Below are 72,089 nucleotides of genomic sequence, written 5' to 3' on the forward strand. Positions count from 1 at the left end.
TCCATCCCTTGGCCATGCGCCTCCTTCGACAACAAGATGCTGTGGATCTTGGACAGCAAGCTGCGGGCAATCTGCCAAGAAAGCAAGTCAGCCCAGTCTCCGTCCCGGATGTTCTGTATTATCTCTTAAAAACAGCGGCTCCTTGGGAGTTGACAGATTTTCGCGTTTCAAGTAAAAGTCTGAAACGCCTCGGGGCTTCAGATGCAGCTGCTGAGCAGTTCAAGAGAATAATTAAAAAGACATTCACAAGACAAAAAACTTGAAAATAACTACGAGGAACTGATCTCATTACTCCCTGATAGGCAGAATAAACAATTTGTCACTAAAGCTCTGGGTCAGGCGAGTCAAAGCCCTTGAGCAAACAGGATAAAATGAAGCCCAAGCTGTAAGATTTTCACATCATCGATAAAGAAAAGTCTCGGAATGTCAACCAAATGTCCATGAATGGCTTCATGCTGTTAATACATTGGTACATTTCACCTGTCTGGAAAAACGATCCTGGGTGAAAAGTTTCGTCCAATCCCTCCTCACGGTCCCAACAATTCCAAGGTCGATAATCCTCTGGTAAACACAGGAAGTATGTTCTCTATAACGCCTCAACTGAGTCTTGTCCGTGGTCAGAAGAAATTATTTCCCAAAGGGGGGAAACTTCAGCATAATATAGGGTACAGTACATACATACCTCCATTGTCAGTCAACCAGTCCTGGCCAGGGATGCGGGGAGTGCTGGAGCCCATGCTCGCAGGAATACACCCTGGACATGTCGCCAGTCCATCGCATGGCACACGCACACCATTCACACACACGGGGGCAATTTTAGAGTGTACAATTAACGTAGTGAGCATGTTTTTGGGCTGTGGGAGGAAACCCGAGTGCCTGGAGATAACCACAGGCACAGGGAAAACGTGCATTTTTTTACTTTCTCGGATCATCAGAACTTTCAGGGAGAGCGATTGTGGAGTGACATCTTAGTTTTCCAAAAGACGCGTCTGGTGTTTGGAAATGCATCCATTGAAAAAATATCAAATCTCTTTCGATAAAAGCATCTCTCTGGTTAGCTTTACCTCATGTGCCCATTGAAATGACCTGGCCGCCCAGTTTCTGCCCACTGGCCTTGGGTTTAACACCATAAAAAGGTAAATGGATACTGTCTATACTGATCATTTTTGAAGCTGTGTCATTTATAACAGGCAGAAATGTTGTATTCTACACAACTTAGTGTAGATGCAGTCATGGCAGAGAAGCTTTTCGGTATTGTGACCTGAAGAACCCGTCTCTGCTCTTTGCAGACGACGCCGTTGACACCACGAGGCTCAGATGGCATCGGAACCGCTCACAGTGGAGCATTAAATGGTTTGGATCACGATCTGCTGCTTCTGGTCTGGGTTAATGCAGCATCTTCAGTCATGAGAAGATCGACGCACAAAGAAACATAAACATCCAAGTTGAAGCAGGTCAAGCATCTTAGCGTGAAAGAAAACGGACGGGAGGGTGAATACATCCAAACACAGGTCCACAGAAGTTAGGCTGCGGCGATGGCCTGCACTTCTTGCTGAAAACCTTTGGCTGCTTTATTGAATTCCTCTCTCACTCTCCTCCACACAGGCAACTCCAGCAGTCGACTGAGTTGGATATTAAACCTTTGGTGAAGCTGCTAAATGTGACAAGAGGAAATTAAATGAAGTGTGTCATGTGGAGTGCGAGAGGCTGCGATATTTCACCACGCCGGGAAATTGGGACAGGGCCTCAACGTGGCTGTGGCAAATATCACCTCCATTTATGTTTCAATTACGCCGTGTGATCTCCTCGGATGAGAGACAGAGCCAGACCCGATCCTCCGTCACCCGACGGGCTCGCCAAACACGCCACTTAGTGCTAGTCCTTCCCATGGCAACCGTCAGTTCTTTTGGGGACAGGAGATCTAGTTTCACAAACTATAGGCCTGTTCAAAGGTTGAAAACTTTTCTGGTTTCCGGTGAAGTTTATAAGGAAGCGCAGCTGTCAACAAGATGCAACTGCTGCAACACTCTAACCTCGCGGTTCATTGTGAATGTCTATTATTTACTTCATTGTGGAGCAGCTCCAGGGGAAACGCAAGTTGCCTGGGACCATTTCAATCTCCTCGTTTTACCGAGTTTGTCTCAGATTCTTGACTTGTTCCGTTCCAATTCATTTCAGGTAGCTCTTACTTCACTATTCACATTATTTCTTGCAAGAAACGCAACAGACTTAATTTAGAAAATGTTAAAACAAAAAAACTGTCCACAAACTCCATTTTCACATTATGATACATGTTCACATTATTTAAAGGTATGGAATAATGCCATATGAATGCCAAGACTTAAATGACATTATTGTGGACAGCAGGTCATCAAGTCAGTGTCAGTTCAGTCTGTCAAGTCGGCTGACTGCAGGGATTTCTAATGTCTAGCAGGTGTCAGTATTCAGTGACGCAGTACCAACAGTGTGTCCAAAGGCTTTATGATGCCCCATCACAAGACATGACTTGAACCATCATCCCACAAGTCGACTACACAGCTTGAAATGACAAGTCTTGTATCCTGTAAGATGAGAACAGCATTGGTTTTACCTTCAGCTGTTAAGTAAAACCTGCCATATTTTGCGACTCATGGCACCGTACTTGAAACCTCCCCCGCCCCCAAGCTACAGACGGAGCATATTTGGGAGTGAAGTGAGGAGAGAGCTCACATGAAGCATAGGCAAATAATCCTGCCACTGATGTGACCAACACATCTGTCTCGGTTAAATGTATCCCAGGTGGAACACGACCCTAACCGGAGTCTGTGATGATGAGTGACGAATCATGAACCCACCACAACAGCAAAGAACCAAAGAAAAAAAAACACATTCAAATCATAAATGAAACTTTATTGACAATTCCAAATACAAATTTGTTCAATTACATTACAAACATAAAGAGACTCAGTGGAGCTAAAAAAAAAAAAAAAAAGCCAAGTTGTAAGTGAATCTTGATGAGTAAAAGTGAAACTGCTGGAGGATGAAGGACGAGAGAAACTCAAAACCATGCAGGCCTTCATAGAAGGAGAGATTCACAAGCGTTTAGGTGGCAAACAAAACATGATCTCAACTGTTTTGGTCGGAGTTTGCTGTCTCCCGCTCTGCTGTGATCTTCAGGCACAGAAAGCTACACACTCTCTGATCACAGACACGTGAGCTGAGGAGCAGCAGATCATCTACAGGCAGATGGAGTCTTCTTTCAGCAGAGCTGGTGGAGGTTGTTGCTTTTTCATGACTTGGAAGACTGGAAGGCTTTGGAGTTGGCCAGCATGGCTCGTACCTTGACCATCAGGTCCTGAGGACGCACAGTGGAACAAACTTTCAGTGCCGCATCTTAGTTCCATTGAGTTTTAATTGAAGGTTAACACTGAAAACATTCACTGCAGTATTCCACAGACGAATAACAGTCTCAACTGGAAACGTCTGCCTCGAATAAAAGCGTTTTCCTTCAACGTACCGGTGTGAAAATTTTGAAACATTCTAGCCATTTGATCATTAGTCAAACAGAACCCTGATGTGCATAAGACTTGCTGCTCCCTTCCTTTGGCCCACTGCGCATCACTTCCCTGTTATGCAGTTCCACGCTGCCTCCAGATGTTATACGTCAGTGGTTTATGTTCGCTCTGTGGGCAGCAGTCAGTGTGTGGCTCAGACACATATTTCAGGACTTGCTAATGGGATGTTGAAACATACAAAACAACGTAGGTTGGCAAAGCACAAACTTTGTGGCCGACATACTTTTGCAATGTTTTGCAAACTATTCGTTTTCAAGCCAAGTGAGAAACCCTCTGTTTTTCTTTCATCGTTTGCAGCTTTATTTCCATGTCATCTTTCTTGTGTCAGGTTGAAACCGCCACACATCCTCCTGTGAACTGACTCGAGACCACCTCCGTACGTGGTTTTCAAACTTGGATGTCTAGACACAACCAATTGCAGAAACCTCATTGAAAGGACCATGTTGTGTGAAATGTATTACCACCCCAGCCTGCTTCCTTCTTCATGGAATATTGACGTGGTTGAGCAGGTGCCATGTTTCCATGTACATCCCTAATGTTGATTTGTACACATGCGCTGCTGCCAACCTCCCCTGACAGAGGAGAAGGAATTAGCAGCTGTAATCACAAAGTGATAGTGCTGCCATATCTAATTCATCATCACCTCCGTTTTGAGCTTCACTGACTGAGAGGGAACGTGCAGAAATATGATTTGGATGTGCTCAGACAAGTTTCTGATGAAGGGGGCGGGTGGGTTTACACCAGGGTCTCTGCCTCCTGACAAAGTCTGTTATGTGGAAAAGTCCAAGATGTGAACACAAGCAACCTGGGACCTGAGCCCGCCGGGAGAGCAGCACCTGGTCCTGGGAGAGCGCTCCCTGCGCTTTGGTCTACGACTCCAGACCAAAAAAACGATTTCTGAGCTCTGTCTGGGTGGACAACATTGTTCAAAAGACAACTCCCAGAACACTGAGGTTTCCATCAGCAGCAGCGGGAGTTTGATGACGGAGAACGGGAGTCATTGAACAGTGCAGCACTCTGGGACTCGCTGTGTAACAGATTCAACAGTGCAAGAATGGCAAGCTGGCTAACTTTCATGGAGATGGGAATGACCAAGAAAGTTGAGTGTGACCGGTGCGGTGCGGACACAACTCAAGTTGCAAATGATGCAGTTCCTGTGCGAGCCCTGCGTGTGGCAATGTATGTTCTCTCAAACAACAGAGGCACACCGACTGCCAAACTTATGCATGTGAGAAACTAAAACATTGCAGGCCTGCGAGGCGGTGAGTGAGAACAAGAGAGGGTTCCTCAGTTCCCCCAGATGTTTGTTGCTTCCTCTTCAGTTTAGTGATAACTAACAGTGAGTGTCAACAGAGTGATCAGCTATGGAGATGGATCTAGACACTGTGATCCGTCTGTGGGATGGGGGTGCTCGAAAGAGTTATCAAGAACCTACAGTATATGGCACCTTCACGTAATGATCAGTTTCACTGATACCATTGCACACAGTCCTAATAATTCCATTAGAACTGTCACCAAAGTTCATTCACCTGCAAAGGGTCACGTGATCCTTTACGTACTGCACTGCCTACATCATCCTATAACTGCCCCTGTGTTAAGCTGCAAGCTAATGTCTTAGCAAAGTCATTTTCTGAAGGCGTCAATTCAGTGGTACGGGTGCTGATTGTGCCACATACTAAAACAGGGAGACTGAGAGCATCTTCACACATGAACAGCATCAGCTCTCCTGCCCGACAAATGCCTTGCCAAGGGGACACTTGAGTCACTGTTTAGATATTTAGCTTTAAATGAATGAACAGGTTTGTTCAAGCTGCCTCCCTCGCGTCGGCGATGGATATTTGTGATCACATGAACCTGGAACGTGAAGACGTAAGCAGGTCGCATGGTCCATTTTTGCATGTCCTCATCGTTCTTTCACTGTCAAAAAGAATGTCTTGAGCAAGGCGGCCATTTGGTTCATGTTGACTCGATAAAAATATAGACAAAGTGTTTATTTTGAATATTCGATTACGAATGGAAAAAAAGGGTCAGTTTTTTGTGCTTTATTGTCAGGTGTCGTCTGTCACCAAACTACAATCTATACATTTAGTTACCTTTTGCATTACCCAGTGACAACCTGGGATTGGATCCTAATCTCGTCTTCCAGAGCAGGAGTCAGACTGTGACTGAACACAGTTACTTTATAGAGGACAATGTGCCAAATGAAGACCATTTACGAACAATCACTTATCTGGGATCTTCTGTTTCACTCACGCACAGAAAAATCATTCAAGCGATGTCACAGTTTTGCATAGCATTTCACCCAAATGCATTATCAACACAGACTCTGTCAGCGAGTCTGAAAAGTGCCACCATCAGTCCCTGTCCAGGTGTCAGTCATCGGATTGTCATGCAAGCCAGTGCCTTCTAAAAGCATTGAACCAGCCATGAGCATGAGGCTTCGGCTGTGATTTAGAACGTAGGAAAAGCCTCGGATGTAAAGATGTAAAGGACAGTATGTTCTGTGATGGTAGTGCCTCAGCCATTATCTTCATGGCTTGGAAGGCACAACCACTTTGGTAATGCAGTGAGAGAATAATAAAAAAAAAGTGAATTGATGAATCAATATCTGCAGCCGGCCATCCAAGCGCTCATCAAAAATGGTGCTCTGAATTAATAATGAAAAACAAGGAAACAAAACAAGCCAAGAAGACGATGAGACTGCTGCTTGAGAATCCAAGGCGGAGTGTGAATAATGGCGACTCTGCTGCCTCCAGGGGAAGTGAAAGCGATTAGGCAGACGATGATGAGCCAGATTATTCAAGATGTGTTTGTCTAACATCACAGATGGGGTTAAAAGAGTTCGCTGCGGAGCGTCTGCGCTTGCTGCAGTGCCGTGTTTTTATCAGCCGCCTGGTGCAGATCATCAAGATTCAAGATGGGCCGAGCCATTTGGTTTGTTTTTCTGTTAGTGTCAACAGATCCAAGATGAATGCTTTTGTATCACCGCTACATCTGGTCAATAAACACCAGCGAAAAGGTTCAGAGACACATTCTGTCTTTCACCCACATTAACCCTGATGGCTCTATGGAGGCCATTTGTTCATTTCCCAACACAAGGGAGCTCCGACATCGAAAGCACAAGACAAGGAAAAATGGAAGACATTTTTAAAATCCCTTTACACATGTCGCCGCGATTCCATCAATCCAATTTATAGCTTTTGGCAAATCAGAGGATGTGTTTTTCTTCTAGTCATCGTGTGTGCACTTGCATTTGATTATGCCATCTGAAAGCAGCCTGATGGCAACCATGAATGGGACGTTGCAATTTTAAACAGGGAGAAGTAGAGTGTGAGTGTGTGTACCAAGGTTGGAATTTATTTGACGGTGTGGGTGAGTTGTGTGTGAGGTTATGGTGAATAATGTGTTTGTCCTGCTCGCTGGGATACCTTTTAGAGCCTGCTCTTATGCTAAAATGAGCAGCAGAACAAACATCATTTTAACTTCACTTTAAGTCAGCCTCAATCACTTTCAGCGTCCTGAGGAGCAAGAGTGTGAGACTGAGAGGGAGGCGGGAGGAAGAGTGAAGACGAGGGAGCCAACATTAACAGTTCAAGCGTTGTGATCATTCAGAGAGACAGGGGTCGGGGAGGAGAGTGAAGGCAGGGTGGCGACGACTATCAGGTGTGATCTGTGACTGAAGCTCAAGTGAAGATCTAGGACAGTAGAGTTGTACTACGATGTGTTGTTGAGAGACAAGGCACATTGAGCCCTGCAGCCCATTATTTGTGGTCCCCAAACTACTCCTATCGGGGAGACACAGGGATGCAGATCATGTGTCCAAGCCAACAACGCTCACAGCCTGATCCTGGGCCACTACGGCGATATAAAAGCCATAATCCATCATTGCCTCCAATCGACACACCATCTGATCACAAGTTCATAACCTTCGCTTCCAGTACCAATGCTGAATAAATGAAGGAGCAGAAGCGTTTGATTTATTACCGCTGCATCACACACACACACACACACCACTGTCAGAATACTGCACACAAAACCTATCCACTGCTGTGATTATTGCTCCAGGGAGATGTCTACAAGAAAGACACGTTTGAAAATGGACACACATTGTTCAAGCATATCTCAGCTGTGGTGGACAAATCAAACACTTCATCTCTGAAGTTTCCACAAACAACTAGAGAACCATTAACCAGTCCTTACCATGGGACAGTGTTTGAGCGGTGACTGAGAGGACTGTGGGGGCCGATGAACTTGCTTTTACACAGTATAGCATTGCCTCAAGTTTTTAGCAGCCATTCAAATCATCCGCTACATTAGTTCATTTGGGCTTAGCTACATGTCAACAACTGCATCCGTAAATTCAGAAAATAACAAAACCATGATGGCTCTCATACACTGGCCATGGACATGTTTTCATTCGCAAATACTGCTGGCTGATGTTCAACAACAAAAAGACACAAAAACAGATCTGTTCAAATCTAGTAAATTACTCACTCGCACAACTGATGAAAATGTGTTCAACTAATGTTCATGTCAGTGAACACACTAAAATGCATGTGCGTGAACCTGTCTCAAACCCACAAACCTCAGTTCTTGACAGCTACGGCTGAATAGTTCAGTAGAAAAATGATACGTATGAAGTTGAAGAACAATACCTCTGTTATTTTGGACTGAACCGAAGACACTATGGCAGAAGACACTGCCTCTTCCTTCTCCTGAGAGACTCCCCTGATGAGAGAAAAAAAAACAAAACAATGAGAGACAAGGAAAGAAAAGGAAACCAAAACATATTCAAAAAGGACCACGACGCCAGTAAAGTACAAGAGAGACAGAAAAGGCCAGAGAGCAAATTGGAAAATAAAATGGCAAAATCTTTCATAAGATCTCAGGCTTTCATCATTTCTCTATTTGCATGAGCTGAAAATCTGGATTTTGAAACCTAATATAGAGCACATTTTTATTATATATATATATATATATATATATATATATATATATATATATATATATAGTGAACATAATGTAATTATAAACAAGCAAGGATTCTGAGAAGTTTAAGAAAGTGAGAAAAGTTGCTTAGTAGAAAAGAGGACACTTCCACTTCATTTCACTGTACCGGCAGTGTGTTTTCAAACTAGCATGCCGTCTTGGAGATATGTGCATAATATCGGCGGATCAAACACAGGTAGCCGCTGGATTATGGACAGTGAAGCTATTTTGAGAATCTTTTGTCTATGTTTGTCAAGTTTCTCATGCTCATACTGTTTTGTAGTTTAACAATCCTTGTGGAGGCGGGAATCTATAAAGGAACAACAACACTATCATATTATCGCAGCAGAATCTGAATGCAATTTTAGTTTTGATGTGAGAATTTTCAGAGAAGCACATACATCAAACACCCCAACTCAAGCAAGGATTGATCAAACTGGTACTTAAGGTACATCTTGAAAGTCTTTTAAGAAGAATATCTACAAAAGTGAAATGAATATATTTCCATCTGAAAATATACAAAAATTACATTGAGGATAAATGAAATCAAGCCAGTTATAGACCATGACCATTGACCAGCAGCACAAGTATTGAATATATTAAAAAGCAAAGTTGAAAAAGAAGCAATTGAATATAATTTTTCTCATATTCAGTCTGTCATTTCACTCACTTTGACCGAGACATTTGGGGTCAATAATCACCTCACTTCTCATATAGATAATGAAAACAAGCCTCAGATGAGCTGTCAGCCAAACCCGTACATTTATCTAATGAAAATGTTTTTATTCCAATATCAGCCGCTGACCTGGAAGGGAACTTTCTTCAATCGATGCAATTTTTAATTTGGCAATTAATATTACCATTCACTTTCTACCTTTCCATTAGCTACATAAAGACATTAGCCGCACAGATGAATCACCCGGGTGACTTTAGCTATCATGGAGATGGGAAGAGAACGGCAACCTCACCCACACGCACTTTTCCACACTCTTGTCTTCAAGTCCACAATGAAACAGCAAATGCCCTTCTTATTTCAGAGCTCATTTATCACATTGAGACAACATCACAATACTGGTAATATACTATTGTTGAAAATCAATCACTAGAACTCAGCTGCAAAAATTTTAAAATGGCCATACAGTACATGAACAAGACTGTTACTACCAAAAGATCGATGGATTCTTTGTCATCGACAAGATCATTTAATGCTTAACTGCTTAAGTTTGTCTTTTTTATGCCCCTTGTGCCAGGGAAGTAATCAATGAAGGGATGAAAAACCGTTTTGAGGAGACTTACCGCGAGAGCGTCAGGCTGGATGTCGGACTAACTGACCGTGACACTCTGCTGGGAGAGGAGTTAGGTGAGATAGATGAACGTGCCTTTTGACTCTTCCCTGAGGACGGCACAGAGCTCTTCCTTTTTTCTGCTGGAGACCTATAAGGGCAAAGCAAAAGGTTTAAAATGGTGGGTTTGACATAGCACAATTCAGGAGGAAAAGTGCCGACAGCTGTGGATTCAACTACTTTAAATTCATGCAAGTACATTTAGTTGAAGGCAAATCCCCCTAAGGAAAGTCCGTAAGTGTTGGCTCTTAAAGTTCAAAAAATAAAATGATCCATAACTTATATGAGGTAATGCACACATTTCAGATGGTGGAGTCTTCCTCAACATCCCAACAAAAACTTGCACCCAGCCCTTTGAGGACTTTCGCTTTGGAAAAGAAGAAATGCAGAGAACTGAAGACATATCCACCATTTACTTTTGTCTCGCAGTCTGTTTCAGGTGTGTTGAGTTGTTTAAATGCTTTGACATTATGCTCACTAAGTAGCTGGCACTTTAACGTTAATGTTAGCACGAGCGAAATAACTTGCAAAGGCAAAGTCATGTAGGGCAATTTCATCTTCCACTATGTTTTCAGTCCACATGCAACTTCACTATATTTTGAGGGTTGATTTTATGGGGAAATATCCACTTGTCCTTACTCCTCAGACTAATGGAGTTCACTACCCTGAAAGGTGATCGTGCAAAATTGTGGGTGAGGGGAAAAAAATGAAGGAGACGTGGCATAAGTCTGCCTTCAGTCTTATCGGTTTGTTGTGCTACCAAATGCTGCGGTGACATCATCAGTCCTCTGTGGGAACACATTGTTCTATGAATGAAATGCTTCCAACAATGAATGGTATGGAGTGTTACTGTTGAAAGTTTTTATTGAACATACCTCATGTGGTTGGTGTTTGTGATGGCAGAGTGGAGTGTTAGTAGGTACAACCAACCCTCAACTCTAGGCCAGTCACAGCACAGTAGGCTTTTCTCCTCATGCTAAAATCATTGTTGTTCACTGGGTGGGGCTTATGTTCATATCCAATTTCAAAATACAAAGAGTTTTATGCTAAAGGAAACTGTTGCAGGAAGAGTGTGGCATATTTAAGAACACTTATATCAGCAGAATATGCCCCCTTTAAACAAATTGTTGTATAAAATAGGAAAAAGAATAATTGCGTAGCTAGAACTCAATAGAATATATGAATAAAGCCTTTGGCAAGTTCCCTTGGGAAAAGTAAGGCTTCAATCTCCAGCTCAGCAACAACTAAGTGGTTCCGCTGTCTTATTTTTGAAGGCACTTAAAATAGCTGATTTTGTTTGCATGTTAAACAGCAATCTATTGTGTCTCTCAAACAAATCTAGTACACAAATAACATCAACTATTTAAGTCGTGGCTCTATTGATTTTTCAGTTGATGTGTGTTACCATTGATATTTTAGTTTGTAAATCAAGTATAAATAAGTAACTACTCTTTCTAATCAACCCAATTCTAACAACTCCACCACCCTCAAAGAAAGAACACATATGCAGCACCAGAATGCAAATCTGTTTAATCTCGCTCTGCGTAACTCACCTGCAGAGTAACTATGTTTTTCTAAACACCCTATTATCTGTGTGTCCACATCATATTGGAGCCAAATCAGGCTGTCCAATAATGGGCTCCTGAGTTCAGGCAGCTCAGACGGTGTCAGGGAGCTCATTGCAGTGTAATCCATCACTTAAAGAATATTCAATCAGAAGTGAAGCAGCAATTTCCCCAGTCAGCTACCCATCAGGAAATAGTTTGCTGTGGCAGCTGTTAGCAGAAGATTTAAGATTCGCCAGTGAAACAGCAGAGCATCTACATGACAATAGGAAGGCGACCAGTCCTCTCAACACACTGAATACTAATCATTTTGGTTACTTTCAGTGGCAATTGTGAAAATCGTTTTCCTGATGAATGAATAGAAGAATTAATATCATATTATTTACAAAATTTTGCAGTGATATCAAACAAAATAAATAATTTGGAAGAAAGAATGAATCAACAATAACCAACAAGAGTCACGTAATTACTGAAGCAAGTCTATCCGTCTCAGTTATTTGGGTCACTGTATCTTGTCTGGTTGTTTGACAGCACAATGCTGAATATTAAATGAACCTTTTAGCATGAGAAGACACAGATTCGGAAGGCAAAACCGACCTTCAAAGAAACGCAATAACGTCACTTGTGTGTTCATGGCAGTTCACCTGGACCTGGAACGTCTCGGTCGGCTTGAGCTGCGTCTTTGGTAACGGCGTTCCCGATCCCGCTCGCCGCGTCTCCTCTCAGACGACAACTCTCTTCGGTCTCGTCTCCCTGGGGAGCGTGATCTTGCAAATCAAGAGAAAAGACTCTGTTAGAAGTAAAAAGCCATTAACTGAAAAGAGAGAGAGCGTAGTGAGGCAGAGGCTCTAAACACCAGACAAATAAAATAATTGAACATAAAGCCTTTAGTCTAACATGCACCATTAGCCGCCATTGCATTATGGGAACCATTCCTTTTTCTAATATTTTTTCCAGGGGATGGTGCATCCTCGTAGCAGTAAATCCCAAAAATCCTAGATATTTCACTAATTCTGAGCAGACCAAGGGTTCAATAGTTGGTTGACACCCAAGCGGGGTGGTGATTTGTTGTGTGTGTGTCTTGCTGTTCTAGTCAGTGCGACGTCTGTGCAACAACCCGGGTTTCGGCGGCAGATCTGACCAGACCTGGAGAGCTGCACCTCATTCCGGGAAGCACTGCACAGGAGGGTGAGATTTTTGCCTCAGGCAACTGAGCACTCAAAAACAGACTCATTGGATGAACTCAATTAAACTGTGGGCAGGATTTCCATCCAATAAATATTTATTCCCATAGCAGAGATAAATAGAGTTGTGCTACACAACCTTATTGTGAGTATGTATAAACATTATCCATTGGAAAATGATGTATTTGTGTTACATTTTCCTGTTAATCTTGCTTAAGTAATGTGTAAAAACTAATTAAAAAGGTACTATTCATGCTTTCCTAAATCCAAATCCTTCAATCACTTATTTGAATTGAAACAGGGATAACCATCATGTCAATCACTATCCACCAGACGATGGATGTACAGTAAACATGACATGCCCGGCCACACGCCGTTTACCTCGATGCAGTTTAGTCATAGTGGGGATCACGCAAGCAAGTGTCCTTCAACTGCCAGCTTACACCATTATATCAATCCAGCGCAACCATTTGATCAAACAACAAAGACACAACAGTATGTCAGGTGCCATCACTCTCAACAATGAGCTACGGTGACTTCACATGATGCACAATCACAGTTGTTTATTACTACAAGTGCATATATTCAGGCAAAGTAGCTCCAAGAAAATTGAGCCTCGTCACATCAGGGCAATGAAATTACAGGGGTTTTATGGATATTTAAGCGTTCAAATGCGCTGTTTTTGCCCCGGCCACTTCTCCACGTCGCCTCGCAAATCCACAGACCGCCACTGCTGCTACATGTAGCTCCGGTATGCACGAAGATGTCACGTCAACTCAATTATTTTAGACCGTTCAGCGTCACACAAAATGTACTGGGATATTTCGTTCAACAACAATTATATATTCTTAAAAAACTATTTTAAATGATTTTTTTAATTCAGTAAATGGTATGCCAAGTAGTACATATTACGTGTACGATAGCGAAATGTCTAAATTTGCAGTGTAGTTTAGGCAATTATTCCAGCAAAGACACCATTCTGTGACTACATTCCTCCAAAAAATGATCACGTGGAAACAACGGAAATAGCTGATGATCTCCAAGCAGTCACCATTTTTTCCAGTGAGGCTACAAACATATATATTAAAAATCAAACGCATTGTGCGTTGATGTTGGAGACAAATTCCAGGAATGCAGAGCAACAGGTTTCCTCACTGAAGTAGTGCTATTTCTACTCCCTTATAACTCAATTGATGTTCACCAACACCCCTGTCTAAGTGTGAAGTGTTCTGCACCACTACTTTACTCATCGGACTATTTGTGAGGAATCAAATGAAATACAAGGGGATGAACCAGAAACAGCCTTTTGTGATTCATGAGTTCGTTAATGGAAGCATTCAAGCTTTTGAATGAGGACTTCACAGTTTAATGAGTGGTGCTGTGTAAAGCATTGTGTCGTTGTCTCACCTGGACCTTCGTGCTCTCCGGTAAGAGCTGGCAGCAGCATGCCTACTCCTTGACCTTGATCTCGATCTCGATCTTGAACGGGACCTCCTCTTGTGCTTTTTCCTCTTTTTGTCCTTATCCCTTCCTTTGTCCCGTTCTCTGTCTTTCTCTCGATCTCTCTCTCGATTCCTATTTCGGTCTCTGCCATGGTCAGTTCCACTGGAGCTGTTGTGAGAGGACGAGGATGGGACTTCCCTGCCACGATGGGTACCTGAGAGTCCAGGGGCTGGTATAGAGGACGACGGCAGGTCAGACAGAATGGACAGGGCTTCCTGCATCTAAGAAACACAAAAACAAAAGACACAATGAAGTGGTCTGGAATCCCTCAACAGACATTGCGAAAGAAATATTAGTTCTCGGCTATGTGAAAATGGCACTTCTGAGGCTCCACCAAAAGCTACCACCAGCTTCTAAGGCATGCATGTTGAGAGGAAATAACCTCACATTAAAATCAATATGAACTATATATTGTACAATACTAGAATTATGATGAGGAAAAGCTATGAGGATAGCCTACACTTGGAAATAATGTTCCAACTCTCAATAAGCTTCTGCAACAACAAACTTGGAGCCAGTTCTCTGCATACATGTACGAAAGTCATTGCAGTTGCTTACATAGCAGTTAGCAGAAAAAAGAGAAACAGCTGAAATCTATAAGAGCATGACAAAGAATTTGGGTGTCTCATTCAATTTGAACAAAAACAAAACAGATGTAGAAGTTTGAATCACAAACTTGCCTTTGCTTACCACATATCTATGGTCACTACCAGAGCATGATTTTTTACATGCTTTCAAATGTACATCTTAGACATCAGAGCTAACATAGAATTGCTCACAAGACAAAGTCGTAGCTTTAAATGCTATACTCACTATGTGACTTCTGCTAGATATCAATGCAGACATTTGAATAAAAGCACAGGACACTGTGATAACCTCCATTTTAGATTTGACACATATTTAAATAAAATATGACCTTTCTCCATAGCAAGGGTGCATGCACTTCTAAAAATTCAATAGCCATCATAAATAAAAGCGGAAGACAGTAAAAGCTGACGTTGGGTTGAGACAAAGTCAAAGTGTTTTTACTGCCTCTAAAGAGACGCTTCTGTGAGGAGGCACTTTGAATGGACCGCAGAACATGCCACGGAACACAGTGCAGTCAAACTGTTTTGCACTGAGTTATAACCGCCAGCCGCAAAGTGCCTCTAATTACCGAAATGTGACTCTGTCTGTTTGCATTATATCAGATTGCTACTGGCGTCACTGAAGAGATGGGTCGGGTCCATCGGAGGATTAAACACAACCCTCAATCCTTCAAGGTTGGATTTTATTAGTGGGGTTAAAACTGCTTTACACATGTGGTCACTGGAGTGGAAGCGTTTCAAAATGTGATTATTGTGCAGAAACATTGACACAAACAAGTCAACCCATAGTTTCATGGAATGAGGATTGAAGCAAGACTCACTCAAATTCATTGAACAATTTAGGTTCCAAATCCTGCTGCTTTAATTGTATAAGCCATATGACGATACAATATTCTTGCTCTGTTAAGAAAGCCAGCTCAGTGACAACAAGATAAATATTCCAAACATATGCCCAAACTGAGGGGTAATCCTGGACATATTTGAACGTCAGAAAACCAGAGGTCACTTTGGTGACTAGTGAAAACTATGAGCTTGTTTGTCCACAATGAAGTATAGTTGAGCGTAGTTGACATTATTTTTATTATGAACCCAGCCAAGGAGTGAATGATGTATTCACCAGCACTGGTTGATTTGTGTTTGTCGCTACAGAATAACACAAAGAGCAGGTAATGGATTTCAAAGAAAGTATCACAGTTGGCTAGAGAGGGAAATCTTAAAAATGACTCTAGTGGTGTTCTGTAGTATTATGGGGAGAGCATTTAGAAATGTCTTCCTTCAGTCAAACCCTTGATTAAAAAAAGTTACATAATAGAACATTCATTCCTGCAAATAAAGAATTTATTCATGAGTATATTAGCAGCATTTCAGTCAGTCGTTTATGATTATTGTATCGATTGGCATCATCTTTGAGCCTGAATGATCACTGTAAGTTCCCACCACACAACACCAAAATTATACACAGTAAATAGAGCCATTAGTTTATTAATGGTGAGTGTGCTCACCACTGTATTTAAGTGTTAAAAAATATCAACTTTCGCCTGATGTGGGTGGCAAATGTGTTTTTACTGGTCATTTGACATAGTTGAGGGTAAGATCGGAAGGGATTCAAACGTCACTGATCACAACAGTGCTTTCACACGCGTGGCAAAAGTTCTAATTGTTTGTTATGAACAGTTTTTGAATCATGGGAGTTGTTCAATTGATCGATTTTCCATGCCGTGTTTTCATAAAGTCATGCAAAAGACACTGCTTGGCCGAGGGATGTGTTGTCTCTGTTTTTCCAAGTTACTCATGCTTCTAGGCATGAGTAACTTTTCTAGGCAGAGGTTGTGCATAGTGCACGTATTGTGCATTGTGTTGAATAGATTGGCTGACACCTGGAAAAACACACAACAGAAAGAATACAAATTGTGTTCTACACACCTCAATGTTGCAATACAAGTCTGAGAATGTGTTTTTGAGAGTAGAAAGAGGTTTATAGGTTTTGTTAAAATAGAGTGCACAGCAATAAGGACCAAGGACTATTCAAGATGTTTATTAGCCGAATAAAAGGCTAAACCATGCAAGTTAACAATTATTGGTTAACTTATTTAAATTAAAAAAGAATGTTCCTTGTTCTTTTTATTACACTGAGGGTGTGCTTCTGTGGCGGGGGGAACAAACAAAACTTGGCCTCACATCAGGACTATTCATCCAAAGCACATCGTTCGGCGTGGTGAAACAAAAGTAGTGAGGTGGGATAAAGATTGACGGAGTGATGTGTGCAAAAATAAACGACAGATCAGATAAAAACTCCTACAGTGCAATCAATAATATGCATTAGGCACACACATTAAAGAGAGCTAAGTTGGATGCTGTTGTGTGTTCAATTCATAGGAATATAAAACAATAAGGGACAAGCATGTAATGAAAACCATGCCTCCAAACTTCAACTCCTACTTCAAGTGCTGTTTGATCCGTTGCCATAAAACAATAGGAACATGCTTGAGAGGATGAGCGCTCTGAATGCTGGAGTAAAAAAGAAAACACACAGCTCATCTGTACTTGAGCGACAGAAATGGAGCAATAGTGACACACGCCAGCCAAATGCCATCTGGTCAAAAGGCAGCAGGCCAATTTCTCACACAACAGTTGGCTACCCATGAGGGTCTCACAAGCATCATCCATCAAGAAGACAATAAATCTGCATATCAAAAAAGAACTGTGGGTCACATTTACACTAGAAAGAGTTCCGCTTTTTTGAGCCAAAGATAAAAGGTTCAGATAAAATTGTGGCAACAAAGAAAACACTTAGAAGGGATGGGAATAAGGAGCCTTGAACTCTTTGGTCATTGAGATAATGTGTCAAGAATGAAGCTTCAAATCTGCCACCAAATGTACAGCCTGAGATTGATGCCCAAATTAGAAGTTCAAAATGCCGTTCAAAAGAAGTTCAAAAGTTTTTTGGTTCAACTTTTAGACAGACTCACTCTCATGAAAAAAATATCTGTATATAACAATATTAATCATTTATCAATTTGAATGATTACAGAGGCTGATGAGTAACATGACAAAACCATTGGACCGCTTATTTATCTACCCACCTCAAGCCGCGTTGTAAAGTCTAGCTCTGCTCTTTTGACCTCTGGTTCCGCTGCGAGTGGGCACTGAAGGGTCTGCAGGAAGAGCGCGGCCTTTCGCTTCCGCTCCGCCTGCAACTGTTTCTCTTTGGACTCCTTGGATGCCTGAGCCAGCTTCTCACGTGCTGCAGCTGCAAGACGGTCCTCCAATTTCTGCTTGGCTTTGGGAGGAGAGAGAAAACAACAAAAAGAAGTTTGTTTATTAATCAAGTTGCTTCTCTGTTTTGAGTGATGTTAAACAAAATAATTCCAATTCAAAATGACGACAGGGTTGACATGTTGAGACATATTTAAAACAGCACATACACAGAATGTGTGAAAATGACATTTCACTAACTTTGTTCTTTTTGACAGCAAATAATGCTAAGTACTTTATGTTCAGTGAAAAAAAGCTCAACGTCTTCCCGTCATCTTTTGGCCTATATTTCCCAATCTGGGTCATTCCCGCTGCGCGTCACTTCATCTCTTTCGTTGTCTTCCGCTTTTATGAGGACTGTACATTTGTAAAATCCTTCATTTAACATGTCCCCTGTTTCTCCTTTTTGTGTGGCAAACCATGACGCTGACTATCCTAACTTTGTCTCTAACTTCTCCAGACCTCTGTCCATCAGAGCACGGTGTCTTCTTGTCAGTCTCTCCAAACCACAGGTTGGCGGTGAAACGCTTCTTCTATTAGGGCGCATCTCAATAATCAATGTTTGATGATGTAAATGCTCCTCTGGCGAATACCTTGTTCACTTTAGCGTATTGATTTACTTATTCCAGGGCATGAAACCTTTCTATCCACCGGAAAATGCGATTCTTACAACAAATCCAGCAGTTATCACCAGAAACCTCATTTAGTGCCTGTGGCCCTGTTCCAGTCCATCTACACAGATTTGCCTTCTCCCTCTGCTATCTGATCAAGTTAGACCTGCTGAGCGACAGCCATTTCACCACAAAGCGAAGCCAATTCAGTCAGACATGCATTAGATTTTGCAAGCCAGATACACTCTCCAGCTCCTCTGCTCTGGCTATGTGACAGCATTAAATGAGGGCATTACTCTGAGGAACTGGGAGCCATTTTTTACTTAATTTGAAACATCATGAATGTATTTTGAAGGAAGAGCTATTATGAGCGATCGATGTTGTTACAGACAAAACCCACAGCAGTTGAATCAAGCGTTGCTTTGTCTGCAGGATATTTTCTCAAGTAACTGACTGACGGAGATTTGTAATCATGTGCCTCTGGATGCAGCCACATGCTGGTAAATCCCATCACAGTACGGTAAACAATGACACAAAATATCATTTCAGCAAGAATGCAGACTTACCAACGCAAACTGTAACAAAGGCAACAAATCCTTTTCATTTAAATGTCGTTCATGCTCACCAGCACCAGTCTGAAATGTGTTCACAGCTATCAACTGAGTGTCGTCATACAACAACTTGTTGGCTGGATGACATTACAAAATGACTGAATAATGACCTATGAATTACTTCTACTTTTCATGAACCACAGAAAAGTGGGCAATATAAGAAAATGTTTTTGCCCTAAGGGTAGAAATGCGCACCAATTTAGTGCAGTGTGAAGGAAGTAGGGAAAAAATTAACAAATCTGTTAAAAAAATGTTTTAAAGAATGGAAGTTAACTGTAATGTCCGATAACGGTAACTGAGGCACAAATCTACACTTGATGAAGATTGGAGAAAATAGTGAGATTAGGGACAAAAAATCCATAGAAATTGGCCATGTGCCTTGTTTGAGAAGTATGGAGTATGGATAGAATCAACCGAACAGTGATGACACGATGGGAAGAGAATTTTAGACATTTCATTTCCTTCGTAGAAAATAGTGAAATTAACTGAGGGAACCAAGTCTGATCAGGCATGCCAACAGATGGTATCAAAGCAGTGCACTTCAGGCACAAATCCAAAACAAAATTGGAAAATACTGCATTTTCAATCCAAGGGCCTCACAACGGAAGAGACAGCTGAGAGACGAATGGCTGCTGGAAATGAGATGTCAGAAATTCTGTATTTATACAGTCATCACTGAAATCTAATATACTTAGATCCAATTGAGTAAACGGCTAAAATTCGTAACTGTTAAGTTTATAATGTTAAACTAGTTAATAAATAGACATAATAGATTGTATATATTATGGCCGGGACACTGCAAACAAACATTGTTTGGATAACTGTTACCCCAACAACCATTTCATCATACAGTTTTATAATAACACAAAACAATGAAAACAAAAAGTATAATTGTACCTTGTTTAGCTTCCAATTCCTCTAGAGTAAGCGTCGTCTTCTTCTCTTCGGGTGAGATGACTACAGGCAGCTCCTTTTCGATCGCTTCACCGATCACTCCTTCTAGAAACTGCTGAAATTGTGTGATTTATGAATTATTTTTGGAATGTAATTAATCTCTTATTTAATCTATGCTGAGTAAACTGTTCATTTTCAGTTATAGAACCACAGCAGATAAAAAGACAGATGCATATAACAAAAATCTGTTATTTGTTTCAGATAATTCAATAAATGAAATGCATCCATCTACAGAGTGCATTTAGTCAGCACATCAAAAGTAATAGCTAAAATAATAACGAATCACTCCTGGTAGCCCACATAGCCAGAACATAGCCATTGGCAGTGATCAGTACAAGTCAGATTTATGCGTGTTAACAGGGCTGAGCCCAAAAAGCATGCATTTTGAAGCCCTTGTTTTGCACCAAGGAGTATGCCGTTGCATCTGCAGCAATAAACATACAACTGCCACATATGTCTCGCAGTCTTGGATCCTGTAGCACATTGTGTGAATGTCCCTTCAAAGCCTGTCATACAGTCTCTATGTGAACACAGACAATATCCACCCCTGTGCTCAGCAACTTGAGGGGGATAGATGAACTAAAATGGACTGCATAAAAGTAGCCACTGCTTCACATCACATACAGGGAGTTATCCTTCATTGATGATATCAAACATACTGTATGCAGTTGCGTAATAGCTCAACGATTCTAAAGCCAAGTGTGAGTCTGTAATCAATATGTAATTCAACCATGAGCACATACTCTAAAAACAAAGTGTATTCAGACCTTGTCCTCGTCCGAGTCATCGTCTAGGCGGACTCTATTCTTCTCCAACTGCAGCAGGTCATTGTCTTTTGTCTTGATGGCGAAACAAATGGGAGCAAAAGAGCCTGCAATTGTGAAGATGTGGATCGTAAATATCAAATGTATGTTTTTACATGAAAATATGAGGCAGCTCACCTGAGAGGTCAGAGTTGATCAAGCCCAATAACTTAATTAGGATCTAAAGGATCCAACCTTGTACAGTATGTAACATGTGGAAAACTCAATCATAGGGTGTAGGACATGCAAAATGCTTTCATTTTATTATAGATATACATGTAATTATTTTCAGTGTTGTGCCTATATTTCGTCGTATGACATATCCGATAATGATGGACAGCATGGATGAATATCCACAAAACAGTAAATTCTCAAAATCTAAAGAGTTACTTTCAGATATCATCCTATAGTCTGATAATGATTACATAAATACAGGAGTATGGAATAAGAGCACCAAAATCTGGCAAGAGCACAAACTCCAAAGAATGTGATTACTTTTCTACAAGCCTTTATGCATTATAAAAATAAAAAAATTAAAAATTGCAAAAATGTGTTTGTGCATGTTTCACTTGGCGTACCTTTAGACATTCCAGCGTCTTGCGCAGATTCACTGGCCTGAAGTTGACCCAGAGCAACAGAGCCAGTCTAGATAGAAACAAGGGCACAATAAAAATGATAATAAAACGTTTGTGATGTAACATGAGGAGCAAAACACATTGGATTGTTTCAAAATGCACGATTATGATGACGGGTGGGGTGACTTACAATGGACAATTCAAGTGCTTGCAAGAGTTGGTTGTGAAAACAAAGCAATACACTAAAAGCCAAAGACCACGCATTACAGTCAAGGCCATGGAACCAAATGCAGCTCACTAAGAGACTAAAAGGCAGCGTGAGAGCCTGAAGCCCATATGGTTGTCTTAAATTTTATTTAATACTAATATAAAATACACCAGCACATGTCATGATCGTGGCCAACAATCATCACACTGTCTAACTTTTACCCTTCACTGCCTGTTTTTAGGAGGATTAGGCATTACACTAGACTATGACAATCATCGATTAAAGATGGATCCATAAAGGAGAGCATGCCATGTGAGGGTGCGAGTTATGGTCAGTCTCAACAGCGCTTAAGTCCCAACAGGCCGCGACTGATTGTTGCATATTGTTTTTTCTTTTTTTTATTACTAATAACACAAACCTACTAAATAATTATACTGACCACCACTGTACAGAAAACATAGAAACTTTTAAATTAAAATACATGTCAAATCAACATTACAAAAGGCAAAGTGTTTAATATAATGATAATAACTTTTAATTCCTTTTTCAATGAACAGATCAAACCCACGACGTAAACTTGACTCACCAGTAGTTAAATACCAGAATGTTGCCTTTTAACCTGTGAGACCACCTCTCTTTTCATTGACTACATGTTCAGAGTATCTGGGGTCCATGTACACTGTTCGCTGCTGAAAGCTCCAGTCTTCAACAACAGAACTCGGTGGCTCATCCAAAACAATAAAGTCCATTAGAATTGGTTTTGTCAGCGGTTCGGTCCGTTTTGCCTTCATTCGTCAGCCTCTTGGCAGATTTTGTGCAGTGACGCAAAGAGTCTTGTTTTACCTTGGGGAGGACAACACCGCACATGTGCATGGAAAACTCCCTGCGTTGTTAATTCATTTTCACATCATTATGGAAAATGTTTGTAATAACGTGTGAATATTAATGGCACCTTAAAAAAAATAATAGACACAGCAAATATTTGTTATTTGATCGGCCAATCATTATGACGTCATAAATGCCCAGATCTGTGAATTTATCAAACCCAGATGGTATGATAGCTCAATGTAGCACTTAGATTATTTTCCATTGAAATGTATTCTAGAGCTAAAGGAGAGACATTACATAAATATTTCAGTAAAGATTTCTTTTGTTTAGCCAGTAATTGAGACGGTTTTTAAAATTGCAGAGTTTGACAGCCGTGTCCTTGACCATACACAACAACATTAATCTCATGAAATGAGAATCACATTTATTGAGCCCACTAGTGTCAGTCGCATCCCACGAACAAAAAATGGTCCGAAAGGTTTTGAAAATGAAATGAAACAGCAGCATTTGGCGATACAGCGACAAAGCTATTTCTATGTGGATTGCTACACAAAGGATTTAGATAATAAATTGGGCAATTAGAGCCGATGTGAAATTCTGGTTTAAGTAAATAAACTTGATCGGCATTCCTGAAAGCTAAAGATCTGCCGGGACAATGGCAAAGTTCAAGATCCTGCTGCTTCAAAGAATTATTCAGCACCATCTCCTCCATAACAACAGGTAGTTCTGGAACCTCTTTCTTCACTTCTGAGTCATTCAGGTCAACCTGTCTCTTTTGGGAATAAGACATGCAAGTGGACCACTGTTGCAGGTTTCAGAATATAAATATGCAACGGTGTTACTCAGCTGATTCCAATGAAACGTTTGGTGCTGAACCTAGCATACCTGGTTTCCTGGAGTTTTTGCAACAGTTAAACAAATCTCTGAGATATTTCTATCATGGTGAATGACTGGCATTTACTATATTCACTTCATGTCAGGAAGATACATTATGGTTTTTGTTGTTCTGGAATACAAACACAAATTTGGAGAAGAGGTCATTGTACAGTGAAGTGAAATGTAATTTCCTTAAACCAAGAAAACCCCTCGAGTAATTCTGCATGTGAGAACCAACAATCTAACCAACATCTTAAGGGCTGACCTCAACAATGATCAGACCAAGCAGAAGCAAGCACAGACCATCCGGTCTGATGCCATTCAGCAAGCAGTTACATGCAGACTTGATGCAGCTATGGATCAATGGATCATCTTTGTAGCATAGCCTGACTGAGAGAAATTCAAATTTCATTCTTAAACTCAAACAGAAATGCTGAGAGCCAATGCTCTGAATGCATTACAACAACGCATTTGTTTCTCTGCATTTTTAAGGCCCCATGGTTGCACGTTCAAATGAGCAGTCGAAAGAAAGAAAAGACATCGCAAAGATGTCCCAATATGATCATTTTGCTGTGAACACAGCCAAACATTCCATTTCATGCTCTTGGACTTCTCATATTCAATAATCAAATATCTTCACAAAGCCTGAGACGCTACCTCCGCACTGAGCTAACCAACCATTCTCTACAGTAATACCTTTGGACCCCATGCTTTTAGCCACTGACAGGCTTAGCCAAGAGTGACAATGAAGTATGTGCCACAAGGTACATTTCTATCACGTTTGAAGAGAATAGTGGAAGACAGCTGCAGAGTGCAGCGTATTTAGAATGCACTCTACTCCGTAAAAGCATTTGAGTGCAGAACTGCAATTCATGTTTAAAAATCCGACTATAGCAGCTGAAAAATACATTAACGTAATCCTGCAGAAGCAAATTTTAGACTTTAAAAGGAGGTTAAAGGGTTTCTTGCCTTGTTCCACGCCGAGCTTTGAGCATATCCCACTTGTGACTCGTCATTTATATTGTTCTTTTGTTTATGGATTTTTGTTAGAGAGTTTGGAGTGTTTTGTTGTTTCTGCAAATAACACCAATAGAATGCTGACAGAAAACTACCATAGCAACCAACCCTTTTCTCAAGCGGTCATGCCATTTAGAATAGTATTCTCAGCCACAGGGGCAGCACATCATTCAACAGGGCATCTTAACACCCATGAGGGGCGTTGACAAAATCCCTTTTGGAACTAATAGGTCCTGGGATAAGTTGGAAACCTATGTGACAAATACACTAATAGGCTGGTTCCCTTGGGTTAAGACAGAATTTCAATTTGAGTGCTTAGCAATGATTTTGTTCAACAAAACTTCTTATTTAATTTATTCCTACTGAACTTATTAATGGGCAGGCATTTATGCACAAGAGAACTACATCATTCGTACCAAAATTTGGCATAATCAATAAAACCCTAAATCGCACATTAAATAAAACATTCCCATTTAGTAGCGACGGGTGTAGTTCTAGGACTACTCCTATCACCAAGGAGAGTTCGAACAACGTCTATAAGTGAAATTTTCTCTGACAGGCAATATTATAGTCTTCACTTAAATAGCTCTATAGGCCTTTGGAACTGAATCGACTGGGACATCTAAAGAGGGAAATTGTCTTTTACTGAAAACACGTATTGTGCCCTCTTGGATCTAAGCTTAGACCAACATGCTACAATAAGAGGTATAATTCAATGTTGACAACCATTCAAAAGAAGCCAGAAAGTCTGCTAGACATCATATTTTTAAGAAGTGGATGAATGTTCATTCAAATCGCACAGTGATGCCCAAGAGAAAATTTAGGAGACTTGACTTAGAACGTTTATTGACTTCATCGGGGGTAAGCTGACAGCCGAAAGAATTAGATCACGGTGCTCTACCTCAAAACAAGCTGCTGTGCTGCTGAGCCTACGACTGATTTCTTGCTTTTTTTCCCCCTAACATCTTTGGCGAAGTAAGCCTCCCATCAATGAATTATTTATATTTAATTGGCCAAATGCATTCCTATTTTTTGACTTGGCATTTCTGACACAATCAGCGAATATTTTGGTGTTTCGTGAAGATTAAAACTTGACTATTTAGAGAACTGGGGCATATTTCTGAATGCAGGAAGAGAACAGATTACACATGTCACTGAACTACAGGGACTGAGTAACAACAGTGCTGAAAAGAGAACATTAGATTGATATCAAATGAAAGGTTACATCTGAACCTCAATTCAAATGATAACTTCATGAAAGAGAAGAACATCTTTGTACGAGCGAGACGGCTATATATATATATATATATATATATATATATATATATGTTTAGTTTTTTTACATGAGTTGTGCAGCTGCTAATTCCAGTGATAAACACTAAATGTAGTCTGAAAACTTTAAAAAAATCTTGTTTTGTTTGTTTGTCTTGTCTTGTTTGTCAAGACATTCGAGGTCATTTTCTGAAACACAAAACAGAAAATGCAAGTTCCTTTTACTCTACAGTTAAAGAATAAAAATAAACCATCCATTGTGTGTTTCATAGCTAGATATGTAAAACTATAAGTGAAATTGGTGCATGAGACTGAACAATGGCAATATACATTGGGGCAGACAGATTTACCATCGTGCAAAAGCCCCTGGTGGAAAATTGAGGAGTAAATGCGTAGTAAATATGTTTCTTGTTGATGGTCTTCAACATTAACTGTATTTTCCATACGAAGGACAGTCATGATGTAAACACATGAATAATGAGTAATGAGGCTGCTATAAGTTAAATAAGTTAATATGCACCAAAAATATACAAAAGTATTGTAATAGTCATTATTTTGGGAAGATATGAACTCAGTTTTCCCACTCACTGTTTTTCTTCACACAATTGTACACAAAGAACATTTCTGCTGCCCTTAAACATACTAAATGTTTGGATGTCAACCAAAAAAAAAACAAAGGAGGAGGAAAAGGACACAGAACTAATACTTTCTCAGATGCACTGGAATAGACAAATAATAATTCTGGTAGCGCAAAATGTATTTGTTTCTACTTGTGTAGGCTAAAACTACCTCAACGCCGAAGCAGAATATTTAGCTATACTTACATTTGAGAGTAAAACGTAGACTGTCAAACAAACCGCATTGGAACGATGTGTTAAGATCATTGGGTTAGGTTTGGTTGACTCTCCACTAACCTTCTTAGTCAAGCAGTAACCTTGTGGTTACCGTAAAATGGGAAACCATAACAGATGAGCTACATCAACCTTTCTCGAGAAAAAAAGTTTGCAAATGATCAGTAAACATCCAGGAAGCATAAGGTACATTTGTGACATGAAACATAATGTGAAATAAAAAAAAATACTGTATATATAAAAATCAAGTCATTTGAATGTAACGGTACCTCTGGCAAGTCTTTTCCTTCTTTCTGCATGAAGTAATTCTTCTTATACTCATAATATGAATTGTACTGGTTCCAGGGTTGCAAGAAGTCAAACCTACAGTAGACCGAGAGAATTATTCAGATACAAAAGAAGCAGATGAGATGAAAATGACTGAAATGTTCAGCATAATTTAAGCATAAACTTAAAGGGCATGTTGAGTACAACAAAGACTTACCGAGGATCCTTCTTGGCACGAACACTGGCCTCAAACTTAACACCATTCCTCGCAACATACTCAGCCAACTTATCAATGACAGGCTGAATGTCTGGAGGCGGGGGAATGATGGCTGGTACTGAAGCGTCAGGTTTTAAATTGCTATAAGGACTGAAAAAAAAAGACAAAGAGAGATAGAGAGAGAGACAGAGAGAGGGAGAAAGAGAGACAAAAAAGAAAGGGTGAAAGAAAGAAAAATAACTTTTTGAAGATATTGAATTTCTTCAATTGAATTTCTTCAACCTTTAACATAGTGTCTACATTCAAGGCTCCCTTTCAAAACAGGGACTTTGTCATAGACAAAATAGCTCAAAAATTCTACACATTTTATAGTATGCGGCTGCTCAAATCGATTAAGGGCACTCTAGCTAATGATTTGATACATCTAAAAACTTAGAAGCACAGCCAAATTTTTCATTTTTTTGTGCTTTGTACAAGTCATTATCATAATAACGAATATGCAAACATATCACCTAGCTCTTTTGAAGCAGCGACCCAACGCACAGCAGCACCAAATCTCTCCATTATCAGAGGGCATACACACTTATTACTCACAGCAGCAACACTTGTCGTCCCACTCCGCCATCTCAATGCTGCTCCACGTCATACATTATTACTCATTTACAAAAAGTATTTAAATTATTATTATAGTTATTATTTAACCACACAGACAGTGCAGGGGTTATAAGTAATCCTGGTGCAAATGTGCACGAGGATAGTCAGGTGAACAAAAGCCCAGAATCTTTGCTTTCGGATGGTGTTTGAATTTGTTGTCTAGGTAAAACACAACAGTCCTATCAAAACATCAGTGTTTCCATACCTGATTTCTGGTACAGCTTCAGGGGCAGCATAAGCGTTGACCTGAGAAACTAATGAAGGAGGTTCAATGGCCAAAGTTCCACTCAATGAGGAAACAGATCCAATGTGAGAAAAATCACCAGATGACGCAGGAGGGGCCACAGCATCAGGGGGCATGTTGCTGTAGTAGGCGGTTGCATCAACTCCAGGTGGAGGAGGAGCCAAGCAGAAAGTCCCGTCAGGAAGCATGTAGTAGCCATAATACACAGCTGGTGCAGTCACTATCAAACAGAAGAGAAACAATGACTTGTTAACATGGTTCATTGACCCACATGAAATATGCATCATCACAAATCTGGCCAGGTCACCAGAGTACAACTTAGTTGCAAGACTGGGAAAGAAAATGACGAAAAAAGGTGTGATGTGAGTATTCAGAAGATGAAGATTTGGTTTTAACTATTACATATCTTTTTATAAATATCAGGAGAAAGAAATCCAGCTATTGTTTCTCTGAAGAACAGCAGGTCTGAAAAGCTCCTGCCACTGGTAATGGAAAATCGAAAAAAGAAAACAGCACATTCGTAATCGGTCACAGTGCGGATATTGCTCTGTCATGGCAGGAAAAACAAGAGCCGAATAAAGACTGAGCCCTACAGTATGTAGCTCAGATGACTTTTAGAAAAGCATTCAAAGAACAAAAGTGATGTTTGAAGTGGTCATTCTTTGTGCTGTAATAACCACAATGAAGGGCAGCATGGAGGAGCAAGGATTAGTGCTGCGGAGGGTCGGCCGGAATCCAGCTTTAGGAGTGAGTTCGGCATTAACCTCAGTGCTCTGTTTAGTGCAGCAAGGCTGGGGAGGCACCGATTTTAAATTTGAGGCAGAAGCCAAATCAATTTTTAAATGCTTGGCCGAATAACGAATAATACCAAATACTGAATATCTAATGTGATTAAGATTTTTTTATGTGGCATAAATAGTAAAAAAAATATTTGCATAAATGTTTGGGAAAGAAACAATGTTTAGATGATTGTATACTTTTCACATTTTTTTGTGTTTCAGACCATAATAATAATTTAAAAACCTAAATTTAACAGCTCCCGTTTGGTCACCAGCTGATCGGGCACTGAGCCGGAGGAGTTGCTGCTGTTCATCGCTGAAGTGGAATATTGCATTGCCAGATTTGAGAATGGTGGAGTGGGTAGCCAGAATTTCGTCACAAGTCTTGCAGAACTCATTCAACCTATGCACTGCATTTTTGTATTTAAAAAAAACACATTCTATCACATGATCGTTCAGGATGCTCTGCACAGTGTTTGATTGAGTTACACGCCGCTATTCAGCTTAGGTGACTCTTCGCCCCGAAGCCAAATGTTGCCTTTTTTCACAAATTCAGCAGAATATATTCCGCCACTGAATGTTCACTGTATCCCTAACCAAGATCAAACAAAATATTTTTGTAGGGGCAAGGCTGAATAATCAAAATGATTGTTCTTAACAAAACAGACGTCTTACAGCACAAAAATGCAGAATAATTTGATTTTTCCTGTCTAAGAGCTACTTTTAAATGAAAAATGATTTTAGTCAAGCGAAGTTATTAGAGTAGCATTATTGGAATAGTATGTTAACTATTTCTCATCCTTAATTCTCCACTAATCTTGTATTGCAAAAGCTTCATCAAAAAAAAACAAAGCCAAACAGTTTGTAAAATGTATGTGGCAGCAATTCCTATTACAAACATGATTATGACGTCTATAACATGGGGGAAAATATGGGTATGTTTTCATTCTGTGTGACCATGAGCAAGGCATCCTCAAATATCCACAGTAATTGTGAAAGAAGTATAGGTCGTATTACTATACAGTAAGTGGTTGAGGACAGCGCACATGGGAGGAATTCAGAGACAACAGTTGAGAAAGCGAAATTAATAGCATCGATAACAGAGTATAGCTCAAGCTAAAAACACAGCCCGGCATAATTTAATGAACTTTATCTCAAAGCTCCAAATATTTGAACACAAAGTTGGTTTTGTCACAATACCCACATCTCCAAGGCCCTAGGTGTTCAGGAATACTGTTCCACAAAAATGGGTCATAATAATGTAATTACAGCCATCTTTATTTTGTGGGTGCATACAAGATAAGGCCCAAAGAATGAAGGGTGTCTCCAGTGAAAGCCAATGAGTAAAATGAATATGACCAAGCAGGAGTTTTATGCATAGATAAACTGTCAGTTCACGACTGCTTAGTCCTGTCCAAGGTTGCGGGGAGTTCTGGAGCCTATCTCAGTGGCCATTGGGCGAGAGGCAGAACACACCCATTGCCAGTCAATCACAGGCCACACACAATATTCATGCACACCTAGGGGCAATTTTAGAGTGCCCAATTCACCTAGCACACATGCAAACTCCATGCAGAAAGGCCACCAGTCCGACCCAGCAATCCTTCTTGCTGCAAGGCGAGGGTGCTAACGACTAGGCCGCTCTGTGGCAAGCAGGAGTTTCATGCATTAGCAATTTAAATTGACCTAGCTTGTGAAGGGAAAACAATTCCAAGCAGTTGGTAAAAGTCCACCAAACAGATTAGGTTCTACACTTAAAATGGCTGTACACTGGATGATGCAGGCTCATCAATCTGGCCACATAATTGTCTTTCCACCTGATGATCTAACTTGGTTCAAATTAGAGACCAATACTGGGCACAAAGTCTAGCTTCAAATGAGGCCAGCATTTAGAGCAGCATTGAAATAAATCAAGTTGCTTCCCGCATAACTGATGGAGCACAAATAACCAAATAATCATACTACCAATCAGCCCAAGGCTTGCTAAAAATGTAAATATACCAGGGATTTACCAGCAAATACTTACTCACAAGACAACAACATCCGGTCAAGGGTCACACACTGTATTTTATAAGAACCAAAATAATCCCACCCATACCAATCAGAATATTCAAACTATCTTGAAAAAGCATTTACCTTCAGTTGTATACTGTGGTGTTTGAGCGATATGTGTTGTTTGATCCACTTCATCTGGTTTGGTTTCCACTGTGGCCGTGCCATTTTGTTCTTGTTTGGCTTTACGAACAAGTGCTGCCAGGGGATGGTCTGGATCCATCACTTGGAGAGGCTGCAAAAGAACACTATGGTAAGGCACCTAATAACATGGTCATCGAGTGTTTTATTGGGATCTCATGCATCTTTTCTGTTATTTACCTTCATCAGTTCCTCTAATCGAGAGCTCTTCTTGGGGGCAAATAAACTGGGATGCAGATAGCTACCATCACCATCATCATCTGAATCCTCTGAGGATTCATCTGTGGACATACACATAACTCCTTAAATATTTAACAAAATACTCCAGTTTAACAGAGAAGGTTTCTGTCAGTTACAAGATGTATTTCTGCTCTCTATACGCATTTGCAGAGCAAGAGGAGATTGACCATCTTGGGTAAATGGCTCACCTTGTTCATCTTGTTTACTATTGGAAGCAAGGTTGTAGCGTCCCTCCTTCATGGCCCGCAGTATGTGTTTGTAATATGGATTCAGGTAATGGTCAAAACGTAGAAAGTCAAACTGGGAGTTTCCAGCCTGTTTTGCTTTGAGCACAATCTCAAACTGCGCCCCTTGCTGACAAACAAAGTTTGCTGTTCGTTCAATAATGTTGTGGGTCTTGACAGTTGCTGGCTACAAGGGAGACAGAAAAGGCAACATTTATTTTACATCCTCAGGTTAGTAGCAGAAAAACAAAATGTTCTTGCTTCGGGGATAAATAAGACGGAGTTGCATGTAGGTAAAATATTCTTCAAGTCAAACTTGAAGTAAACAGTTTTATTTTGTGACAAATGACAGACATGTTTGTGAATAATTATTAAATTAATAATTTGTGTTTGTGAACTTTGGAGTATTTTGACAAGGTTGTGTACAACGTGAGACAATTCAAAGCACCAATATGACTGTTGAATGGTTAACAAAGATCTCATTTGATTTTTAAATATATATATATATATATATATATATATATTTATATATATATATATGTATATATATTAAAGGTCTTTGTTTCCACACAGCTGACAACGTGTGTCGTCAAAGTCTTCATTATTAAGAGATATAACTCACCAGTTCGACATCAGGAGGAATCATTAACCCTTGGGGCGCGACAAATGGTTCTTCGCTGTCTTCAGGGTCTGCTTCGACTATGGAAAAAAAATGACAGGAAAAAAGAAATGATCATATTTAAACATGTCCCAAACCACAGAGATAGGTGCGTTGCATATCTTTTTTTTAAATATTGTTTGGTTTTTGACTTCGCACAACCAATGTCGAAAATATCCAAAAGATGTCTCTAAGGTATAACTGTACTTTTCCAAAATTCAGTAGCATTGTAGAAAGTAATGAAAATGGAAAATACATTATTTAGTCAACATTCAGCAATTCATGACTTACCAGTTTCCCTCTTGGCCGCCTCCTCCTCCTCTGTGGGCTGAGAGGGGTCGTAGTAGTCAGCACTGTATTTGAAAGCCACTGCATTGTAGGTCCCTTCATCAGCTAGTGCTTCACTGAGACGTTTGTATTCCTCCTCTGTAGCAAGACAAAGATGTATCACGTAAGTTAGTGGGAACATTCGGGAACGTTCTGTCTGACTACTGAACAAGAGGTGGGGCAGGGAGCAGAAAAACACACTAGGATGTATTAAAAAAAAAGTGCAAAACATTTCTACATTTCTCTGCATCAAAATTATGGCATTCAGGGCACCAACAGAACACAATAAAAGCTATTAATCTCAGAAAAAAATGACAATATTTTCCTTTTCAATCTAATCTTTATGTCTGAAGAGTTTACTTGAACAAGGGGCTTTCCTTTTTCTTTTGAGACCTTGTGAGGTATTAGCTAGATGAGATGCATATGACCAGTATAGCAGGATATTTATGACTGCATCTCTGCAGCCCCAGAAGCCTAGGTAAGTATATCTCGCACAGAGGAAGAGAATAGAGAGAGAAAAAAAAAAAACATTGGTGTTTAAAAAAAAAAAAATCCCCACGTGACCAAATGAAGGGAAAACTAGTACTAAACTTTTGGGGGGATTTGAACACAGAACAGTCCACAGCAGCTTGATTCCACTGTGTGCAGCATACAGTGGAAAACGGTTCAAAACTCTGAAGGTGAGTAATTATATAGGAAAAATGACAACATAAAGAATAAATAAGGACACACCCAAATAGTAATTAATACCAATACCTAATTCCAGTCACCAATACCAGACGAGTAGCAAACAAAAAACGAATTATGAAGCAGGTAATATATGAGGTAGCTAAACATGTTAAAAAAAAAAACAACTAATCAATCAATAAATACACAAATAATAAGCAAAAAAGGAAAATAAAATTGGAGGGGATTGTGAAGACAGAACCAACACAACAGGCTTCTTCTCCCACCTGTCTGTCAAACGGTGCACAGGAGCACAGAATTCTGATGGGAATTTGTTCTGATAGCGAACAACATGTGAGCAATCAGCATCATAAACAAAAATCTATTAAAACTGATTTGGTAGAGAACTTTTGGAAAAGCTGCTTCAAAAGTGAGCAAGTCACATTAACTGACGGAATTGATGGTTAAGCTGCCATTGTATTTTGTCATTCAACTTTCACTGATCTTAGAAGACTCGGGAAACTTCTTCCTCACATATTGTTTGGGACTAAAATGTTTATATATATATACAATAAGTAAACTAACTCTATTCATTGAAGTCACATTACACCATTGCTCCCGCTGGATATCAAAGAACTTCAAGCAACTTTCACAAACATTTATCGTTTCTCAAACAGATTGATAAGGCTCATGATTCCCTCTGCTGTGAGACTTAATTTTGTGCACTTGAGGCCACCGTATTCTGTGGCACCTCGTCATGGAACAGTGAACCAGTGTGGATCAGGGTAAAATTAACAAGGAACAGGTTTCTTTCACTGACTACGCAGTTAATTTCCTCACCTAACTAGTGTATAGTGTATTGTAGTCTGAAACCTGCACTTCAACGACTCTCTCTCCTTTGCACATTTGCCAAATTTTTGACCAACCACGAGCGACTTTAAGAGAAATCAGCTTTTAAAGCTGATCGAATCAGTAGTGTGCACACGCAAGAGCTGGGTTCACCGTTTGTTTGCCTGGTAACAGATATTGCATCTCGCCAGCATCAAAATGTGGGGAAAAAAATAGCGATATTTTATATTGTTACTGAAAAAATTGATAAAAAAAAAAAGATAAAAAAATAATGCGCTGTAGCATCCAACAGACCATATTCAATGCTTATGTTGTCCTGAGAGCCTGCTGACCAGCTGCATCTCCGTCTGGTCTGGGAGCTGCAATGCATCAGACTGGGAGTCTCTGCAGAGGTGGTGAGGACAGCGGAGAAAATCATCGGGACCCCGCTCCCTGCCATCCAGGATATAGCAGATGTTCGCTGCTTATCCAGGGCACCAAAGATCATCGCGGACTCTACTCATCCCCACTATGCACCGTTCTCCCTCCTGCCATCCGGCAGACGGTTCCGCAGCATCCGATGCAGAACCACCAGATTCAGGAATAGTTTCGTTCCTGGTGCTGTCAGGCTGCTGAATGTTAGACAGTAGCTGCAATACTGTTTATTTGTTTATTTGTACATCTTCTGGACTAGTATTTATCTATTATTATTATTTTATTATTATTTATCTATTTATTTATTTTTGGACGTATAGTTTTGTTTTTAGAAACCGGAGGCCTCAGACCGAAATTTTGTTGCCATCATATAGTGACAATAAAGACAATAAAGCAAGTCTAATTCTAAGTCTCTAAAGGCCAAAGTGTTTCATCTCAGCAGGCAACAACATGGAATAGAGTACCTCAGAAGTTTCTGCCGACACCCCAGGGATGTACCCGTAATGGAGTTTAAAGTTTCTGAGATGAATAAATAAAGCTTACAAACAAACCTTGTCTGGCTTCTTCTTCCAGCAGGTCCGTGTGCAGTGCCAGGTACCTCTCTTCATCGCACAGTGTTTCAATTCTTGCTTCTTCCTCAGACAACTGGTAGGAAGTGTTCCATGAGCCGCTGTCATATTCTGAGAGGTCATGCAAGTGACCACGGCCGTCATATCTGTTGGATGATATTTAGCATTAGAGGATAGGAAGAAAACTTTTAATACATTTGGACCTACTTACCAAAGATGGGGGGAAAATAACCTAAATTGTCACTTGAGTAACACACATCTATTCTGCTAAAGTAGAGCGTCATACAAATATAATAATGTTTTGCTTTAAATATGGTACTCGGAAGACTGGACAATTATTTTAATTACATTAACATACAACAAACCAGCAGTCATAATGGGAAACAAACAAAGCAACATCCCCTTACCTTACAGGGTTAACTCCCCCCTGTAACACTGATCAATACTTCTACATCTGTAAAGAAAGTTACATTCACACAAACCCGAGTACATAAATACCTATCCGTAAGAATTCAAATGGACAGCATTTTCCTGGGTGCGTCCCTCTAGGCCACATCTCAGTTGGGGTTTCTTCACGCAGACAAAGAAACGGGATGCTGTGGTTGGCATTCAGGGTTTGGCAGGACCCTTTAAGCCTACCTTGCTGTGGAGGAAACTGGGTTATGTGATAAAGACACATACAGAAGCTGGGCATAAACATATGTATGTGGGCCACTGCAGTTTGAGCTGAGTAAACCACAGTCATTGACACGTTTAAATATAGTCAACTAGAACCTTTACATCACGTTTAATGGTCAAATGATACTGTGAGCAACCTCAGATGCTGCAGTGGCGTTCATGTTGAAATAAACTCTGGCTTTACTGAGAAAGTTTTGACACAAACGTGTCAATATGCCAAGTAAAAAAAAAAAAAAAAGTAAAATAAAAGTAAATACCAGAGGTAATTCCTGCAAGATACCAAGATGAAAAGTCCACCTTAAAGAATATATATTATAATTACGACATTAATGCACTCTTGTAGACACATTAAGTATAATCGCCATTGTCAATCGATGCGTTGAATACTAAACAGAAGTTCTGGGATCTACATTTAATACATGTAGCGAAAATGGCGATGGCGGTGCAGAAGCACTTTGACAGTTTAACTGAACTTGGATGTCAAAGTCCTTTGGTGATTGAGCAGTTGGTTGATATGTACTCAGATTTTGAACCAAGGCCAAACAAAGGCAAGGGGGAGTTTTCATCTTAGCATTTGAACCATTTTAATAACAGTTGACCATATAGTATTGTTGCAATACATGTGAGTGGACAGAACAAACATTTATTGCCATTTGAAAGCTTTTCTGAGTCGTCTCTGACTTTTTCAACAAGCTAATGCACAACACAGACGGTTAGCATACTGTTTCGGTCAAAATGTTCAACCGACCTATCAATCATGAGGCGCTTGTCCCCCATCCATGGGATGAGATGTTTTCCCTGATCGTGGTAAAGAGCTCGTTCGTCGTCCCGAAACAGTTTGCAGGCATATCCGAACACCAAGAGGTCGGCGTACTTGTCGCTGTCGCTAACATCCTTCGTCACCGGCTTGTTGTTCGGGTCTGTCTTGGTTCCCCCGCGACGATGCATCTCGGAATGGCTCACCAAAATAAAACGTATACTAATCTCAAAGTAATGTAGATCATTTCAGGTTATTCCATTTAAGCAATGTGGCCCAGGTTCTGCAAAAGTCCGTAATGTTTTCCTCTAGCACACATTCTACGTGCTGTCGGTAGCCATTTTGGGAACATGCGAGTGAGAGAACGGCACTTTCGTCACTTTTGAAACGCACTACAACGATCTAAATCAAGCTCATCTTCCACAGTAAAGAAAATATAAATGTGCTACGTGACATGTACCTTTCCAAATAAAACTTGAGCAAGCAACACAATACTCGAGGATCTTATATCGATTTAATAAATTACTGACGAAAGTGCTGGTGTCACGACGATTATTATTATTACAGTTCCACAGTTTGCTGATCAGAATCCGATTTATTTCAGAATCGGAATCAGAATCAAATTTATTGCCATGGTCAGTCGGGATCCCACCAACTGGGAAAGTGCTTCGGAATAAAGTGCTGTCAATAAAATAAAATAAAATAAAATAAAATAAAGTAGGAAGAGAGGAAGAAGCTAATAATGATAATAAAACAACAACAACAACAATAATAATAATAATAATAATAATAATAATAAATGAGTGACCAATGGACTCACTGATCTACACCACCCAGATCTACAGTGAGGATTTATGTATATTATATATTTTAGATTACACAAATGTGACTGGATCATGTCCAGGAAAAGGCAAGACGACCAGAACTGAAAGTGTTCACCAACCAGGGGCAGGAAAGCTATAAATACCTTGGGATCCCACAGGCCAATGGAAATCATGAGGAGGGGATCATCCTCGGAGGGTTTCCAGTCCAGCACCCTAAGGCTGTACCCTAAAGCAGTAAGAGTTGGGCCAGGTTCTACCAAGCATCAGAGACACAGTTCAGGATGAAACATCAAAAATCCAGGGTGAATCAGGAAATGCTCCCTAAAGATGAACTGATCAGTGAATACCAGATAGCAGAAACCTGATGTGGGTGAGAAGGGGGAGGAGGCAACATGGAAGGACAAGCCCTTACATGGCATGCGGCGTCATCAGATAGAGGAAATGGCAGACATCAGGAAGACCAGGAAGAACAATGGCTGGACATGCTGGACTGATAGACATCACAGAGGCACTGGTCATGGCAACACAGGAACAGGCCCAAAGCACCAGGGGAGGGCAGGATCTATCACAGTAGAGCTGACCCGACAATCCAGCATATAGTAAGAGGGTGTGTGATGCAACCAGGATCAGCTAGGATAGTGCACAGGAAAATTGTTACAGACTAGGAGTACTCAAATGGAACATACCAGTATGTGTGCACTATGAAGAGCAAGGCTAAGATACTGTGGGACTTTGACTTCTACGCCAAAAGAGGGTTACCATGATGGTAGAAGCTTTCTGGTCGGTGACCCCCAAACTGGGAGAGTGACTCCAGCAGATCCCAGCATCTGAGGCATCAGTCCAGAAGAAGGTAATCCTGGGAACAGCAAGATAGGAACAGCGAGGAGCCCTCAACCTCCCAGGTCCGTAACTTGAGAATGACAGAGTTACCACCCAACAACAGTGAGATGGCATTTTACATACAGCTTGCAACGTCAGTTGACTTAGTCATGTATGAGTCAAGTTACCATCAAAGAGTGCTATATACCATTCCGTGCTTCAACTCATCGTCATAACATTGTTGCCACTGTCCAGGAATAATTCTAATCTGTCTAATAATCCCTTGTAATCCCCTTTCATCAAATGCCCAAAATATTATCATTATCTACACATGTCTTGAAGACGTCTTCAGAGCCTCAGTTGCGTCATCTTTAAAAATGACAGCCAAGTTGCCTGCCTACATGCAGTTACCCAATATTCTCTGTGTCTCAATCCTCAGAGTAGATTACTGAGGGAAAGTCTGAGTCATCCTATTTTATGGAACATTTATTCAGAAGCCGTTTGTCTCAGCAACTCTAATGAAACACCCTTGGCGCAGATTAAAACGCCATTGAGTGAGCATATATGTCTTTAAAACTGGCACTTAATAAAAAAGGTGTTACATTTTAATTGTATCTAAAGCGGAATGGATCATTTCTATTTATATTTTTAGTATTGTACATATAAAAGACTAATTTGTGAGTCACACATTCGGTTAAATACTGTAAGTAAAACGTTTATAAATCAATTTTATGGGAAAATAATAAATGTGTTCACAATAAGTCGAATAAAAATGCATGCATGCTCTGGCCTGTGGGCTTCCCAAAGCATCTCTGCATCTGCATCTGTTTGACTCTCTGCTTGTGAATTGATATATGTCTAAATAATGGATAAACATATAGACACAGACTGAAGCTAAATTAAAGATTACAGTCCAAGTAGTCTAAGGTTTTAGAAATGTCAGATGCAAGGATTGTTTGCATTTTTCTTAAAAAATAATTCACATTGACAGAAAAGGGACACTAGTTAAAAAACACATTTATTCATACAAAGACCTTTACAGAAATTGCACTCTGCAGGTACAGACACCTTACCTGTTGATGTGTCAAGGAAGATGATTTATTGCTTTGCCCCCACACTCTGATATTGTTTGTGTAAAGCAGTCAGCAGACGCTGTTTCCTCTCAGCCACTGCAGAGAAGAAAGAATGAATTTACCTCCGTAAGAGAAGAATTACTTCCAAGAGGAGACTCGAAATTGTGTTTATTTTGCAAGCCAATGACGTTGAGGGGCATTTTCATTGTGTTCGCATCCATACACGTCAATGTGTTCCAGTGAAAACACATGCTGTGCTTTTGGATGATCACAGAAATAATACAGTCCCGCTTACAGCCCTGATTTCTTCGAGAAGTTCAATTTCCAGATTTTAGATTTTCTTTTAGATCTGAAAATAAATGTCCCCAAGAAGTTATTCAATATTAGCGTCTGGTCCTGGTCATGTCTCTGACTGAATAAATCCACATCCCCCCTTTGAAAAGCCCATGTACCGTGGTTCATTGGGTATCTGTAAGCCTCGTTTATAGATGGCATGAAAGTCATGACTTGATCTGCTTCACTTCACTTGTGTCTTCTTCCACTCTTTTGATCACCATTATTAAGCCCAAAAGATGGACAAATTGCAGCAGGCACAGATTGTTTGTGAAATTGTAGGGCTGTTGTTCCCTGCAGCTTTTAGCGACAACTGCAAAAATGTGAGTAGCATCAAATGTTCAGAATATAAGGGGAGACAGAAATCAAACCTCCTGAATCCCAAGGCTGTGTTTACACCCTCGGGGAACACTGCCAGTACCAAAAATGGCACAGGAACCTTCTGAGGGGTAAAATATAGAACATTGGAGCTGAAGTGCCCTATACAACAAGTTTGTTGTTTTTTTCTGTTATTTTTTGGACCTCACCATCTTGCTGTTCCGGCCAACAATGCATCTTTTTGCTGTAGCTCATGATATATTGCTGAAGTGAAAGTGCACAGTGAGCGAGCAAACCATGGAAATACAATAATCCTCATGCCGGAGGGAATCAATCAGTCAGCAAAATCAGAAACTTACTTTCGCAGCAGCAGCAGATCAACTCAAGTAAGAATTCAGGCTTTTATTTCTTTTCATTGTTTAACAGTATGGTTGGTTGGAGATTAACTACACTGTATTTTAACATTTATCAAACTCAGATGTAGCTAATGATCCCGTGTTTTCTGAACACCAGTGGAATAAGGAAAAAGAAAGTGCGGACTTCCTGTGATCGACTTTACCACTGAGCACAGTGAGACACAATGTTGAGACTCACCAATGACAGTATCACTCTCGGTTTCCAAAAGTACCAGTCCCTCATGTTTCCTTTCTACACCTCACCTTTGTACGCACCACATGTCTCCATCTCCAGTGATCAAAGTAGTAACCAACTGTGCTATCGGGACTCACACTAAATTCAAGTGTAAAGGCTTTGTCTTTCTGTATGGAGGCTGAGTTCATTTGTAGCAACTGCTGTCAGAAGTGCAACAGCAAAGTTGCACCATACATCCAGGAGATGGAGAAGTGAATTTTAATCCATGCTGATGTAGTAATAAGGCTCAATAATTACCGCAATCATTCCATGCATAACAAAATGAGGAAGGAATATTTTCCAAATTAGAGAGGTCTTAGAGAGGTTTGTTTCTTCCAGTCAGTTGGTCATTATACTGACTCGTACTTACAAATTCATTCTTTAAAAAATGTTTAGCTAAAACAATAAAATATTAAAATACCCTCAACTTGCAGCAAGAAGGTTGCAGGTTCGATTCCCAGGTCAGGTCGGTGGCCTTTGTGTGTTTCTGAGTTTGCATGTTCTCCCTGTGTGTCTGCTTGGGTTTTCTCCAGGTTCTCCGGTTTCCTTCCACAGTCCAAAGACATGCTCACAAGGTTGGAAGTGCTCCAAGGTGTGTGTGCCCTGTGATGGACTGGCGACCTGTCCACAATGCATTCCTCCCTTGAGTCCAACGACTGCTGGGATAGGCTCCACGCAGCCCTGAACAGAAGTAAGTGCTGGTTAACTGAAGATGTAGGTTTGTTACCATGGGGAATATATATATATATAAATTCCCCATGGTAACAAACCTTATATATATATATATATATATATATATATATATATATATATATATATATATATATATATATATATATATATGGGTCCATATATATATATATATATGAACTCATACAGGCTGAGTTCATACAGAACTCAGCCTGTATGGAGGCTGAGTTCTGTATGAACTCAGCCTCCATACAGAAAGACAAAGCCTATATATATATATATATATATATATATATATATATATATATATATATATATATATATATAAGAAATGAAGAAACCAAAGGACATAAAGCAGAATAACAATGGATCATGACAGTAATATTGTTGAGTAAGTAAGTTGCAAAAATCTTTGCATGATATTCATTACTATAGACAGAAAACAAGCTTCACCCAACTGAAAAAAATCTAAAGAAAATAAATTATTTTAAATGTAAAATACACAGATTAATAGTACATTTTCAGGAATAATGAACACTTCAAATATGGTCAAAATTATCCAATTATCCATCGTTATCAAATAAACGTGTGAAGATGAAAAGGTTAAAATTCATAAATGCCAAAATTGATCGTTCGTTGTTTGTTTCCAAATGCCGTCATTAAATGATTTGCAGCAATATTTATTCAAAGTGATACCAATATGACACCTTGAATGTTATTAAAAATTCTCCCTTCCCTCTCCAAAATATTGAATCACCATCCACCCTGTTTCACACTTAAAAACAAATGAATACATTTCTGAATTTCTGAGTTGAGCAGCTCTAATTTAATTGGAAAACCCATTTTCAACACTTGTGCCTCAAGGGCTCAGTGTTCGCTCACTTCTGAATGTATTAATGAGCTTGAACCCCGTAAGTCTTTCTCCTGAACTTTGGGCGCTGCTGCTTTCTCTTAAATGAAATTGATGAAAGACATTAGCATGCAAGGGGTTCATCCAATAACCAGTATAAACGTCAATATTTGTTTAAAACTTTGCAAACTTGTACTTTAAGCTGAGAGCTTTGAGCATGATGAAGGAGGGGACTGGGAAGATGAACCACCAGGGTCTTCTGAGCCCTGCAGGAGAATTCACCCATCACAGGTTAAAGTCATTGCCAAGATATACAGATATACATCCCTTGCAGCTAATGGGAGTCATACCCGATATTTTTTGTTTTACCTTCAGCCACCATGAATTTAAATTCTGATTCAGTTGTGATGTATTCTGTATTCAATTCATTCCTCTTTGTATGTATGTCCAAGCCACTGACTTGAAACTCACTTTATATCCAGAGGCTAATGCCTTTCATCGAAGACGTCTCTAGTTGTAGTTGACTACCAGTCAAGTTTTGGACGAAATACACTTTGGTTAGGGGCTTTATAAATTATTGGCCCTATTGATACATTTATTTAGTGATGTTCCCAGAATGCACTCATTTTACAGACCTAAATTGTCTGGATGACCACAGGGATGCAAAGATTTACGTGGCACCACTGACTTTATTGGGAATCAAGTCATCATGGGAGAGTGAGAGCGGTGACATTCAAGGCTTTCTGCAACATTATGTCCCTTTTTTTATCATCATCGTAGAGATCCATTGTGTGGGCTCCTATTTTCCAGTCTGTTTCTGGGATGATGTGGCTCCTGCATGCAGCGGCTGCATAATATCAACACCCCAAGCTCTGGCTCATTCTAAATTTAAACTGCCAGGAAAAGCCTCCCTCTGTTTCATAACAAATGTCAACGTTGGAAAGAAATAAAGTGAAGTGATCACGGAGATATTATCTACAAACGGTCGGATAATTGGCTGGAAATGATTATGCTGAAACTCTTGACCCTCGATTCACAATGGAAGCCCTTTATTTAGCATTGACAATGGACCCAGCAGAATCCCTGATCCATTGCTACTTTCATGGCCCAAAAGTTTTCGCTGGTTCTCCTCTGTAAACCTGCTGTGAGTCAGTGTTGTCAATACATTTAGGTGTCATATAGGGTTATGATCCTCACGTCCCACTGCTTGACTGATAATTGTGGCTCCAGCCTTCAGACGGATGGAGAGAAAGGTTGCTGGGCTTGAAAAAATGATAACTAGCAGCTTCCACAAAGGTCAGGATGTGGAGTACCATTCGCATTTCAACAGAGGTTTCCTGGGTGAAGCATTTTCTTGTGTTCATTATCATATTTAACATTTTCCGAGTTGAAGTCTCATCAAATTAAGCGTGGGTTCAGAATGAAAATAAATACAAAAACTTGCCAGATGGGTTTAAATTATTGAGCACCCGAGGTAATCTGAATTCAAGAAGTGACATATTGCTAAGGGATCTGTGCACCTTTCTCTATATGCCTTTAATTTTCTTGATACTACAAACAATCTGCAGGTGTTATAATCATATCCTGTAGTAAAGATGAAGATGGCGATGAGAAGGACGACTGCGACAAGATGATGATGATTTTTTTTTGTCAAAAAAGGACTCAAACAATAAAATATGAATACATATAATTGTAATAATTAGGAATACAAATAAACTGGATGAATACATGAATAAATATATGATAACTGAGAGTTGAAAACCTTAAATGTCTACAAAGGAATCGTTTTAGCTTAGCGTTTATGCTTATATCATTGTGATTTCTAATTTTACATTTATTCCCCAGGGACAGTCACTGGAGATCAGAGGATCATTTTCAATGTGAGTGCATGGTACAAGTCAAAGGGAGCCAGATCACCTGCAGGCAACAGGGTCACAGCAAGCGCATGAAACCTATGTGAAGAAGTCATACCAATTACGTCACCCACACAATAATAATGCACCATATTTGGCCTTAGGTTCTGCTGTGGATGTGAAGTAGTAGGTGAAGTGGCATTCTTGATGAACTGTGTATCCCTGGTGTCAACAGTGGTGTTGAGCTGCCTTATTCGCCGCCGAGCATTTCCCACTGTTGCTGTTCCCTCATTTGGTCAGCTTTGTTCTTCTTTGAGGACAGTGTGGTTTGTGCATGTCTATTTCGTCACATCACTTTTGTGAAAGAAGCTATTTGTTTTATCCTTATTTCTATTTATTATTTTTATGGCGAGTGATCATGATTATGCTTATATGATATGGATTTGGGATTCTGACCTTCCAATGCGTCACATCATTCTGCTTCAATTGGTTGATAAGAAAAAGACTACATCCAAAACAATCGCTAATTTTGTCTTTGGTAGGATGCCCTTAAGATATGAGTGAGATTTGGATGGGGAAACCTTGCATTACCATTTGTATAACTACTTCAGAGACATGGTTCACATAACTTCTTTCAAAAAGAAATTAGAATAAATTTTCACATTATATACACAGTTAAATCATTTTTAACTGCAACCACCTGCACTCCACTATGTTGTAGTTTGAAGAAAAATGAATCATGCTATATTATTTATTCTCAAGCTACGATACAGCACAATAGGCAAGTATGTTCCCTCATCAAATGAATCCGATATCAGAATCTCAGAATCTCAAAATTCATATTTCTGATCCTGAGAATCACAAGAAAAATGAAGTGGCTACTACTAGGTGCATTCCACAGGGCTCATCAGGGATTTGCGTTTTCTCGCCCGAGGCAAGAATCATATTACAAGTTATATTTTGAATTACCGCGTGCTTTTATTTTGTTACTTCCTGTATTCCGGTTTGTTGTTTCCTTTTCTCATCCCCTCATTTCTAGCTTAATGGCAGCGCAGCTGGATCTCATTCCACTGATCAGTCTGCAAGGATTTCTACTCCTGGGTTCCAGTCTGTGTTGCCAGATGGTCACGTGTTCCAATGGTAACGTTCTCTCTCTCTCGACCCTCCGATCTCTTGTAACCTCTATTTATATCTGTTTTCCACATACACGTCTTTTGAATCCTTTATCGCCATTTTAGCTTCCTCGATCACATGTGAGTGTTTTACCGTGTGGTTTTACCGTGTGGTATTTTATTCCTCGTGTATGTGCGTGTGTTGAACCACCACCGAGCACTTTGTCTTAGATTAGCCTCGTGAGTAGTGTTTCCGAGTGCGTTTCTGTTGTCCCAATTTTCAGGTTTGAACTTAATACACCTGCTTTTCTGTTTCAGGTTTTCACCTCTTCCCTTCGTGTTTGTCCTCCTCGCGCCGCTTCTGGTGTCGACGCCCTCAGTTTCGATGGTTACGATGTTCATTGTATTAAACACGTTAACTGCTAACCTCGTTGTTCGAGTTTTCTGTGTTTTGACTACAACTCTGCAATTCCTAGGACATAATGCCACGCTAAGCTCATTCTGTAATTCTGCAATTTAAATAGATTATTTTTTAAATTAATGTCATGAGTATTAGTCGTGTTATATGGTATAAATAATATAATTTTGGGAGTATGATTTTTGCAAGGTTTGTAGGTTTTATTTTATCTTTCTTTTTTTTTCGCTTGGTATATTTGCTCCAAGCTTAGTGCTAAGTAATTGGTTGGTGTTCAGCTTCAGTGCCACCATTAAATTCCAGAGAAGCCATGGCTGTTTTAGGCGAATGCTTCCGGACACATTGATACATATGCATGTCACCGCCAGCCTTGTAGAGCTTCTTACTTGCAGCTCAGCATTGGCCTTACACTAAACCCTGCTGGACTATCCCTAATTCCCATAACCCCTACTCAATTTATGCTTTTGGGGTCACGTGTGAACAGCCACCTCTAAATGCTGTGAATTAAAACAGCGGAGCGGCATCGGGCTGACAGTTTGAGGACAGCACATGTTGGATTTATATTCATTGGAAACAACAGACCCAACTACTGTCTTCATAAATAGTAATGGTCGTGAGGCAAACCTTCCATTGATGGGCGGATTATGGAGGCTCGGGGTGTCACGGCCCCAAAGGCATCAATTACTGCCTGCTTTTTGGATTGAAAACACATGCCTACATGTGCTAGACTCGTGTGGCTTTGAGCGGAAGTCAGTGTTCTGACCCACGTTGAAGACGTTTATTGAAAAACGTTTGAGAATTTGAAGTATCAAAGGAGTCAATTTAAACAGCCTTTTCAAAACTTTTCAGATGTTTTGTATTATCAGTTTTATTTTGTATAATCATCATATAGATATTTTTGTTTTAAATGAGTGTGAATGAGGTTCTTCATTACAGTGTAAGAAGCACAGCCAAATGGTTGTACATCAGCGGTTAGTTGGCTGCGCCTCATGGTTTATAACAAAGTAACAAAATGATACATTGCTTGATAATTCTTGGTTTAAACCTCCATAATGACTAATGCATTTTGTAAGTCTCAGTGAAAAACAACGCATCTATGACTATAAATGTCTTGCAAAGTAATATGGCGAAGAAAATGGGATGATGAGAAAAATGATTTTTACACAGAGGTGTTTATATATAATACAGGTTCAATATGTTATAATAATAATAAATGGGTGTTCAACTTGTATACTTTTTACATTCATCAGTGAACAAATAGATAAACTGGACGTGGTTGTTTCTTACTCTTGCTTTACTGTAAAATTTTGAAAGTGAAATATAGATAAATTATGTTGAAACATCAACATGTTTGAAAGCTGTACCCAATTATTTCTGAAATTGTACACACTAGCTAGTGGCTAGATAGAAGGTATGTGATCCACCGATGAAACCATGGGATGAGCTTGTGGTGGCTCTTTGGCGTTGTGCCCCGAATGATTTCTCGATAACCCACAATCTTTTGAACCGAGCGTCGGGAACAAAGTGCTCACTAACCTCCAAGTTAAACAAAATGCTCCCATGGTCATCTGAAATGGTTTTCTGAAAAAAAGCACAAGCTTACACAAAGAAGCTCATACAAAGGCAGAAAACAAAGCAGGGACAGATATATATTTGAGACTCAGGTAACTGAGTGACAAATAAGCAGGTGTCCATGTTAATCTCAGTGATGCAGCCAGTCTCCTTATGGTCATGTTTCATGATTTTAATACTGAGGATAGATGCTTCAATAATGGGAAATTACAGTGCACCAATACAGTACAATATATGCAACATTTACAAAACGATGGTGTGGGTGAGTTTATTAGGATCAGTGGGTTACAGGCGTTCAGTATGGTGTTTTCATCCACCAATATGCTTGAAAATGTCGGCAAGTTGTCAGTTGTCCAAGGACTAGTCAAAGCCTTGTTTAAAGCCCTTTTTCTCTGATGGACAGGAACGTTGTTAACTGGTTGTGTGTGCTGTGATAAAGTTAAGTTTGAGTTCGACATGTTTACAAGCATGTCCCACTCTATTGGCCGGGGTGTGTTCTAGAACAAGGCTGAAGCTAAGACCCTGGTTTGCCACTTGACAAACTGCAACAGCGTAAAACACAAAAGGAAGATATCATTTGTTTATTTTGTAATTGTTAACCACATATTGTTTTTCGGCTACTGTGGGCTAGGCCCTTGATGTTTACTATCTCTTGCTTCATTCAACATTTGCCAAGTGAGGGAAACAAAAAAGGAGTCTTTTAGATAGATGCTGATAGTCACAATACTCTCATTTCATGCCTTATTTCCCAAAGTATGTAGCGAGGTGTTTTCTAAGTGAACCACATGTATAGTTCTTGAAGCAGCTCAGTGTTCTCCCTGAGCGAGTATTGATCTTTAGTGCGGCTGTTGATGTCTCTTTCTGATATCCCCTTCTAAGCCATGATGGAATGCTAATGCTGCTCTCGCACTGATCTATACACTACATACCCAGTGGGAGAAAAGGTCGTCGATAGTGGATCAAACCCGACAGTGGAGAACATACTTGCAGTGTATTGACAAGGAATGTCTTTAAATTCTTTTTGGAGTCTTTTTGCTTTTGTTGCGGTGTGGTTACACACGAGGAAAAAGAACCGTTTTTCACTGCCCACCTCAACATCACAAAAACGAAGGTCAGAAACAAATCAAATTCATCGTGTTTCATCATAGTTTTCTCCTTCCTTTTGAATGGATATCAGATTATGTCTGGAGCAAACATGGTGCTGTTTAAAGCAAGCCGGCTTTCAGCTGCTCTCACAGATCAAAGATAGTAACATGACTTTTATTGGATTGCATTTAAGATTCACTGGTCAAAAAGTAATTGGACAGCGTGCAAAGAACGAACTCAAAGACTGTTCAAGATGTTTCTGTGAATTTCAAATACAGGTTTATTATGTTTGAGAGGAACTTTAAAGCAGCCAATTTAAACAGTTAATGGTTTAAATAAAGTGCTAATTGAATTTAATTCCATTAAAGATTCAGGTGTGTTTATGATAAAGAAGATAAAGACTAACAAAGACAAGTACTGATGGATAAATGATGGATTTCTTAAACTAACTTTCAATTTTAGTGAGTGAATTCCAACTCCACTCACGAAGCTTCTTCACTCTATAGCCTCCTCCTGGTTAGTCAAAATCCTGCTTACTGAATTTATACATACATTCACCCTCAATACGCCCCCTGCCTCTTTGTAGTGTCAGAAACTCTTGTTGCCCAATGGCTGTCCAGCATCTTTTTTTAATCATAAATAAATTCCCATGTTGACCTGCCTCGTCCCTGCCTGACACTTGTCTAGTAAACGTATCTATTTCGCATAATGCGGACCATGACATACTCCATCCTCCAATCGGGTTTGTGGGAAGAACATTGAGATTGTGCTCTCTATTTGTTGAATTTGCATCTAGGTTAAGCATGTCTGTCTATAAAGAAAAACGGTGAGGATGTAAAAGGTGGGAGGAATGCATGAAGGGCCAAACACTCTCCACTGTACAGTATATTTGCAGCCTCAATATTAACAGCAACGCTGAATCAGGCTGTCATGGAGAATTCTCTTTATTCATTCATCTGGCTTTGAGTTGAGGCCAAAAGAATATACTGCAGATATAAGCTGCTAAAATGAGTTTCCTCTGCCAGGTGCTGGGATCTCCCAGTGAGGTAAAGAGCTCAGCTTTTGAGAAGATCGAGTCAAGGTGGCTCAGGCATCTTGTTCAAATGCCTCCCCGGCGAGTACAGTAGTCCAACTGGGAAGAAGCCACGTGGCAGTCCCTAGACACGCTATTACAGCCAGTGAGAGGGATGCTAGAGGGAGGTCTGGGCCTCTTTGCTTGGCTTCGGCTGCAAACCTCACTCCCCAGTAAGCAGAATCATCCCTGTCTTTCTCTTCTGCAGAAAATTGACACTATGGTATGAATGGTGATTGGAGTTGTGCGCTTCGGAGACAGCTTTATTCTGAAAGGGACATTTAAATCTAACTTTGATATCTGGGTCAGAATTTCTGGTTGAATTGATGCGATAATGAAATCGCTATCTCTGGACTTAAAAAATACCTCGCATCAGAAAATTTAAAGCACTGACATCTTACTTATCAATTGGACTGTGCGAGTTACTGCGATGGGCTGAGCCCAAGTGAATGTGGTTGCCAGAAGAGTAAGATGACTTACACACAAGACTGAAATGAACAGTTTAATAAAACATGCTATTCTCATATAAGGCCAGGCAGTAAGGACAACCTGGGCTGCCACCCATCCAGAATAGAAGCACACGTAGCGAGTCAAGGAACATTTGCACAGTACAGAAAATAACAAGTCAGAGCAGACAAACAAGCACATGATGCTCTGACCCACACGGTTTAAAACAAAGAGAAGCCTGGGGTTACCAAAACATAACCCTGGTTCTCCGAAGCTTACACAGCGAACGCTGAAGCTCGATTGCTCTGTGGTTCCAGACGTGTGTGCCATAACCAAGTCCTGGTGAACAAAGGAGGGAGAGCACAGGAGGTTACAGTCCAACCTCCGACAATCCAATCCAACCAAAACAAAAGTGAACCATGACAGATTGGTGATGTCGAGAGGGGAAAACATCACATCTAGCCGTTATACTGGCATGATGGAAGTGATTGAAGGCAGCAATGAAAGCGGAAATGTATCCTGTCTGCACTGTAATCATGCTGTGAATGTGTGTACTTGAAGCAGCCAGCAACAGAGACAGTAAACAAGTACATAAAATAGCCCCGATTTGATGGTTTTGATGAATGCTTTGCGGCTGGCATGGATGATGGCAGCCATGGCGACTACTGTAGCCGTGAACAAGCCTTTGACTGAAATAGACTAAAAAGGTTTGTGAATACAGAAGGGGATTTTGCAATTTGCATAAGTGATATTGTGAAGTGGAAAATTGTGAAGATTGTTAAAAATATATTGAATATAGATTTTTGCTAAGAATCATGTCCTACATTGAAAATGAATGTCTAAATTCGTTGTAATCTTCCCATAAATTCAATATACTGACACTGAAGCACAATGTTAAAGTGTAGCTGGATATCAAAGATAAGACTCATGATTTTGTGAGACTTATTTTATGGCCACTGTCGTCTGTTGGTGGTTCAAGGCATGTTGAAGACTGTTCTTGAGCTACTTGTGCCGTCTGCTTGATCGGGCTAAAATGAGCAAGGAATTTGTCTTTCTCTTTACATTTCTACATTTCTTCTTCTTCACCTCACCAGCGTATAGCCTCTGAGTCTGTCTGTCACCCTCTCCTCTTGCTCATCTGAGCAACTCCAGCGCATGATTCAGGCACCCCTCCCTCTCCCTTTCGCTCAGGTTAGACACACATTTTGACCAATCATTAACAGAAAAAAGAGTGGAACAAAAAAGGATTCCAGTTCTTAAAGTTGCGTCTGCTACTATCTGTCACAGAGCCTCGATTTGTTCCACTGTGGTGTCACTCTGTGGACGATCTTTTTATGGGTGAGGAATAGCCTGTCTTCCACAAGAAACATTCAAAATGAGTGTTTCACATGGTGAATGTATTAGACTTGAGATCACCTGACTGTGCCAACCCTAACACCATCCTTATGAGTTAGTGATCCTAAACTTGTAACACAAGGGCATAAACGTAAGGTTAAAAAATCCAGAAAACAGGAAGCTGTTGCAACAAAACTGAAACTACAAAAAAAAACAAAAAAAACATCCGTTCTTCCCTCAAGATTAACCACACCTGACTGATGACATTTATTTCTTCCATTTACTGTCAAAAAAAGTCTGTTGCAACTCACCATTGATGTCTACTCACTTTTGGGATATAATTTATTCACGAAACTGGAAATAAAACATTCAGAAGATTGCTCACAGCGCATCATTGTTCCAGGGATGACTGGAAAAGCGAAATATAGCTTTGTTTGTTTTGCACTGTTTATGTTGTTTATGTTTATTTTTGTCATAAACATAGACATCCTTAACAGTGAGGAAGGATTGAAGAATCCCAGCCAAAGTGATTCATGGCATAAGATCCGTATGCATCAGAACTTGGCATCATGTAAGGTTGTGGGTTATATTTCTTCCTTCAGAGTCAGTCTACGTGTCTATGTCAAAGCTGGACTGCAAAGTGTAACTGAGGAGAACAAAAAAAGCTGATGACACACAGGAGAAAACAAGCAAGTGCAAAAATCCAATAAAAATAGCCAAAGGGCCTGGAGCTTACCACAGAGACAAAACAAACAATCTGGTGTTGAGACGGAGCATGACTCTATCTTGAAGGAGAAACCCGATGAACTGCACAAGGAAGACACAGCTCACATCGGCACAAACACCCAACAAGAAGGAAAAAAAATCAAAACACGAGCATGTTTGTGAATGAAGGAGTTAGCAATGTGGGGGATAAAGGGGCTGATTTATTCACTAAAACAGATGCTACATCAATGATGCAGAGATTTAAATAAGACTGCATGGTTCATGGTCAGTTGCAGGGTGAGTTTAAAGAGGCACAAGCACAAGTTTTTCTTGAAAACCTTTAAATTTTATATTCCTCTGCTCAGGGTCTTCCTCGTCTTCAAGTGCACTGTTCAAATTTCAAACTGAAAAGAAAGCTTATCCAGCTGAGGACTCACTTCATGCACATCGATTCATTTTATGGTGTAACACATGGCGCATAGCTTAGATACTATTGGAGGTATGTCGTAGGTTTGCCAAAGTGCCTTCACCTTGCCCCAGCTCCATCTCAGAAATGTTTATCAAACGTGGTCCTTCATGGGTCGCTGCAGCATTTACTTGTGCCTACTACAGTATGTGTAGTTCCTAGTGTGAGCGATGCCACTGTTACTGTTGTCTTCCCATCAGGCCATCCGCTCATTTCTCTGTGTAATGAGAGTGAAGTAAGGTTAAAGTGAAACACAAATTAGCCTCATGCACACAAACTATATGAATAAAGTAATCTGTATGTAATATATAGTCGAATGGGGAATGCAATGCATGACAATATATATTAATCATTTCAGGCCCGCATTTACAGACATTGATTTTATTTTTATTTTTACATTTCTTTGAGTGATTTATCACATAAAACAACGTCTTTATTGCTCATTATTTTTCTCAAAAAAACAGCTTTTTGTACAACAACAAAAGTTTGGGTTTTTTTTACCTCTTGTATCACGTAACAGAAGTAAGATATACACTCTAGACCAAAGTTTGGATATCAACAGGTTAAGAAGCGCAGTTCTACAGTCTGTGTAATGCGGTAAGCTTGACAGTTACATTCACTCATCATAAAAGTGGAGAAGAAAATGGAAGGGGAAAAAAACAAGGTACGGAATGAGTCCCTGCCTCAAGTGGAGAACTTTAAGTATCTTGGGGTCTTGTTCTCGGGTGGGCAAGACCCCAAGATACCCTCACCCATGGTCATGACCGAAAAGATTGACACCCCGATACTAGCGGCTGAAATTCTTTTTTTTTTTTTCCAATGTGTGGCGGCGTCTCCCTTGTAGATAGGGAGTTCTGTCACTCGGGAGAGACTCGGAATAGAGCCACTGCCTCTCCATGTTGAGAGGAGTCAGTTGAGGAGGTTTGGGCATCTCATGAGGATGCGCCCTGGACGTCTTCCTTTAGAGGTGTTTCAGGCACAGCCAGCCCAGAGGAGACTGAGGGGTAGATCCAGGACCAGATGGAGGGATTACATCTCTACACTGGCCTGGGAGCGTCTTGGGATGCCCCAATTGGAGCTGGTGGATGTTGCCCAGGAGAAGGACGTTTGGCGCGGCCTTCTGAAGCTGCTGCCCCCGCGGCAAGTGGGTGAGGATGGAAAGCTTGGGTCTCAAGAGGTTAAGAAGTGAAGCCACAGCTCCACATTACCTGTGTATTGCGGAAAACTTGACAGTTACGTTCACTAATATGTCAGCATAAGGTGGAGAAGAAAATGGACAGAAAAAAGGCCCAGAAGCTCAAATATGCTTACTGCACACAACAAAGCAGGAGGAGAGGAGTCAGCAAGCCTCGAATTATCTGAGTCATCGAGAGCACCCGCTGAGATTGAAATCACAGCCAAGCTTAGTGGTGCCATTATGGTTGGCAAACAACTTGAAGGGACATACCAGAGTTCATCTTCCCACTATGAAAGGCACCACCTCCCTTTGGAGAACAGGTTGACCAGCCTGAATGATTTTCTCATTCACTATTAACCCTGGGCCAATCTGCCTTTCACTTTCACACTGAAACTCTCTCAGCTTGTGTTGTGTGGTGTTCTACTTGGGTGTTTGATGATGATGATGATGAAACATCTGTGGTGTTAATTTCAGTCAAGAATTTACATGACTTGAGAAACTTGCTGCACTCCGTGAGACAACAATGCAGTGACTCTTGCTAGAGCTGTGACTCGGAGACCCGGATTACTGAATGCATTCATAAGACAGATATCATAAGCCTTAGTCTATTTCTTGTTTTTTCACAAAGATGTTACATGTGAATTATTTATGTAGAATATGTTAAATGAGTGCTGATGAAACTTCATTTACATTTACATGTGGGAGGAGAAGAGAAGGAGGCAGAAGCAAAAGAAAACAAAGGGAATAAGTATGAGAGAGCGGCTGAGATAACAAGGGGGGTGCAGCAAGGAGGCCAGCAGGAGCTCCTCCAATAACTAAAACAATCCGTGTGTGCCTCCATTACACTGACTTTCTATTTACACTTGAATAATTGGTCCAAATTCATATGTGATGCGCCATTTGATTTGGAGTCTGCCTTGAATCCAATTCAAAAGTTTCAAAGGTAAGTTCAAAGTGTGAAGTTTAAGGGTGTGTGATGTTGTTGTGGACTAAATAACCAGTGGCAGGAATAAGTTCAGCAATTTCAGTTTGGTTCCATTGTTTTATTTGACTGGGGAAGGATAAGCAAAGTCAAATTCATTACGAAAATGTTGCTAATTTGTGTGTATGCTTGTGAATTAGTGACTGGTCGGTTTCCATTTATTATCATCATTCAGAAGTGTATGATAGCAGAGCAATTCCCATCAGTTTGCCACAGCACAGTGTCACAATTCTTCACCTGCTATAGCTGTCCTTTGATCTACATTACGGGGCCACATGAAATCTGCAGATGGGAGATGTTGTTGGCCATAGAAACTACAGAAACTGCCCCAAGCTGGAAGCGATCCTGCACTAACCACTAACACTTATGCACACTTTTAGAGGTGGTGCATTTTACTCCATGTAGTTTCACAAACCAAAGCTAATGTATTTCACTCAAATGAAACAAACCAACTGCACACAAGATGATTTTATGGGCATGACTGAAATACTCACCCCACAAATACGTGATCCTCCACAGCTCCCCAACGGCATAAAATTAATTGCCTGGAAAATATTGTTACAACACAGAAATAATAAAGCAAACACAACTTTTGTGCTCTGTTTGCATATTAACAGTTTCTCTATTTAGCAGTAATTTTCCTGCTGGAGCTTGCGGAAATCTCTCAGTGCTGTATCGCCTGCGATAAAGCAATGACATGTCATAACTATAATTTTGGAACGCAAAGCAGCCACTCTTTTTGGCAATACAAAATGCATACAGCAATTCACAACTGTTTACTGGCTGCTACATTTTGCAGGTGCAGAAAAAGTGGTGTCTGAATCATAGGTCTAAAGGAGCAGAGCTATCTGAGTATGACTTTTAATGCATTGTTTTAACGCTCTATTGACCTTTCGTACATCACAACAGCATGTGATTTATTTTTCCATATTGTTGTTTTTCTGTCCACAGAAACACACATCACGAATGCATCATCACGTTTTCAGTCGACGCACCATTAACCCGGCATTGTTATCAACATTCTCATCAGCTGTTTTGGCTCCAAATGCCGTCGTAACAGGCACATGCAAATTTGGACACAAACACGCTGGTGAGAAGTCATATGTCAAATGCATTTGATATCCAGTTCAAAGTAGTATTCGATTCATGAATTCGCCATCAAAGACAGGATTTAAAAGGCTGCAGCTTCCAGGGGGTGTGGAGCAGGGTAATTTACTGGATTGCCACGGAGGCTCACATAGAAGATATTTTCATCCGCTGTTACCAAGCTCTCAGGAGCTAAACACCGATGAGCAGTGCAGTGTCTCATTTAAAAGTTCTGGTTTGCTCCATAGGTCATACTGTCGAGCAATTACACGGAAACATCAAACTTTCATAGGAGGGAAACAGTAAACTGACCACAGTCAGTGACATTTACAATTGGAATGATTCACAATAGATAGATAGACAGATACTTTATTAATCTCCGAAGAGAAATTCCCAAATGTTTGAATGCATTTTTAGTATTGACGGGGTTATTTTTTAACTTGAAAGCTCTAAAAGATTTAATCTTTTTCACTTCTTTGTTCGCTGCAAATACCCACAGGTTGGGATGGGAGTATCATAACGCCTCCGTTTCTGGTCTTTCAGAATATTTGTCAGTCACCAGTCAGCCTGCAAGGCTCCTCTCACATGTTGAGGGCCTCCAAAATGTGAAGGGCCAGGTTATTTTTAGCACTTTAATGTCAATATAATACTTGTGATTTCATTGGTTTGATGTGATGGGACTCAATCTTGAAGCATGAAGCTCATTTGCCTGCAGTATACCACATTATGGTGATCGACAACTGTGATTGGTGGACCGGGCTACAGACCATCATGGAAGACACCATTACTGACTGCTACTTCACTTAGAGCTCAGGGAATCTGAGCTTAGATGCTTGGGTTTTAAAAGGTTAGGATCCACTGACCAAACCAAAAGTTGGACCTGCCCATCCTCTTGTGCAATGCTTTTGATTTTTAACTGGTCAGATGGGGAGCAAGGCCACAGTGAAGGTAAGAAAAAGCACTTCCAATTCGAACATTGTGGTGGACTTGTTCCATGATCTGTACCATGTCACCACCAAGGTCGGGCCCTTCACCGCCTTTAGTGTCACCCTTTTTGACCCTAACTTAAGGAAGGAATAGCAGAGCCATTTGATCCAAAAATAAAATAAAATGCAGCAACCATAGGAATCTGTTAGCTTCCATAATGTTAAGAGGTGGATCACGTGGATAAAACTGCTACAAGAGTGGGTTTAACTAAATGAATGTTCGGATCATGCAACACATTTCAGCAATATATTCAAGCACACGATGCTTGGATTAAAATTGGACTTCTTTTTTATAATACTACATAATTGGAAAATACATTTTTAAGACTTAGAAAACTTTGTTTTCCAGTACATTCCTAACTACATATCATGGTATTAACTTTCCAACATGTTCTGCCTTTCAATGAGCATACGAAGTGAAGAAGATTGATTTCAAACAAAATTAAGAGCATCAAAGCAGGATAATATTTCATACCAAGAAGCAGGATCAAAACCTCCAGAAAGCAGAGAGAATACAGAGCACTTCCTTCCGAGTGAGCATGTCTCCCACCCACCCACCCACTCGCTTGTTTAGCATGTTGGGGCTGATGGTCCTGCCACTGTGAATGATGAGAATGCAGCAAATGTAGGTGTCAGTTCTGCAGTATTCATCACAACGTGTTCTCTAATGGGATGCAGGAGGGCTATCATGTCCTCCTACCTTCCTGGAATGGACTCCCAGCTAACCGATTGAGAAGTCTTGTGAGCAGCTGAAGTGTATTAAAGTATTAGCATTTCACCACTAATGGCTTTAACAGCATAATTCATTTTAATCAAGAGACACGAGAGCCATCTTCAAACCGCATCACACTCATTAAGCCAGACATTGTCATCAAGCAAAGATCATTTCAGTGCCATTCACTAAGCATACAGATAACTTTGAAGCTTACTCGTGCAATTGTTCCTCAGGACACAGCGTAATATTTGTCCACGCGCCTCCGTGTGCTGCTGGAAATTGTCCATCTGGAAGTTGAAGTGAAAGGTCACCACTGTGCAGGGGTGGATAGGGATGAGAAGAGCAGCAAATGTGAACTCCGTAGGCCGAAGTGTCAGATCTCAAAAGATGATGGAGAAGAAAGTCGAAATCGCCCGAAGGTGCTTGGTTCTCGCATAAATAAGTCAATGATAACATAGGGATTGCATTCTGCTATTTAGCAGAATGAAGTCTAGAGGGGAAGCTGGTGCACGACGTGTGAAGATATTTCTACCCAAGGTCTATGACGTTGAATTTAACAACACGTTGAAGGTTGACAAAAGTTCATCTAGAGAATGAAAAGTCTTCAACTGGTCCATCAGGCACATAAGAGCAAACTGGTACGCTGTTTCCAGGTCCAAGTACTAAACAAACAGCTGGGATTTAGGGCTTTGTTTGTTACATTCATTTCACAGATGGCATGCAAGAAAATATATTGCAGGTTCATTAAAAAATGCTAAAAAGAGTGAAGATGTCATTCATTTCTCCAATTGCCCCCTCAACATTACAAACTAAATCACACCGGTTCTGTGGCAAATGGCGAGTTCAGCGCTATGTTGCTCTAAGCAAGATCCTGAGACCTCAAGAGTAACCTGCTGATCTATACAGTGTCAATGTAGACAGGCTCTTCAGCTTCAATGTCGCCAAAGAAATGCACAGAAAACCTGTTAGATTTACCAGAAAAAGCTGGGTGAACAAATTTAGTGAACAAGGTGCAAGTTTAAAGCACACAATTTAAGCAATGTATCAAAACAGCAGAGTGCTAAGATACAAGCTCAAAACAACAAAGAAATATTGAGCCTTTACAGGTATTTTTTGTCATTATGTTTATTTTCTTAATATCTCTTTTATCTGCAAAGTGCATGTATTATTTAATTAACTATTAAATCTACATAAATTGTATGTGTTCCTTCTCACTGGCGGAATGACGCTGTTCGATTCCTGATGTTGAATAATAGATGTATTCTATTCCCAATTATAAGATTGACATCTGTGATTACATTTTTCGCTGTTGTGCCACCTGCTTTCCTTATAAACAAATAAACATGGGATGGGACTGGGAAGCTTTATGACAATTTGCAATTACACTATTTTACCAGCAGCGCAGACAAAAACAGATATTTTTTTTGTAATTATACATATATTTTTTAAAATACATGTTTCCGGAAACCATAATTCATTGCAGCAAAACGATACCTATCCCTCTCTCATTGAATGGTGTGATCACTGCCAAGTCAGCCAACTAGGAGGCCCAGTAGGAGCCTACCGGCCATTTGAATAGGTTATGTGCACTACAAAAAAAACACAGTTTTCATAGGCTGATTTTGGGCGCACGGATTCCCCTGCTTTTGTGCACTCAGCTATGCATTCTTCACAGAGTTGCTTCCTCCGATCACATATGAGGTGCCACCGGCATTTGACCCCGTACAAACAACACAGCTTTGCACTTGTCTGCATCATTATGTAATCTGCAGTTGTGCATGGAAACAAAATTGTATTGAAAAATTGCTTATATGGCAACACAGCAGTTCTTCTTTCTGAGTAAGTAGCTGGTTGAATCTATGTCACAGACCTTATTCCTATTCTTTGTTGTTGTTCTTCTTCATAGAACAGAGATTTGATATTTTTGAGTTGCAACTAAACTAACAGCTAAACAAGGCCACACCAACTCCAGCCACAGTGATTCCCTTCACAGCCTCAACCGAGTCAAATAAGGTTCCTATTAATTCAAGTGTCTCTGACCTACAAAACGGGAAAGTCATCGCTTTGACACTGAAGATTAACATTCTCTTTGGTTCCCTCTTTCCTCAAGTTTGAATGTCAAACATTGGCCAACTAGATAATAAAATTTGGACATCATTATATTGAGAATGTCTGGTTTACTTTGTAGAGTAGCAGAGTAGTTTGTAGTAGTAGTAACACTGTTTTGTTGTTATTGTTTTATGCAGATAGTCAAATAACTCAGCTTGACGTGAACTTCATTGAAGAGGTATAGTTGAGTTTGCTGTCCTTCTGTTTGGCTCTTCCCTGCATTGATCCATCTTCTGTTTCGTTCAACGACCCTGTGACTTTTCTTGACCGTTTCTGTGACATGCAGCGTAACAGTTAGCAAAGCCAAGCACGACAGTAAATTGATCGCTGAAACAGTGAAGTTGTTAACCGCCAACGGCGCCTCACAAGTCACTCGTGCCGTAGATCATAATCAAAGTGGCTGTCAGAGACCATGGAGGGCTTTGTCAAGAGTAAGACGGCAGATGGGAGTTTATGATGGAACATTATTTCAAAGTGGCACCGGCACATAAAAGCATTATCTGCAAGCTTGGCAGGCATCTGCAGCTGGATGGCTTCCAACGTAGTGATAAAAACATGCATATTATATAAACCTTTTTCAAACTGTCATTTACTCAAGGGGAAAATGCACTGTCAGGTCTATTATTTTTGGAAGCAGGCATATTTAATAATACTTTTCCAAATCAGAAAATATGGGACAGATAGCTGTACTAATGATCAAATTACACTAAAAGCCACAAGAGAAAAAAAAAATGGAGAATTCAACGGGTCGAGAACATAATTCTACAGGACAGAATGGAGTTGTTCAACAGGTGAGGTGAGACAAACATGAGAGCTGTCGAGGCCAGTGGTGTATTCTACATGATACACAGGTATGCGCCACATACCCACAAGCAAAGACTGGCAGGAAGAACGAGAATATTATTTTTAAAAACCCTTTTTAACCACCAAGTTCCAGCATCAACTCTGACTAATGATGGAAAATAAAGTCTGCAAAGTTCGGACACTGATGCATGGCTCTGGGACTCCACACTGGTGCTGGGAATACACGCGAGGGATGCCTGACATTCCGTGGAAAGCTACACACGAGCAGTGCTGTGGCCTCTGGTGAGTGTCAGGGATACATGAGCGGTGGCTGACAATGTGATCTTTCGGACAGAAAAGAAAACAAACTGTTGTCGGTCTTGAACCAAGGATGTATGTGTCAATGTGGCTCAAAATTTGACACTCTGCCATGCAAGCCAGGAGGCTTAGGCCACGAGGTTATCACTGTATTCCATTCCTTCGCTTCATGCTTCATACTTCTCATGTTGTGGTAAGTTGACTGGTTGGCCACACATAACCAGTCTAAGAACACTCTCCAGTTACTCCATGGATTATAGATATTGTTCATATAGAACCCCACCAAACAGCAGGTCCTTCAATAAAGAAAACTATATGTTCCACCTGAGAGCTGTTGGAGTGAAACAGGTGGAGGGACCAAGAAACATTACCAAACACCGCTCACGCCTTTAATGTCCACATCCTTCTTAGAAAGTGCGCTGCAATAAGGAGGTCTCCTCGGGAGGTAAGGGATTCTGATCGTACCACAGGCACTGAACACATTTGTCAGTTGTGCTTAGTAGAGTCAAGCTGAATATCATCATGAAATAAAGGTATTGAATAAAGACTGAATAGAAATGAAAGGAGATCAAAGTTCAACGCAGAGGGCTTATGAAAATGTTATCTGAAGCTGAAGTCCAGATGTTATGAAGCTAGGAATATATTACACACTTTTCCCGACCCAAGTTACTTTCCACAGGAATGAGGCATCTGCATACACTGCAGGTGACAGACAGACAACTTTTCTTCTCTCTTGAACGTTGTTGACACGATGCGAAGACGGAAGAGCCAAAATAGATTTGAGACATGTTTTAATGAAAGTACTGAGAGAATTGACAAGTCGACAACTGACAGCGGTGCCATATTCCTCCTCGCACATCTCATTTTTAACGTGTCTCTTTCCTTCCTCTGGCACCTGCTGTTAAACTGTTGTGAGCCCTCAAGACTAAACAGTGTGGCTGAAACATTCCTGTCCATTATTAGCAGTGCTCTGGAGATGGATGGATTTTTCTATATCGTAAACATTAGAGTTGATACAGCAGTCAAAACGGCACAGTGTATTTTTCTGTCCAGATGTAAATGGTGAAGGTAAAATGTTGCCAAAATAATTGACAATTATCTGAAAAATTATAAAAAAAATAAAACGTAGTAAGATTTAATTAGATTTCCACTATTGTATTTGTTATTAATTCAAGCTTCTGCTGCAGCCTGGTAAAGCCTTATATTATATTTATAGAATGTCTAACATTCCAAATATGTCTCAAGTGAAGTGGAGGTTTGGTGTTTTACACAAAGACTCAAATTAAAATGTGTTTTTCAAGCCCATGAATGGCCATGGATCAATGACTGACAGTCCCCCAACAGTTCTTGTACTTTCATGTGCCCACCCTCCGCCCACAGTTTTGGGATGTCATTTGGCCTGGAGGAGGAAAAGCTGGATGTTTTGTGTAAGAGCTCCATGGTGGATTATCTCATTGCTGTTTATTTTTTCCTGTTGTGGCTTATATTTGTACATTTTTTTTGCTCGCAATTCTCGCATTTTCTGGCCTTCAGTTTGTGAGAGGGATTTTGGTGTTTGTCGGGTTTGCAAATGTCAGTGCACTTTAATACAAGTCACATGAAAAGACAAAAATGCCATTGGGCAAACCACTTTGTCTTTCTCTGCAATTGTAAATATTCTCAGGAGGTGGCTGTTCAGTTTGTAGATTTTAGGATCTCATTTTTGTCCCTCCAAAAAAAAAAGAGAAATTTATTTGAATGAAAACACCCAGCAAGTTAATGTCTTAATCCATTATTTTATTCACCATTTAAAAATATCTTCCGATATTTATGCTTTATATTATGAATCTTTATGTTAAATGTATATGTATGTATATACATCATCAAATAACAAATGTTAGATACATAATGTCATGACATGATTCCATTTTCCGATTTCATAATACTGAAATAGCATAACTTAAGGTACATCAAATTTAAGATAAATAATTTGACGGACCTTCACACCCATATTCTCCATATACAAAAGGACAAAAGCCAGACAATGAGACTCATGAGTGTGATAAAAAAGCAAAAACAACGTGAATTTTCTTACCGTTTAACCAGTGAGTTGGTTGTGTGCCACTGTGATAAATATATGTTTATCATCTATATTTCCTCAGAAATGTTTCACTAAATGTTCCACTCAAATCAAAAGCATGATTTTACCAAAATTATATATATATAAGCAATGCAGCAATACACCACAGAGCACTGTCTGTAGGTGGATAGGGAGCACACACGGAAAGGGTGTACACAATTACAAACCACACAAATGTGACATATATTAAAGTGGGTGTAAAGATAGTTGGAATTGACAGAATAGCAAAACACCTTTGCTGTAGCAGCTGTGGCTGTTGACATACTGTATATTGTGAATTGTTGTCCTTGCTATTTGGGATATCCTGCACACTAAACACCCCGATGGTTGTTTTGGTGTTGCAGACTAATAATAATGCTGGTCCTTGTACTGGGAACAGCTGTAATTTGAATTTTATTGTAACCACCACTGAGAAACAAAAAATAATTTATTGTCCAAAAGTTAAACTTCACTCACATTAGAATTAAAGCACTGCATACAATGAGCCATGCTTCTCCCTTTACATGAATTATTTTACTCTCCTCGCGTTTTAAATCAGTATTTTAAATGTACCTCCTACAACAACACCTCAGACAGATGAGTCAATTGCCTGTAACTGGAAGGGTCCTGGATTGTTTTTTCTTGAAAGTTTCGATGCGTCTCACTGCTTTTAACAACGCACCAGTGCCTTGACAACGAACATATGCTATTTGAGGATATTCTGCTGGTATTTAAAAATAATTGTGGAAATGTCACCAACACCTGGAGGGAAGAGAAGATCAATATTTGAAAAGTTTCCTTTCATCATGCAAGCATTGCTCCTGCGTGGAAAAAGGAAGAAAAATCATGAACACAAACAACAGACGAATATTTGCAGGTGCACAAAGACACAGTTAATGTATCACTGCACAATACCCTCACCACCTGGTCCTGTTTGATCCACGGCAAACACCTGAAGAACCTCCAATGGAAGGAAAGGTGACATCTTCTGGGGCACTGCTTGCTCCTCCTCGGATACATTTGGACTATTATTATTATTCCACTATATTTGAGCCAAATAATATACCTTCTGTTATTCATTCCACTGACAAATCTATAAAATGAACATAATATAAGGAAGCGTGTGCGATGCATTGATTTAATATGCTATCAACTGTGTATAAACATGTCGATAAAAGACTTGGGTTTCCTCTTCACGCTGTTTTCTTCTGAGCCATTTCGACAAGTGACTCTGCCTTTAATAATCGGAAACCCGATATTGTTGTTCCAGAAGACCAGCTCAGCTCAGCTTCCCTCACCAAGTCATAAACACCACTGAATTAATTGAATTAAATTGGATTGTGTGGGTAACAAGGGATTGGCGCTCCTTAAGGTTCCCACTTCTTTAAGCTGATTGAGTCGCCGCGGAATTGATTCATCAACTCTTTCCTGACGTGACTGACTAATTCTATTAAACTGTAACTGACACACCAGCCTGGATCCGTTCCTACCGTTGACGGGATTCATTTCTCAAATTGCTCGTCTTTACTTGTGTCTAATTTCCTCAAGTGCATGAAAACCATCTCGATCAATTCGAGCATTTACGTCACATGCAAGACTCTTTTTTATTTTCAATAACAATCCAATAAAAACCAACGCGTTTTGGTCTCTCAATACATTTGATGTGTTACTGCTGTCCATCACAGGGGGTTGATTTTCCCAGGTGGTCATCTTCAAACAAGTGAGGTGTGTAAAACAAATGGCAAAAAGTTAAACCTGTCTTCTCTGACTTCTTGACCGTTTCCGTCTTGCTACCATTGGTTGCATCTTTTTAGGTACTAATCTGTGCTTTGAACAACAAACAAACCCAAAACTGCCATAGTAAACTTCTTGGTGACAGTGAGCGAAGAAGCTACCGGAGCATAGGCATCCATATTGACCCAGGCTAGTTCAGACATTTTGGGGCTGCTGGTTCGTGTTACAATCCATTGGCGATGGTGATGTTCGAAGTAACACTCAACGTGTTGACTCTGTCTGGTAAACACCAACCAATTATCTGTCATGGTTCGTGCTTTTACTCTGTCACTTCCTGTGTTCCGGTTCCTTGTTTTCCTCTTTGCTTTCTCACCCCCTCCAGCTTCATGGCAGCGCAGCTGGTTCTCATTCCACTGATTCGGAGATTTATACACCTGGAGAACCAGCATGTGCTGCCAGATGATTGTCTTTTGTTCTCATGGTACGTTCTCTCTCGATCGCTCCGTTCGCTTGTGACCCTGTTTATCTCTCTGTTTTGCTCTGTGTTCATCTCTTCCTTCTGTCACCTTTGTCTCTCTTCTCACTCTATCTAGCTCTCCTATTGCTTGCTCCCTGTCTTTAACTCTGCGTTAGCTTCCTCGAGTGTTTGTGTTACTCGCTACTTTAGTTCAGCCTGTGTGCTAGTTATTTCCTCGGTTAGAGTGTTTGTTTTCACCTCTACCGAGCATCTTTAGTTTTGTATTAGCCTCGTGAGAGTTATATCCGAGTGTTTCTTAGTTGTCCCCTTTTTCAGGCTTCTATTTCTTATGCCTGCTTTCTGTTTCAGGTTTATCCCCTCCGTTCGTGTTTGTTCTCCGTGCTCCGCTTCTGGTGTCGTCGCCTTCAGTTTAGATTTCTGTCTGTATCATTTTGTTTATTGTAATAAACCTTGTGATTAACTGTTAACCTCGGTTGTCCAAGTCCTCAGTCCAAAGTCATCTGCTCTTGGGTCACCTTAGCTTAGCAGTCATGACATTATCAGTTGAACAGAAAAGTGGACACTGTGAAACCCTCTAATAGGATTCCTCACCCCACTGAGAACAAGTCACAAACCTCTGAACATTACTTTTTGTACATCAAGATCGACTGTTAATGCCCCGGAATTGTTCAATCCAGCAGAATGGTTTCAGTGTTCCACTCCCAAGAATATGTCCCAATTAAGATGCACCCGCTTCTTCCATTTTAATAACATTTGATGATGATCCAGCGACTTAAAAAAAATGCGCGTCGCTCTAATCTTGCCCAAATCTAATAGCGTGCTATTGACAACTGGGTTCTGGGAGAACACCAGCAGCAGCTTTGATAAAGAGCAACATGTTTCTGCTGGTAATTGTCAATTCCTCCTCATTTCCTCATCTTCTGTTTACATTTCATTAAAAAGGCATCAAGCCTGTGATTAGAGCGCCATTGAGCAAAACAAAGAACTCTCAAGGGGAAGCAGCCGTCGTTAAGAAGGAAGAGTTTGAAACGCCTTTTAATTATTTGTAATAAGCCGGAGGCCTGAAGCGACGCAATATCTATTTCTGCTAAATCCGTCCGCTTCCTGCTCCATAGCCGATCTGATCATGGGCTTTCACAGCGGAAAATAGTGTGCAGAACTTAATCGTCTTTTTTGGCAGGTCTTGGGTGCAAAGAAGGTGAGAAGAAAAGGAGTGTAGCTACTCAGGAACACCAGCGGGACGTCTTCCTGTCCCTCTGTTTACATGGAGTGACTGGACGCTTGGATTTATCAGCCTTTCAATGCCAAGCCGGTCCTCTGTAGTTGCTTGATCATACACACACCGTCATCACATTCAATCTCTGCAGCTATTCTCCTCCAAACTTTGTCTTTATAATTGTTAGTTTTGATGTTTTGTTGTAAAGAACCAGGTGATGTGACAGACGGCCGGAGTCAGTGGGGACGACTGTGTCCGACACTTGGACCCTCAACATCGGGTCTCCTCAGGGCTGTGTTCTCTCTCCATGGCTCTTCTCTCTGTACACTAACTGCTGCACCTCCAGCCACGAGACCGTGAAGCTGGTCAAGGTTGCGGATGACACCACCATCATCGGGCTCATCTCAGATGGAGATGAGTCGGCTTACAGGAGGGAGGTGGAGCGGCTAGTGTCCTGGTGCAGCCACAACAACCTGGAGCTCAACGCCCAGAAGACAGTGGAGATGGTCATAGACTTCAGGAGAGTCACAGCTCCTCTGTCCCCTCTCATGTTGGCTGGTTTACCTATTGAAGAGGATAGGTGCGACTCAGGAGGAGGATGGAGCAACACTGTTGGGAATAGACTCATAAAATACAATGGATTAAGCTTTGTCTGTGCACGTCCTTTAGCTTTTTAAAATTTGTATTTCAGTAAGTAGTATTTGCTTCTGTGGAAATATTCTATGTGTAATTCATGGTACAGTTCTAGAGCTTTTAATAACATTTGCTTAATGAAAGATTTGACATGTTACCAAATAAGCCAATTAGTATTGTTGCTCCTAAAGCAGATCACTTCCACGTGTTTGGCGACTCCATTGCATTACATCTTAGAGTCATGTAAAGGTGATGTGCCCATGTGGAGTGTAGTTGTTTGTCAGTGACAGTGGCTCTGCACAGTTCCCTCACCATGTGATTTGTGACAGTCAGTCCTGGACTCAGCCTTGTTATCGCGTTACTTCTACCTTGCCTCTCTGGTCGAATGGTTTGCCGGGAGCAGGTGGCACCTGCCGATATACTAAGGAAGGATGCCAACGTGCCTGACAGACCAGAGCAAATAATGAGGATGGAATAGTGGAAGCGGGAATACTGAAGACAAACAGCCAGGAAAATATGAGAAAATGAGAATGACCATACATTACCGTTGAAAGGAGCACTTCAAAGGCAATATACGTTTGTGCCCACAACTGCAGAAAAGAGAGATCAAAAGAGATCATTTGATCAAGTTGACCTTTATTTCTTTATTTACTACTCATTTGTGTCGAAGCATTTCACAGACTACGCCTTCAAATTTATCGTTCTTGCACAGCCAGTGAGGAAGCACAGGTGAAACATTTTCATCGTAACACACTGAAGCAGTTGCAAATGACAGTTGCAATATTAAATTTTTCAATTTAATATTGAACGAGTATATTACTATTTCGATGGAGGCATCCTGTAAATGAGAATAATCTTCAGTGTGATCCAATATCTAGGATGGGGGTAAATTAACTTCGAATTTGTATATTACGATGTTGCAAGGCGATGGCCATAGTGAAATACACAACTATTTATATATCTATATCTATCTATCTATGTATATATATATATATATATATATTTAAGTAACATCCGACTTACAACCTGCTCAACTTACGTCCACCTGTACTTACGACCACGGCCAGCAGATGCCCACACAGTGATCTACCACGACAGTATCACCTATAACCCTCACGTCGGCTATTTTGAATTTTTTTTTCTCTAAGTTTTAAAATACGTTTATAGAATGTTAACTGACTTTTTTCAGCGTGCAGAGAAAAAGGTTCAATTGGTTCCATTGAGAAGAAGTATTGGAATCCATGTGGAGGCAACTACGATCCATCAATGCAGTTACTCCTGGTGCATTATACGGTGTCATGAGGAACGACTGGACCTGTCCACTGGCTGCACCCTTGTCCCTGCTGAGCGCTCTGGTCATAAATAATTGGGTCGCTCGCAGCCTCACAGACTGCAGAAGTTTCAGCGATGGCGATGGATGACTTTGACCTGCAGACAGGTCTCCAGGTCTGCATCACATTTTCATTAGCTGCGGTTAAACGACGCATCCGGACTGACGGCAGATTGCACAAGTCAATTCGTTCACCAGTAAAGGTGATTTAAATGTGCCGTTATGGTAATTCACGGAGGTGGTGGGAGCAGTGGGATGGATCATTTGTGGTTATTAATCATCCAGAGCAAAGGTTGATGTTTTGTTTGAGGCTAGAAGGTCAGTCAGTTTGACCCTGTTGGGTGTGTGGCTGTGACTGCTGTATAACAGAGCCGGTGGAAAGGAATTCTCCTGTAGCAAGTAGAGCGAAGTCAAATCTGCATTGCACGTTCAGTTGAATGTTTTGCCGTCTGCTGTATTTCCTGATGCTGTCAGCGGCACATCCCATCAAAGGAAGACAGAGGCAGACACATGCAGTGTTTCACTGCATCTTTTGTGGCTCTACATTTTACTGACATAGTGATGACACGAACTCTTGTACAACCACTTTTCACTCACGTGTTATTGAGTGCATGACTATTTCCGACGCAGTGATCAGATTAAAGTTACTTATCCAAGTCACTGTGCGCAACTATTTTTGTCATTTTGCCACTAAATATATTTGAAAAGAATAAAAAAAAGTAATCATTAAAGTAACCCAGTTACTTTTTAAGGGAGTAATTTGTGGTCACCAAGTGCATTCAGAGTCAAAGGAGCGCCATCCTATGGTAAAACCCAAGTCTCAACCGCTGTCTTTCTTTTACCTGCCCACGCCGTTGCTGCAGCAGGTGGAACATCTCAGATGGAGATGAGTGGGCTTACTGGAGGGAGGTGGAGCGGCTGGTGTGCTGGTGCAGCCACAACAACATGGAGCTCAACGCCCATCATAGACTTCAGGAGAGTCACAGCTCCTCTGTCCCCTCTCATGTTGGCTGGTTTACCCATTCCTATTGTAGACTCCTTATGCTTCCTAGGAACCATCATCACTGAGGACCTCAAATGGGAGCCAATCATCAGGTCCCTCATCAGGAAGGCCCAGCAGAGAATGTTCTTCTTGAGGCAGCTACGAAAACTACCACTGCCGATGACGTTGCTGTCATCCAGTCCATCCTCACCTCCTCCATCACTGTCTGGTACAACAGCGCCACCTCCAGGGACAAGAGCAGACTGCAGCGCATCGTACGTTGAAGGCATATTGTGACAACATGCAACAGGGAAGACTTGACTGCAGCGTCACTCTGGTACACAAAAGTTTGCTTGCAAATAGTTGTTACTGACCCTTGTGTGTGACAGTGTGTTGGTTCTGGATGATCTTTTGAAGGACTGGTGACTTTATGTGGTGAGAGAGACCAACACTTTCTTCTCACTCCTGCTCTGGGTAGTGTGAGCGACTTGCACAAAGCCTCTTGCGCCTGGTGCGTCATGACAACTATCGCACCGGCGGCTTGACTTACCTACAAAAATGATTCACCTCCTCCCATACAGCATCATCCATTCAGCATTCACAGTTCCTCTCAATAGAAAATTAAATCCTCAAAATAAATAAAATCCTTAAACTGTCTTCGAGAACAGCCATGAATCATGTTGTAACGAGTAAATAAATCGAACTCTACCTCAGTCCTGCGGGGCGTCTAAGCGTTGTGAACAGATTTGCGTTCCCTGTGGACACCGTAAGAATGAATTTCCTTATTACACTGTGAGCAATGAGGTGATGGAGTTCCCTAATTATGTTGTTGTTTTCCCACAGAGCTCTCTGACTAATTCATAATCTTGCCTGTAGAAGTGTAGCAGATAAATGCCGGCGCCTTCAAACTAGGACAACACGGACCCCCATTTGTTGAAACGAGGCTGCGAGTTTGGGAAAGGAATGAGTCAACACTCAGATAGGAGGATAGGTTTCACCTCGGGAAAGTATTTTAAGTTATCTGGATCTTAATTAAAAGATGAGTTCATGAACTAGCAAGCAGTGTTGTGGAATTGTCAATTCAAATGGAGGATGATGCTTTTTTTAAACCGCAGATTTTTGGAGGTGATTTTTACAGTGAGCGCTGCAGTACCGGCAGCAGGAACTGAAGATAAGGGATGATGGAAAAGGCAACTTTCCTCAGAAAAGTGCGAGGAATAACAACCACTCGCTGGCACTTGGATTAAATGTCATAGAACCGCAAAGATTGGGAAAAGAAAAATTCTGTTTCAATCACAAATTTGAATGAAACGGATGGATGTCAGTGGTATCGGTGTGGACCACCTCAACACAGAAAGTTCTGTCCATCTGTCATGCGTGTCTGGTCTTCTGAGGATAATTGGGATGCTGTCACATATTCGGTCTCTGGTTTCCAACACTGTCTGTCTTGCTTATTCTTTGTTTGTTTGGTTTGTGCCTTGTGTTATTTTTAAACTTTTATGCAACACACAGACAAGTTTAGCTTTGTCCCAGATCTGTTCGCTGTTCGCAATACAAGGACGGGTATTACACACAGGAAGAGTAGCACTGCTGTCTGTACCTACATGTATTGGACTGGGTTATACATTTCAAACCATTTGCATTCTCACTGCAATCACTCTACAATGGTGTGTACAGTAACAATGCAGATATTTTTAGAGTGTGGCGTCAGATGAAAACCATAAAACTGATTCTTTGAGATATTTTTTTTCATTGCAACTGATATATAACTTCCTTGTTTTATCTATTTCAGGAGTATTTCTTGTCCTTCATCAGAATTGGAAAAAGATTTTGAAATGCATGAGACTCATGGAGAATCTTTAAATTGAATGTGTTTTAAATAAAGTAAGAGAGAACCAACCAACATTTTTTTGTATCTGTTTTTATAACGTAATTTCACAGTTACACACAATATCCTCACCTTATTTTTTTCCATTTACTTTTCCCATGTCAGCATTTTCTTTTCTTTTCTCGTCGCCTCCTTTCTTTGCGCGACAGTCACAATATACAATGTGGCCCTGAGGAAATTGAATCGCCCACCCCTGCTCTACAGTCTACATGCAGTTCAGCACTCAAACATAGGTGCAGAACCTCAGTCTGTGCCAACGTTGGCCAAAAAAAAAATGTTATACAGTATAATCTATCTTCTGCTGTTAATCTGAGTTTATTCATTTTAAATATCGCTTTGTTCAGTGATCCCTTAATACATATTTTAACATGATCTAAAACGGTGAAACCGCCTCCCTTAGTTTTGTCTAGAGCTGACAATGTGTGTAAAAATGTTCTATTTTTGGACAAAATAAACTTTTCAAGCCTCTCATGGTGCTCACGGTGTCTGCAGCCAGTGCCTGCTTATATAAGAGCCAGAGGGAAAATACATATATTCATACAGTATTGGGTAGAAAGAACTACAAAGAGCAACCTTTGCTCCTGAAGTGCTTAACTGAGTCTTGGCTACACATAACCCTGTTGCTGGTTCACTGCCCTCTGTGAACTGCTTTACATTGGGATGACCTCTGGAGACAGCCAACAGGAATATAAGCGTGAGGGTCAGCTTTGTACCAAGGGGATGGACCACATGAATGCACTTTGAGGAACCCGTCCAAATCAGACAGTGGTTAAATCTGATTTTATTTACGCAGTATTTAGTGTTTGAACAAAGATTGTATTGTATTGTATTGTAGATGTATTGTAGTCGGTTCTGACGGCAGGAATGCAAGCTTCGAATGAGCTCAGGCTGGTAAACATTGCTTCAGCGAGCACTTACACAACTATTGAGGTAAAAATCTGTGGTTGTTTACTTCCTTTCACGACGACGATTGTCTGATTGCTTGCAGGGGAGGAAATGAGGCAGGTGAAGCTCATCAGTTTTGCGGCGTCGTGCAGGAGGGTCGGGAGTGGAGGGATAAACAGTTGTGCCCCAGACTATCTGTTTTCTCCCACATTCTCCTTCACATAGAGTCTAAGGAAGGTGGTAAATATAGAATGATACGCCACAGTGAGACTGAAATGAATGGACACAGTTGGTCTCAACATTTTCGTCGAGTGAGGGCCTGGATTTTAATGAGTTATTTGTGTAAAAAGCAGTTTAGGATGAAATACGGCTTCGTCCTCAAAGACAGCACTGATGTGTAAGCAAAGCAGCTGCCAGTCTTGTGCTATAAATATTTATGCATCCTGTAAAATCCTATTCACAACCACCAGTGCGTCCGCGAGGTTCATCAGCATTTCACTGTGACTCCAGTGGATTCAAGCTCACAAGTGGACTGAGACCAGTCTGCATCTTTGTTGCTGGCTAAACATGGATTGACAGATTTTTCTTTTTTGTTTTGAGGATGTGATGATGATGAAACGTGTCAATCTGCATAAACAAGGACTGGCATTGCTGCCTAAGGATTGATGCAGGTAAGAGGATTTAAAGACAGCAACTGGACTTGGGCGGATGTTAAAAATGAATAATATTTAATGCCACCGGCGTCTTCATATTGAACTTTAAAATCA

General features: G+C 40.5%; 1 protein-coding gene across 2 annotated transcripts; it reads right to left on the minus strand.

Moving 5' to 3' along the window:
• Positions 1-2,874: 2,874 nt before the first annotated feature.
• On the minus strand, positions 2,875-36,666 carry sfswap (splicing factor SWAP). Of its 2 annotated transcripts, none has more exons than XM_053878250.1 (20): positions 36,314-36,666; positions 34,870-35,033; positions 32,354-32,488; positions 32,027-32,103; positions 31,369-31,591; positions 31,121-31,221; positions 30,884-31,034; positions 28,048-28,188; positions 27,930-27,978; positions 27,071-27,220; positions 26,856-26,949; positions 21,538-21,604; positions 20,924-21,027; positions 20,100-20,208; positions 17,809-18,005; positions 14,043-14,359; positions 12,096-12,218; positions 9,840-9,977; positions 8,210-8,282; positions 2,875-3,334 (listed from the first exon to the last, which is right to left on the minus strand). In XM_053878250.1, exons 1-20 carry the CDS (start codon positions 36,511-36,513, stop codon positions 3,269-3,271), a joined length of 2,679 nt encoding a protein of 892 aa, XP_053734225.1. In that variant the 5' UTR covers positions 36,514-36,666; the 3' UTR covers positions 2,875-3,268. The 2 variants fall into 2 exon arrangements, with proteins under 2 accessions (XP_053734225.1, XP_053734217.1); XM_053878242.1 differs by having other exon boundaries at positions 20,100-20,211.
• Between the last annotated feature and the right edge of the window lie 35,423 nt (positions 36,667-72,089).

The sequence above is a fragment of the Synchiropus splendidus genome, chromosome 1 (assembly GCF_027744825.2).
Source record: "Synchiropus splendidus isolate RoL2022-P1 chromosome 1, RoL_Sspl_1.0, whole genome shotgun sequence".
Lineage (NCBI taxonomy): Eukaryota > Metazoa > Chordata > Actinopteri > Syngnathiformes > Callionymidae > Synchiropus > Synchiropus splendidus.

Bases quoted from the DNA above. Each gene is read 5' to 3' on its own strand.
- sfswap (XM_053878242.1), bottom strand. From the start codon at position 36,513: ATGCATCGTCGCGGGGGAACCAAGACAGACCCGAACAACAAGCCGGTG. The intron at 32,489-34,869 runs GTTTGTTTGTAA...GTCTTGCTACAG, and splicing joins GGAAGAAGAAGCCAGACAAG to AGGAGGAATACAAACGTCTC. The intron at 27,221-27,929 runs GTATGGAAACAC...TTTTTTTTTCAG, and splicing joins GAAGCTGTACCAGAAATCAG to TCCTTATAGCAATTTAAAAC.